We start from the raw sequence: 72,089 nt of genomic DNA, 5'->3' as shown, positions 1-72,089 counted from the left end.
TAGCAAAGGAGGGGCTGTGTCAGCACTCTTGAATCTAAGATTGAATTTACAGGCAAACCAGGAAGCTCTGGCATCGTCACAAGATGGCAGAGCACGAGTTATTACTTTCTCTAGCATTTTCACAAAGAGGGCATTGATTAATGTCACTACCTCACTTAAAATAGTTCAAACTTGACTGGTTGCTGAAGGCAACACTTCCAGATGAAGTGCCTTATTTTTGTTGGGACTTATAGAAATCAAATCTTCTTCCCCTGTTGTTTAGAATATGAAGTTACATTACTTTCCTTGATCTGTGGGTAGGTTTTAAGCCACTTGATAAGCTGATTACATTGAAAATTTTCCTCTAGAACCCGGTGGCTAAATCAATTTGTCATGACCATCCAATCTAGGGATTTCTAATTCACAAATGATTTCAGCTGTAGGAGCATCAAACAACTTAAAATTTCAGCTGTAGGATCCACATGGGTTTCAAGTGAGAGAGCCCAGCCAGCCATGGGTATCATCCCTGTATATCAATATTTCTGTCCCTTGCAATACTCCAACAAGCCCCTTCTTTCGGAATATCCTTACTAGCTAGTAATCTCTTAGAACCCCAAGAACATCTAGTAGGAGCTTTAACCTTCCAAAAATTCTTTCCTTTCATGTACATACCTTCAATTATTTTAGCCCAAAGATAGTCCCTAGAAGTAGCATCACTTACTTACATCCACCATATGGCTCACTACTTGCAGAGTTGCTCTTTGATGTGGCAAAAGAAATTAGTTTATACTTTTATAGTATGTTTTGTTCTTTTCGGGAAAAGAAAAATATTTCTCAAAATTTGATGATAGACACCAAAGTTACGGAGTAGGGAAAAATAGTTTATACTTTTATAGTATGTTTTGTTCTTTTTGGGAAAAGAAAAATATTTCTCAAAATTTGATGATAGACATCAAATTTACGGAGTAGGGATGATCATTTTGGTCCTACTCAAAAACACTCCAGGCTCAAGCCTAGGTTTTGTGTTCAAGCCTTATCTGCATATATTTAAATACTAGTAAATGTTCATGTCCGTTGCACGTGGCAATTTCAAAAAGCATTAATAATTTCATTATTCTCATTAGAACCATTTAAAAAGGATAAATAATCAAAGCATTGTGTGTTAGTGGATTTAGATGTTATATTTTATTTTCATTATTAATTAAACTACTTATTTATCATATTTATTATTGTGTAATATGATAAATATATAATACTAGAGATGTGCACAAATTATATATATATATATATATATATATATATATATATATATATATATATATATTATTTTCTATTTTTTTTTGAATTTTTATTCTATAATTATGACATCATGTTCTGGCCTATTTGACTTGAAAAAAGCAATCTCATTTTTTAGCAACTTTAATTTTTTTTATTCCATTTACTTAATTCATTCTAAAAATAATTCTTGTTTATCACACTCATTTTTGTTTGATATGGTAATATCTAAGATGTGCCAAAATTTTTTATAAACTTTATATTTTTTCTATTTTTTGTGTTTCTATCTATTTTTAAAATTTTTATTATTTAAATATGACAACATTGGTTAACCAATTTACTCGAACGACTAAACCATTATGGTGCAAGTCAAGTAGGTTGGGTTGAATTTAATCTTGACCCAAACCCAACCTTATGCATTAGGCCTAAGGCTTTGGACAAAAGCCAAGCCTAACTTGTCCAACTTGTGCCCAACTTGCATTGAAATTTGATGCATTTGAGTTATTCTTGGTTTTGTAAATTATCCCCATGACAAAATTTGACATAAAATATGTGTATAATTGCATATACATGCATGTATGCAAATATGCACTATATATGTATTTATGATTGTATGTATATAATCAAGCCTGACTTTAGCTACCTAAGGAATAAGCTTGGGCCCAACCTAAAAAATAAAAAATAAAATACCTAAACTTTTGAGCCTAGGCCCAAGTTGAGGACCAAAAATAAAAGTTAACTTGTCTAAAATTATGAGCTGGGTCAATTCGAGCTCAAGCTAAGCCACCTAATTTGCCTTCCTATGGACCATTGACCATCAATTAGATGCAACAATAGTTTTCTATTCATGTTAGTTTACTTTTTAATTATATTTCTACTATAAGTAGGAGGTGACCAGGCTAGGTGGGGATGGTCTCCTTGAAAGACAAAGGAAGACCGGGGCTGAAGAATCAACCGGGAGGCTAAGGTAAGAGGAGGGAGTGATAAGACAGTTGAGCAAGAAATCCAATGATTAGGTTAATCAATGGTTGAATGAATGGTCTTCGTTATGAAGAGGGCCTTTATTTATAGGGAGGGATCCCGAGGTCCTGAAAGGAAGTTGCCAAAAGCGTGTTTTCCTATTAGGAAAGAGATTATTAGATTTGATGTCGGTCATTAAGGAACATTGCTAGTGTTTATCACAAATGTGTGATACACTACAAGTCCATCATATATGGCCGGTAAGCTAAAGACTGTCCGTGGGCATCAATATGGTATCGATTCAGTGTCATCTAGACTCAGAAGGACTGAGCGAGCACTATGTATCTACATCTACTATTAATAAAAATAACTCTTATCTATCATACTTATTGTTTAATATGATTAATACATAATACTAGAGATGCGCCCAAGTGTTTTTTTTACAACATTGCTATGTTTTTAATAATTATTGTGTTTCTATCTTTTTTAGATTATTTATTATTTATTATTATATCATAGGTTGATCCATTTGGCCTAAAAGTTTGAATCATTGGCCCACCACTTGAATAGGAAAATGGTTTCATTTTTGGGTCAATTTTAAATCTTGTATTTCATTTACATCGAATAAAAATACTTTTATTTAGCATGCTTATTGTTGTTTGATATGATAAATAGATAATATTATAGATTTGCCTAATTTTTTCATATTTTTAATTTTTGTAATATTTATATTTATTTTTAATTTTTTTATTACATAACTATGAAAACATTGGTTAACTCATTTATTGTGGATGGTTGAACTATTTACTTCCCACTCAAGGGTCGTGTTGTCGGTCAAAATGGGTTGAGGGCAACATTGCCAATTCGCTCCTAAGACGAGATATGGTTGAGTAGTTCGAGCTAAAGTGGCTAAGGACTGGTAGGCCCGTCATGCAAGGAGCAAAGAAGAGAGTCATCAGAGGCCCTGGGTTGGTATATGAGGCGGAGATGTGAACACTCAAACGAGGCCACAAAGGAGACTAAAAGCTCTCAAGTTCTTGTTCTTGACTCTAAGATCTAGTCCTTTACCTTGAGAGGGTTGCCTCTTATTTATACTTGAGGCTGCCTAGAGGTAGGTGGGCCCGGACGGTCTGAATGTGGTCCATATGCAGGGGGCATGCATCATCCGAGGTCGCCATGTGTGGCCACACCATTGGTTCCAGAATGCCTGCCGAGCTCTTTTCTGTGCGTGCCCTGATTGAGGCTACCCTGAGCGCTACCATCTAACACACGCGGGCCCGCTATTGGGCAAGGCCATGTGCGCCTACATCATTTTCCCCTCATTCTCGAGGCCTTGGTGGAGGTCTGAGTTGAGGACCTCGGCTTCGGCCGAAGAGAGTGTCAGTTGTACTAGGAGGTGTTGTTGGGCCTTCTAGATAAGGGTCTCGACCTCGGTTTGCTGGGGACAAGCGTGATGTGGCCTGTGGTGGCATCAACTTGACCTTTGTTCCTTCCTCTGAGGGGTACCGTGGAGGCTCCTATTGTTAGGAGGCCTTGGCCTTAGTTTGGAATCCGATGGACGAAAGGGAGCCTTGCCCCCCTGCCCTGTTTTCTTGCTAGTGCAGAGACAAGTCTGTAGAGGCCTTGGCCTCGGTTGAGGATGCCAAGGGCTTAACACTTAGAGGAGTGAGGTGGTGACTTAGCTGTGTGTAGGATGGATCTCATCATTGTCAGTCCGTGAACTATGAAGGAGATAGGTCTTGATGACGGGTGCAGACCTTGTGCGACACAAGTTTTCAAACTGGTGGATTAGAGCCATGTCTGCGACGGGTCATGGTGTCACACCCGTAGGAGAGGCGAGAGTCTGACAAGCCAAGTTGTGCATTTTCCAGTTCACCATCGCTGATCGAACCGGTAAACATGACAAGGAAACCGGTTGGCTCGCCTGGCATCGCTTCATCTTCCCAAGGCGAGCAACGCATGCCAGTCGCTGGATAGGACAATAACGGTTGTCGCTATGCAATCGTTGGATTAGAGGCGATTTGGACCGTCCATTTTCCCTTAAATTGGGGCCTTAGTCGTGTTTTCTCCCACCATTTGCTTCCAAGTGTCCTTTCCTTCGAGTGACCTTTGCTTCCCAGAGCCCTTGGCTTATCCGCCTTCCTTAGAATTTCCAGCCTTTGTCTTCTCTAGGTAAATACTCCTTCATCATCATTTCTTATTCTGACTCTGGCCTAGAATGCTATGAGCTCCCAGACCCCTTGGGGGCGAGCTCCTACTGAATCCCATCACCAGCCAGCCCTAGTTGAGACTCTTTGGTGGTCGAGATCCCAGCTCTGAGGCTTGAGGTCGAGGTGCTGAGGGAGAAGACTCGTCGGTCTTCCACTTGTTCTTGAAGATACTGACTCTCATTTTGCCTTCTTGCAGAGATGTCGGTTGACACGAAGAGGTTGCTACTGGAGAGGGCCCAGACCAAGAAGAATGCCCCAAGCAAGGGCACGTCGGGGGGACAGACGCTGAGGAGGTTTGCTCCTACACTTGTCGAGAGGTTGCCTTGGCCCCAAGTTGCAGCTGGCGGAGGGGATGACTGAGGTAAGAACCCTGAAGTGGCCGAGGGCTGGTAGGCCCATCCTACAAGGAGCAAACAAGAGAGTCGTTAGAGGCCTCGAGTTGGTACTCAAGGCAAAGACTCTAACGATCAAGTTAGTATAAGAGCGATGCAAGGTGGATGAGGCCTAAGGTATGAACACTCAGACAAGGCCACAAAGGAGGCTAAGAGTTCTCAAGTTCTTGTTCTTGATTCTAAGTTCAAGTCCTTTACCTTGAGAGGGTTGCCTCCTATTTATACTTGAGGCTACTTGGAGGTAGGTGGGCTCAAACGGTCTGGATGTGGTTTGTAAGTGAGGGGCGTGGTCATTCGAGGTCGCCAAGTGTGGCCATGCCATTGGTTCCGGAATGCCCACCAAGATTTGTTTCGCATGCGACTTGATTGGGCCTGCCCTGAGCACTGCCGTCTAACACGCGCAAGCCCACTATTGCCTATTGGGCAAGGCATTGTGCACCTACATCAGGTAGTTTGTTTAATTATTTTCCATGTTGGTTTTGAACATAGGTTTTACATTATTAAAAATATTGGATATAAATTTAATTTGTAGAACTTGTTGGTGAGAAACAAAATACTTCAAATAAAGTATATAAGGAGAGAGAATGAGAGTTAATTACTTAATAAGAGGAAATTTAATGAAGTAAAAATTAATAGTACTTTAAATTACATTTTTTCACACATGAATTAAAAAGGGACTAAATTCATCTCTCTCTCTCTCTCTCTCTCTTATGAACCCCAAGACATTCTTTTAGGTACTCATATTCTAGAATTTCACCATTCTAAGAAGAGTCTCTCGTTGCATGGAGATGGTTGTTTGCTATTTTCTTCTCTAATATGTTTTTAAGTTTTGGGCTTTTCTTCTTATTCATTTTCCCCCTTCTCTTCCAACTAATACATTGGGGGTTGAGGGTCTAATCAATCTGGCTTGACAAATGACTAAGCTTTTATATTATTTTTGGTCTTTTTGATATCAAGGTTATAGAATGTGACACTAGTCAGCTACACATAACTGCGTGTACCCAGAAAGGAGAAACTAGCGGGGACCCATGCGATGCACGGGAAAACCATATGCAATTTTTGACAAATTATTGTAATTTATTTAGGTTCATATTATTTGATAATTTGAAGTAATTATCATACTAAGTTCAACTAATTTTTTGAATTTAATGGTTATTTTTACAAAGTTATACTAATTTCATCTATTTTATCATATTTTATGGAAATTAGTGGTTATTTTTCCCTAAGTTCTACTAATTTCTATTATATAATAATTTATGATAATTCTTGGTAAATATAATATTTTATGGAAATTAGTTGTTATTTTTGGGTAAGTTCTACTAATTTCTGGTAATTTCTATTATACTAATTTATGAGAATTCTTGGTCAATATATACTTATTTTTTTATATAATAAAAAAGTTTATTGGTCAATTAGTGGAAATTAGTTCTATTATATAATTTCTACTATTTTTTGGGTAATTTCTATTATATACTAATTTCTTGGTTATACTAATGTTTTATATTTATTATATGATAGTTTATTGGTAAATTATAATAATTTATCGATTTTATGTAATTTAGTGGCTATTTTTGGACATTTCTACTAATTTATGATAATTTTTGGTGAATTATTTTAATGTATTTAGGATTATATTATTTGATAATTTCAAGTAATTATCATCTTAAAGTCTACTAATTTGTGATAATTTCTTTTTATTTATTTTTAGTATTTTTTTTATAAATATTGGTAATTTATGTCTAATAGTGGTAATTTCGTTTGATTTATATTTGATAACTTTTATAATTATTTTAAAATTGCTATTGTTACATTATTTGACAATTTTAGGTATAACAGTTATCAAATTTAAAAAAAAAATTCAAATATCAATAATTTTAACTTACAATATATAACAATCTTCAAAGCAAAAAATCTATAATTGTAAACCAAAACAATTCAAGGTTCAAAGTATCGACACATAACGGCCCGTATTGGTCGATACGTATCATGTCGATGACTTCTCAATATGTCCGTACAAGGGTTGTATCGGGTCAACCACTGATTCAGAGGGTAGCCAAGCCTTAAATTGGCCCCTTTGAACTGATTTCAAAAAAAGTTAAGTAAAACATAAAAAAATGCACCGACACAGGGCATATCAGTTTGTGTCGATATTTAGAACCATGAAGCAATTCATTAACTTTATCAAAATAATCAATAAAAATACTTTTAATAACATTTTAATTATTTTTAATATTAACAATATTTACTAAGTTTATTAACAATATTTTATTATTTTAATTTAAAGTGAAATTAAAGTAAATATCTATTTATTAACAATATTTTTTATAACGGTAATTATTAATTATAATCACTAATTATATATTTATTAAATTATTATAATAATTAGTAATTATTAAAACAGGGTTACTAAATTTATTATCTGTATTTATAACTTTAATTTAAAGTAAAATTAAAGTAAATATCTATTTATTAACAATATTTATAATAACAATAATTATTAATTATAACCACTAATTATATATTTATTAAAGTACTATAATAATCAGTAATTATTAAAATTGGGTTACTAAATTTATTATCAGTATTTATAACTTTAATTTAAAGTAAACATCTATTTATTAAATTACTATAATAATTAATAATTATTAAAATCGAGTTAAAATGAGTAGATAATAGTATTATAATCGGTAATGGCATTGTATATAGGAGAAGTCTTGAAGCCTGTGATTTATGGGAAGTGAATATATGACTTGGAGATCAAATTTGCTTATCTAAGTTATGGTTGTATGAACAACCTTTTGATCAACTACTTTTCTTAATTCACATGGGAATGGAGAAAAAGAACTACCTTTTAGAATTGTACGCAACAGAAAGACAAGAGATAGAGCATTAATGCAATGTCTTCTCGTAGGTAGAGTGTGGGTAGAGACTAGAGAGTAGTGGGCAGGGATAATGGTCACACAAGCTGTTTTTAATGCAAAGATTACGCTTGGAAGAAAATACCCAATTTCTGACCCTTGAAACCATGATTACGCTTTAGAATTGGTTTAAAAGGGCACAATTGCTCAAATATCTCAGTTGTGGCTGCGGAAAAAGGATTTAATTTTAGAGGGAAAAATTAAAAGGGACAAAAAAATTTGGAAATTGGTTATGACTTGAGTGGATGGTTGATAAAGAAAATTAGATGATACTCAAACGACATTTGTGTCTTTTCACATTAATGGTTGGATTGATACGTTTTGAAATTTTGGGTATTAAACTGTTGCGTTTTAAAGTTTAGCGACCAAAATGGCACTGGTCCCAAAGTACATGGTATTAATCGGGATTTTTTCCTTTTAAATTAGGCTTACATAAAAATCTGTGTAATAATGCTGACATGCCATTCAAGGGCAATTTGATCATAAAAAATGCATTTATGGTAATGTATACAACTACTGTCAATAAACACTAACATGCTCTAATGAATGGTGAGTTTTGGAAAACAAAAAGGGGGAAATTCCACTTTAGTACCCTGAACTTTGGGGGTAGCGTCAAGTTAGCACCCAAACTTTCAAACATGTCACTATAGTACCCAAACTTTCAAAAAGTGTCAAGTTGGACCCTACACATAAACGAATGTTAACAAACATGTGTAATGACACAAATACCCCTTGTAGTGTGAAGGAAAGGGATTTTTTTTTGAAAATGATGAAATTGCTCATGCGTAAACTTGTATTCGCTCAGACCAAACACAATTCATTGAAATAATTCACCATTCGATTGTTCGAAGTTGCAACGTTTGCCACCGCTTGTTCTTTTGTGAAATCGTTGTCGTAAAGGACTTAGTTGGTGTTTCTAGTCACCATCGACGATCAAGATAGAACAAGACCCTTGTAGACAAGTGTTTTCAGCTCATCACACCATTTAGTAGAGGAGACAAGTTTTCATACTGCCACCATCACCAGAGAAGAAAAGTAACCTTGAAGACAACATTTTCCTTTTTTTTGTCATTTTCTTATTCACAATATGAGATTGAATGTGATGAGAATAAAATTTATCATATTTTTATCTCTTAATATTTAGTCTTTTATACTTATTTAGTGCCTAATTGGACTCGCTATTCTTGTATTTCGATTTAGGGCACGAAAAAAGGCGTTAGGTGAAAAACAAGGCTAATCGGGGTAATTTTGCATAGTTTCGGCGCCACGTGGTAATTTGGGCATAACTCTTCCATCTAAAATCTGATTGAGATGATTCAAGATTTATTCAAAAGATAAGGAAAATCTCTACAACTTTCATGTTTTGTGTTTTGATAGATTCGAACTGCATCAAGGACAAAATCGAGCCCGAGTTCTAAGCAAATTTGTAGAGAAGCCTTGCAGTAGCCCAATTCGTTGAGAAAGCTCAACACAAATTTAGCATGCAAGAATAAGAATCATCAAAAATTCCTATCAGATTCAATTTTCTGTTGTATTTCTAGAAAGATAAAAGAGATTAAGAATTCCAATTAAGAGATAGGAGTAGGTTAGATCTAATCTCGACAATTGAACTCCCAATTGAGAAAAACTCCTTAGAGGAGCAGGAGACAACTCCCTCCTAAGTCTATATAAAGGGGGGCGGACTAGCACCCAAGGGGATCATCAAATCCTCCAAGAAAGCTTCAGCCTTCAAAGAGAGCAATCAGCAACCAAGGAGGAAGAAGTAGAGTTCGCCCTCTCTCATCTGGAAGCTGCGATTTCATTATGAAGTGTCTATAAGGTTTTTATTTCTAGTTGAAGGGTTATGGAAGCTTTGATTCTATAACATTGTGAGATCTAATTGATTTTTATTTTAGTTCATTGTTTATGGGTATTCATATGTTTTCTGCGATTTCCTGTTAAGATTATTTTTATTGATTAAGCAAGAAGGGCCCTTGCTCATTCAACGAGAATAATCTATGGCTGATTGAACCTCCAATTTCGTATATGATTGATAGGTTTAATCAAGGTGGCAACCAATATAAATTGATTGTAAAAAAATTTTTATCTATGTTAGGGAAATATATGATCTGGTTTAAACGGTCCGAGCTTGTCAGATTGCTGACCAGAATTGGGTCTCTCCCCTCTTAATGCTATTAATACATTAAACCTTAAGAGCTTGTTTAAGACTATCTATTAATAAGAGAAGCAATCAAAGAGCTTGTTTTGATTGTCGAATAATACGAGTAGAGGCTAGCTGTTAAAGCTTGTTAATAGCTATAGCCAATTTATTCATAAACATATGAATTTATCCTTGCATCGAGGATCAATGATAAGAATCAAAGTTGAACTTGTCCCTTCAACTATAAGCTATCGTCCATCGATTTGATCTTTACTTTATGTTATTTTTTTTATTTAATATTATTTTCCTTATCTTCACAACCCCCTACTTCGTTACTTGGAAATAAATCCACCCAATCCCTATGGAGATGACCTTGCTCATCACTATATGCAAATTATTCACTTCAAGCATGACTTTTTATCTTTGGTTGGACTCGACACCCACCAGAATCTTTTGTTTATACAAATAAAAAATCCATTATGTTTTTGCCTTTTTCTTCAGAAAAAACCTACTTTTCCTAATCTACAACGAATTCATGCAAATGTATGAGTTCTCCATGTTGATAACTCAACTTATTATTGTTAATATTTTTTTGATTAGGGAAAGTGTTTTAGCTTTGTTGTGTGTTAGATGGTGTATGCCCTTAGATCCAATTAGAATGATGTACATAAACATTTATTGGTAAATGAATAATGTACATTGTTGTTTCATGTTAATATTGGTATGTTTCTGTGTATTCCCCCATAAATTGGACACTTATGAGATTCGTGTTAGTTTAGAATATTCTCAACCATTGGATAGATTTGAGGAGTTTATCCTGCCAAGGCTGACATTGATGTGCTGTCAAAGAAGTTAGGGCAATTTCTCTCAGGTACTAGGGTTAGACCCGAAATACATGCAATGTGTATTTGGAGGAAACATTGAACCCAGACCATTTCCAGTTATGCCTTGGACCTTGGAGATTGATAGGCATAATTATAAAGTTACACATAACCATGGACTTGATTATGATACTACACATGGTGTTAGATCAGACATTCTTTGATATGCCAATTAGTGAGATCCATCAAGGGTCAAAACCTGGGTATATTGGGACAGTCTAAGAATTCAACTAAGTGGGTAATCATAGTGATAGGATTGGCCCCTTTGTCGGACAAAGTTAATGATAGGGTTTACACTCTCTTTGATGGATACTTAAATTGTCGGCAATGAATTTGAACTATGTTTGAAATATGATTTTGCAAAATATATTTATGATATATACAAGGATTAAAATATCGATACGATATGTCCGATACGGGGCATATCATATCGGTATCGTTAGTGAACGATACTAGATACACTATGCCAGTCGTGCGTATCAACATAATATAGCACTATATCATTGTGTATCTCATTATATCAATCGAACATGTCGATACGCATCGATACAAACGAATACACGCACAACTCCAATATTAAATATGCAACTAACATGATTCAAACCCAAGTTTAAACACCAAGCGTTGAGCATCTTAAGCTGTTAAGCCATTAAGCCACCCTTTAATTTGCGATTATAAGTAAAATATTATTAATTTTATTATCTTAATTGTAAACATGTAGTCTAAATAAATGTCATATTAAATATTAATATGTTCAACAATTTTAACTTAAAATTAAATAGAATAATATTAAAATTAATGTTTATTATTATAAATGAAATAAAAATTCTACCAATTTTATATTTATATCAAAAATTGATTTTACATTCTCAATAAATTTATATAAATAAAAATATTAATAATAGAATAATTATTTTAATTCTTAAAATCCACATATTTATTATTTATAAAAATTAAAAATTTTGTTTACAAAATATTCAAGCATAGAATATTATATTGAATCTATCAAATACATTAATTTAAATTTATATAAAAATGATTTCTTATTTCAGAAAATTTATTGAAATAAAAACGTTAATAATAGAATACTTATTTTAGTAATTAAAAATTATGAATTTGTGCATGATATGTATTTTAAAAATTTTAACATATAGATATGAAATATTTTAAGTTAAGATTATATATTTTATAAATTATCAATTGATATTTTAATTTACATTTTATAGTAAAATTTATTATTTACAAAAAGAAATATGTTATTTATCAAAAAGTTTCAAAATTTAATAATTAGTTGAATTTTTTCATTAGTGTTGAAAAGTAAAACATAGTAAAATAAAATATAATTGATATAGTAATTAAAATATATTAGTTGTATATTTTTGTTTCTTGGACTTAAATAGAATATAACATAATGATGGTTTTATACATATGTTAATTTGTAAAGATCCATATAGTATGAGTCTTGGACTCTTGATTTATAGGTTATCAACAAAATTTTATGATATTTATACATTCCATTATACTTATTGTAACATATTTTTTTATATATACCATTTAAAATATACATTTCTTATGTATTTATACCTTATTTGTGGTTATTTTGACCTTAAAGTTAGTGTAATTGATGTATTTATGAAATCCGTATGTATTTTTCTAGCGTATCCATGTATTTTCATATCTTTCATCTATATCCATGCATTTTCAAAGTGTATCCATATTTATATCTATATCCAATTGTCCAATATGATACCCGATACCGATACTTTAATTCTTTGATATATATACATATATATTATATATATATATATATATATATATATATATATATATATATAATATGTATATATATATTAATGTTTTATGAAAAATGTTTGCAAAAGATTTTAATTCCCAAGATCTATCTGAGTAGAAAGTGTGACACTGCACTTTGCAGCCAAATGAGAGGTCTTTTCTTGTCGGGCTGTGTTTGATCATTATAGGCCGAGAGGTTAAGTGTAAGAGACCACCATAGGGCTGATTACTTGATGGGATTTATCTTACTTAAGTCCATTATCCTTAGATCTTAATGGGATGGCTGAATTCAAGAATCATTTAGGTGTAAATGTTGGGCCCATATTGAACCCATAGTGATGTGCTTAGGGTTTACTATGTTTAGCAATGAATTCAACCAAGCCTTTTCGTAGAGGCTGGGCCGAGCCCATGTGGACTTATGTAAGGTTATTATGGGGTCCCACGCCATACAAACCAGGCCTAAGTTGGTCATGCAACACCTTGGGTCGTGAGCCTTATAGTTGATGGGCTTAAGGCCCATAACTAATATGATTAATTAGGCTGGCACATGACCCATGGGGTGAATCTAAGTATGGAGCACTTATTCTTGTAAGAAGATAAGGTTTATCTTTAATTAGAGTCTATATCTGATTTAGACCTGGATTATCTCCTAATTAAATTAGGAGATAGCTCCATAAGAGATTATAAAAGATGAGGGGGCAAACTAGCTAGATACAACTTCATACTTTTGCAGTTTCTGGTTCTCTCTACTCCTCTTTGTCTCCTAGATTTATCCAATTCGACATCAGCTATCTGGAACTGATATATATATAAGTTTTTCCTTTGATTTTCCTATAAAAATCAAAGGTATATCAGGCTCATCTTCCTTAGTTAGATCTAAGCGATTGGATCTCAGTTTTGCAGAAAACTAAAACTATGTTGCTGAATCGGCTTCAGATATACACTGTGCCATCTTCAGTAGAGGCTGGTTTTAGGACTAATTTGGGCATGAATTTTCACCTTGGTATCTACATATGTGGGATCTATATGAGGTATACATCTCCCTCTTTGTTTGGTTTCAAATTTGGTCCAATTTAGTGTAAGATCGATCTAGAAAAAAACAGTTTTTCAAAACATAGGGAATTCAGTTCACAAAAGGATTAGGAAATTTTTAAAATTTCACCCATCCATCCAACATGGTTTGGCCATCCATAAGATGGATCCTAACTCTTCCAACATTGTGTACTTTCATTTGATGTGTATATGTGAAATACTCTTAGGTGTACATGTGAAACATGTGACTACTTTTCAAACTTTCTAGGTTTTAGAATGTTTAAATTCTTATTGACTTTGTTGTTAGTGCTTTAGATAACTAAGATTGTCTGTGATAGTCCCTTATCTTGTCCCCCACATGAGAATTGATTTGGGTATTTATTAACCTACCATTGATACTGTTAGGGGTAGGAGAGGGGACCATTTACCCTTTTATGTTACTCTAGTGGGGTATAGAAGGGGGACATATCATTATTTTTTGTTTTTCATATTGCACTTGGTTAATGAATTGATTATACTACTGGTAACTATATATTTTCCAAACTTATTGGATTTCCTTGCAAATGTTTACCATTTTCATCCACTACGGGTAGGGGTGTAAACAGAACAAATTCGAATTGGATTAGGCAATATCTGCATTCGAATTCGATTAAAAAAATATGATATCCAAATTCAATTCGATATCCGATAGATATTGAAAATTAATATTCAAATTTGAATCCAATTAAATATTTGAATATTCGATTCAATTCGAATTTGACTAATTAATTATTTTTGGTAATTAGTGAATATATAAAATAAATATTATTTATATAAAGTATATAAATATATAAATTATTTATATAATTTAATTATTATATATAAATTATATAAAATATTTAAAAATTATATACATATATATAAGAATTAAATAATCAATCAAATTTAGATGTTTATTGAATCGAATGAGGTCATATCCAAATTTGAATCCGATTAGCTATTCAGTATGAATAGGATATCTTAATTCGATCAATTAGATATTTGAATTATCCAAATTTGATTTAATTACATTGAATATCGAATTCGAAATTAGATTTTTGAATACCATTGACATCCCTAACCATGAGGTGGCAGTTAGCAATTACATGGATGGTGATTTGTTATCATTTATTGAGATAAATACAATGTTGAGGGAGCTAGGGTATGCTGACAAATGGAAGGATGGGTTGGTACCTTTGGAATATGATAGGGATGTTTTGAGTATGTGTGCACTACATGAGGGAAAGTCTCACATAGACTTGTATGTGGTTCATGATGTTAACAATGCTGCCCCTGTCCCACATGGGGTGGATGGTGAGGATGAGCACCATGAGGGTCAACATTATGAGGGATTTTCTGATGCTAATTGGTTTAATTATGATCTATGGGAGTTTCGATGATGACAGTGCTGATGTTGATTATGAAATGAATGATGATGATCTTGAAGAAGACCAGTGTGCATCATTAGATGAGGAAACAAGTGCAGCACATGATTGTTGTAATGAGCAAACCTCAAACCTTGTCCCTCCTAATTATGCACAACAAGCTAACTATGAACCTCATAATGGAGCTAGTTGTACACCAGTTGAAGCAAATGTAATTGGACTAGAGAAGTTAGATGATTATGAGCAACCTTTTGAGTTTCATGGTACACATGGTTTGTGTAATGAACAGACCTCACATTTTGAGTCATTTGTACCTGAGAGGTAGATGAATGCACCAAAGTTATCAATGGGGCTAACATTCCCAAATCCATCAACATTGAAGGAGGCTCTCTAGTCACATTTGCGATTGTCAATGGCATCCAATTTGATTATGTAAAGAACAACAAGGAGAAGGTTACCACTATCTACAAGCAAAGGTGTGGTTGGCGTATATATTCCTCTTGGATGAAGGATAGGGAGGCATTCCGGATCAAATCATTTATAGATAGGTGTGAATGTGCAAGGGCTTTGAAGATTGGCAAGCTAAGTAGTGCATGGCTTGCAAAAAGGTACAAAAACAAGTTCATAGATGACCCAAGTCTGAGGCACTTACAATATGTATTAAGATCCTCAAAGAGTATAGGGTTGACATTAGTAAGTCAACTGCATACAGAGCAAAGAAAAAGGCAATCAATGGTGTTCATGGGATCCATAGTGAGCAGTACAAGAAGTTTCCTAATTACTATCATGTATAATTGAATTCAAATCCAAGGAGTGTGGTGAAAATAAGTTAAGGAAGATTCTCCGAGACAGCTTCAAAGACTCTTTACATGTTTCAATGCCATGAGGGTTGGTTCCATGGAGGGTTGTTGCCCATTTACTGGGCTAGATGGCTGCCATTTGAAGCAATTGAACTATGGTCACATATTATCTGCAATTGCATTAGATGGGAATAACCGTATATTCCCGATTGCTTTTGCTATTGTTGAGTCAGAAGCCAGAAATTCTTGGACATGGTTCTTGTCATTTCTATTTGAAGCAATTGGGGTCCTAGAGGAGCATGGTTAGTCTTTCATTTTAGATAGACAAAAGGTTCTTGAAATTGTGCTTTAGGGCTTTTTGGAAACATTTGAGAGAATGATTCTAGGGGCTGAACACTGATTCTGTGTGAGGAACATGTACACGAACTTCAAAGGAATCTTCAAAGGCAGGGACTTGCGAGATTGTTTATGGGGGCAAATACTGCATACACAACATCTGAATTTGATTGGCATATGGAGTGTCTAAAGGCTCTGAACAAGGATGCATTTGACTTGTTGAAGAGAATACCCCAAGCCTTATGGTCCAAGTCACCATTTGGGCCAAGATCACGAAGCAAGGTTCAAAGTATCGATATGATACACATTTCGGTCGTATCGTATCGGTACATAGAAATAGCTGATACACATTTTTTTTTAAATTTTTTTTTGAAGTTTGGTTTTTTGGGAAGCTTATAAGATGTTTTTTATTATTAAAAAAAGTTGGGTCTGAAACACCTGGAAACAGGCGTTTCAGACCATATCATTTTCAAAAGATACAATACTGTACACCTGATACAAGGCATATCGTATCGATACTTTGAACCTTGTCATGAAGTGATGATATATGCAACAACTTCTCAAAGGCATTTAACAAGTGGATTGTGGATGCAAGAGATAAACCCATCATTATAATGGTGGAAACCATCAAGAAACAGTTAATGAAGTTGTTGCAAAAGAGACAACAGTTGCTTGCTAATGACAGAAATCTTGTTTTCCCAAATGTAAAGAAGAGGATAGAGTATCTACAAAATCGTGCTTGTGATTGTTTCCTTGTGTTTGTCAGGATGTCCACATTCGATGAGACTTACTTTAACAAGAGGGCATTTGTTAATTTGGAAAGGAGGACATGTACATGTAGATAGTAGACATTGACTGGGATTCATTGCTGCTACGCTATTTCATGTATACAAATGCAAAAGAGTTCAGTGTACGATTATGTGGATCCCATCTACATAGTTGCAAGGTAAATTTGAGCATACAAGAACATCATTATGACCATTCCTGATGAGACTCAATGACCTCAAGATGAGTAAGTGATCCCCATTGTTCCACTTGACATAAGACCACAATTGGGGAGACCAAAGAAGTTACGATTGAAGGGCCCGAATGAAATGGTTTCTAGACATCGGGTGTCCATAATGGGCAGAGTCATGAGATATACTTGGTGTGGGCAAACGGGCCACAACAAGAGGGGATGAAAGGGTAGGCAAGTAGGAGAAACATCAAGAGGTAATGGGAGTGGGGGTAGTGGAAGTGGTGCTTAGACTGCACATGTGTCAGACACCATGAGCATAACACAAGCTTCGGAGGTCAGGGCACATAGAGGGAGGTCATTAGCACATAGGGGTGGAGCTAGAGTTGTGCCTCTGAGGTATAGAGCACCAATTCGTAGGGGTGGAGCTCCACATCATACAGCCAGTGGTAGGATAGTGTTGCAGCTGCCACTGCCCCCAGTGAGAAACAATACAATTGTTCAATCTCAGGTACATTACTCATTTAAATGATTAGCTGATTAACTATAGGTACTGATCCAACAATTATTGACTTATAATTTGAGCCCTTATTGACTTGTGCAGGAAAGCTTTAATTTTGAAGGAGGACCTTCAAGACAATAACTCATATCAAGAAAGGTCTTCTAGTTTTTGGTAAATTTATAATCCTTAGTTCAATGCATGTTAAAGTTCTTAAGTGAGATACTTCTAGTTGTTTGGTAAACTATGTCTTTATTGGTAAACTAAGGCCCTATTTAGCGCATCTTTCTATGTGGTTTATCAGTTATTTACAAACTCGAAGACTGCGATTTGGTCTATTCTCGTTTGGTTCATGGTAAATCTAGCTGCAAAAAGCCAACACGTTGAAAAGATGCGAGAAGTCCAAAACAGGCAATTTTCAGGAAGCTTCAAATGGAGCTTTTGCACTTTTTTCTATTCGTCTTCATGTGGAAAGACATGCTTTAACCAACGGGCTTCAGGTTGCTCAGAATTTTAATGAAAAAGCTCAATTTGGCTTTTGACTGTCAAAGCTACCAAAAGATCTTCCTAAAAAGACTTTCTAAGTGGGTCGTAAGTCTTTATTCAAGGATCTTGGCACTAATTTTATATTTTCTGAGATTTAAATACTTTAAATGCTGATAGAGTGGACAACTTTACTCAAATTGGGTCACTCAAAAATTAAGAAAATATATAATTAATTAACCCACCACTTTTCTTTTTCTTATTGTAGGAAGTAAAAGAAAATATCCTATTTTTTTTTTATTTAGGAGATTCCTAGTGGGTGAGCATTCTTAAGTATGACAAATCCAAAACAACTCCTAATTGTTTTAAATGACAAACCCACAAGTAACCTAAACGACTCATAATACTTTCCCAATCCTGCTTAGACTAATGATGTGGTAGACTTGCTTCTGCCTCTGCATCACATTGTAGTGGAAGGCCAATGTTCATTTAGATTGATGTGGTAGATTACTTCTGCCTTGCCACCATTGGTGCCTTTGAGATTAGAAAGTAGACATTCACATGGGCCTTATTACATGTTTATATCCAAATATGACCAAATTCGTACACATCTTTATATATATGAAAAAGGCAATAATGGGTGCAACCTACGAAATCTAGGCTTGCCAGGTGTTGGATGACTCCAAAGTGATTACAGGGTGATTGGAGAATAATCAAGTGGGTTTGTGGATCTATAGGTATAAACCCAAAAATCAGTTGGATTCCTCAGTTGGCTAACAGTATAGCAGATAGATTGGCAAAAAGGGAGACTACTAGGGACTGGTAATTTAAAGGGGGCTTTTCTGTTATGTAATTTTTGATGTGGCTAGGGTGAGGGTATCCACTTTTGAACTTGATATAACCCTTTGTTTCACATCAACAAGAATTTTCTGTTTATTGCTAATAAAAAAAGGCAGTAGTAACGAGTGTAGACATCTTATTGACTCAGATTTGAAGCAGTAAATGTATGATAGAAAGGATTAAACAAGTGTGACTAACACAAAATAATAGTAAAGATCTAACAGTTTAGGTCGATGTCTTCTCTTCTTGGGATATATTTGCTTCATTGCGAGTGTGAATTTTTAGTCTGGCTTTTGTTCATGTGTAGCATTGTATGGTTTTCATGGTAACAAGCAAAGTTGGCAAGATGGCTATAATGTCATGCACTGTTTTAGCATTGATGTTGTTCATTTGAATCAATATTATTGTTTTGTAAATAGATAGGTTATAATGTTGAGGTTACAGATTTAGGCATATTCACAGGGTAATTATTCTGACTGATTTTTTAATGTGGTTTTGCATTAAAAAAAAAAAAACTTCATTCTGCGTCCATGTTTTGTAATTTTCTTTTTATCTACTTGTTCAAGATTATTTCTTGTCGAATAAAAGAAATGGTTTTATTTTAGTGAATACATGAAAGCCAGTTCTAGCTAACAAAGCATGAATTTTGAAGCCCTGGACATTGAAAATATAGTGGCATTTGTTAATCTCTTCATGTTCTTTCTGTGTTTTCATTTACTATAGTGAAAAAAGGGAAAACAATTGAAGTTTCTGGAGTGTTGTTTAATTTACCTAATTTTCCCTTTTTTGTTTTTCGTTATGATAATTATTCTTGTATTATACTAACCTAGGCTTTGTCCTGGGTTATGTGAAAAGAGTTCCCCTTATTGCAAAAACATGTGGGATTGAAACTGTTAATATCCTAATACCCTTATTATTCTGAATTGGCTGGACCATCTGCTATAGTATTAAAGTCCATAGAAATCCATCTCATTTAGGCATCTATACTCGCTAGATTCTCGTAAATCACAATAAGACGTATAAAAGACACCAAGGTCCCTGTAGAGGTGGCAGGATTGCTTAGTTGTTTGAGCACCCAAACTGCAGAGGTGGCAGGATTTTCTCTTATGTCATATACTATCGCCTTTTCTTTTGTCCAAATTGCTTTGAGCTTTTCTTGTACCAGTTGCTGCAACTATTTCATTAAGATTAATAGTATTTCTAACTTTAAATCACATTAATATTATGAAATCATGCCTCCTACATACTTAAAGCTTTGGACAGATTATTCTGATAAATCTCATTGCCTGTGGGCAGAATAATGAGATTTATCATGCAGTATAAAAAGCTAAAAGAATGGAAAATCTAAACAGGCCTTGGCTATCAGATTTACAGCTTGTCACTCACAAAAGTGGGGCTCTTGGCTGGCCTGTACTCATGCAATAACCTCCCTGACTTGAATCTTACACCACCTGCATTGTGTAGCTCTTCAGATTTTTTCTATTTATCACTTTGAGCTTTAAACATACTACAGTCAATTTTACGGTCGACTTGGGGGTATTTTTAAAATTTTACAAAAGTTGGGGTCTTGAAGATCCAAGACCATAGGTACGTAAAACCTAGAAACCCAAACCCAATGAAACCAAGATCATTCAATTCCAACATCATTTATCCCTTCATCCTAATACCCAAAGCTGAAACTGATTCCGATCGTCTGATCGGAGTCATTTTAATCCTAATCCTCATTTCACATCAAATCCAAAATCCGAGACCATAGGTATGTAGAGCCCAAAAATCTGAATCCAACAACACCAAGATCACCCATGTCTGACACCGTTTACCCCATCATCCTAAGACCTGAAGCCGGAACCGATTCCGATCGTTTGATCAGAGTGATTTTGATCATAATCTTCATTTCAAATCAAATCCAAAATCTGAGACCATAGGTACGTAGATTCCAAAAATCCAAATCCAACGACACCAAGATCGCCTGAGTCTGACACCGTTTACTCCTAAAAGAATGGTAGGATCCATCTGATGGATGCCATGAAGGGTGCATAATGGGTGGACGAATTTCAAAAATTTTCCTACCCTCTCCCAACTGGGAATCATATTCCCTAAATTTAGAATACAATATTCAAGGACTCTATTTAAACCATAAATGAACCAGATCTGAACCAAAAGAAATAGGGAGGATTATACCTGATCCGGAGAAATAGTATCTCCCGTGTTCACGCCCAAAGAAGACACCAAGATCCGCTCTTGCTGAAGATGACACAGCTGTGGATGGAACAGAACCAGCAGAATGCGTCATACACATTGGATCCTTCGCAAGAACCCACTGAAAACTCTGAACACCGAATCCTTTTCAGTCTTTTTTGTAAGACTGATGTCAAGAACTAATTTCTTGACTGCTTTCTTCTGCAAAGATCGAATCTTGCAAGAGGGGTAGGCGGCGACTGGAGGAGAACTCTTGGGACGAAGATGGATGAACAACTTTTCTTCTCTCTGGAGTTTTGTGAGATCTAATCTCTGTTCGTAGAAGGCTTTCTTCCCTATTGTAAAACCCTTTTTCGAAATCTGATATTTTTTAATTAGTTTTCTCCTCCTTTCTTCTTGATTAAGAAAACCTCCTCATTAGGAGTTATCCCAATCCAAATCAATATTTGGATGGGGGATTATCTTAATCCTATCTGCAGATTAAGTTAGTTTGCTCCTGATCTTATCAGGAGGTTACCAGATTCAAATTTGATTTGAGTTTGGTCTCCCAGAGTGGATAAGGTCAAAAACCCAATCCTTTTATTAACATTAATCTCGGATTCACCCCATAGATGGGTGATCATATTAGCCCAGCTCGTAATGGGCTTTTGGCCCATTGAGTATTCAGTGTTTAACTAGTTTCCAATCTGCCGCCCAATTGGGCTTCTTTGTATGGCGTGGGACCCAAGCATTGATCTATACACCAACCACATGGGTTCAGCCCAACCTTTATTACAAGGCCCAGCCGAATTCACTGAAAAAGCTCAGTGACCCCTTGAGCCCATCACATGAACCCTATGGGCCCAACACTTACATTAAGTGGTCCATGGGCCAAGCCATCTTATAAAAACCCAGGGACTGTGGGTAGGTGCAAGATTAGCGCATCAGGTATTATCCTAAATGGTCTTATACTTAACCTCTCAGCCCTTAATGATCAAGCATTGCCCGACAAGAGAAGACCTCTCCCTCGACTGCAAGGAATAGTGCCGCACTCTCTACTCACATGGATCCCGGGAATTAAAACCTTTTGCAAATCTTTTGAAACCATACATATACATTTATACATATTAATTTTGCAAAACAAAATTCCAACGATTGAAATCAACTACTGGCAGTTTGGTTTCCATCAGAGAGAGTGCATTTCCGATCATTACCATTGTCCGACAAAGGGGCTGATCCTATCACTATGATCACTCACTCAGACGAATTCTCAGACTGCCCCAACATGTCCAGGTTTTGACCCCCGCTAAGGATCTCACTGAATGACATATCAAAAATAGCCCGATCCGACACCTAGTGAAGTGTCATAATCGAGCCCAGGGGTCAGTGTAACATTCCAGTTTTGCCCATTTGTCTCCAAGGTCCAGGACAATACTGGAAATCTGGTCCAGTTCAAGGATTCAAGCAATTCCATACTGCATGTGCCTTGGGTCTTACCCTGGTGGCCGAGACAATCCATCCCAACACTTGGTGGCACATCAGTATCATCCTTGGCAGGATAAATCTCCACAGACTTATCCAATGGCTGTGAACATTTAAAACTAACACGAGTCTCTATAAATGTCCAGTTTTAGAGTCTTACACAAAGATATACCAAACAACATGAATCACATATGCACTTTATTTATTTACACTAAATGTCAAAAATACATCAAATTGGATTGAAGCTAAGGGCATACAAAACTGTCTAACAACTCCATCATCCTAAGACCCGAAACCGGAAACGATCCCGATTGTCCAATCGGAGTCGTTTTAATCCTAATTCTCATTTAACATCAAATCCAAAATCTGAGTCTATAGGTATGTAGAACCCAAAAATCCAAATCCAATGACACCAAGATCACCCAAATCCGACACCGCTTACCCCTTCATCTCAAGACCTGAAGCCAAAACCGATTTCAATCATCTGATCGGGATTATCTGATCCTAAAGTCTAACCCATAGAAAATCTGAAATCCAATCCTGTAGATGGATAGGGCTCGAAATTCTAAGTCCAACGGTACCAAGATCATCCAATTCCGACACTATTAGCCCCTCCATTTTGAGACATGAAGCTAGACTCGATCCGGGCCCTCCGTTTAGAATCTTCTTCACAATAACTTTGAACCTAGGGCATTCCATGACCAAAACCTCCCTCAGCCTCTAGAACATCTTAAAAATCTAAGATTTGACCAACTATAACTTTCAATCAATAAAGTCAATCACCTAAACTTGGAATGTCCAGTTTAGGTAAATTAGTGAAATCTTTCACTCTTTGTCTTAATTGATTGAGAGAATCTCTCACAAATCTGTTTTGACAATACATTCTCTCAATTAATCTCCCTCAAAAAATAATTCAAATATCAACTATTGATCTCCCTTATCTTCCATCTCAGCCCTCCATTCCCCTATCAAAATATTTATAAATACCACCCCTTTCTCACATCCAAAACACACAAGAAAGCCTAGAGAGATGATCCTACACTCACTAGCCTAAAGAAATCCCCCCTTCACATCCTACGCAAGCCCCAGGCTTCCCTAACCCATGTCATAGTCTCTCTTCCCATCATCTCTCATGTCCCAAGAATCCCCCATAACAGTAATACAGTCCACGAAACCCTTAGGTTATGTTGTACTTACATCAATGGTGTGAACTTTGAAGCATTCTTAAGTCCAAACAACATTGCAGAAAATTACAATCACCCAACATGTTTCCCAATGCCTGGGCTACATTAAACCCAAAATCAGCCAATGAACGATCAAGAGCACATACTACAAAAATCTCGAAGTAGAAATCATTGAAAATGTCTAAACTATCTTAGAGAATGCAACGATGAAGAGAAAGGCAAGTTCAGCTGGTTAAGTTCTTAGAAAAATGTACGCATGTTAGCACCCCAGCAGCATAATTTCTATTCAACCCCCTTTTTTATTTCTCTTTGAAAGTAATTGAATAGGATTAGTCAGCAATCTATCTAAAGATGAACTTTGTTGTTAAGGTTTCAAGTTTCCTTTTTCCGTTAGTTTATTAGTTCAATCATCATTTATCTTAAGATTGGCCAGCTTGTGTTAGATTTCATGATTAGCATATATTTTCTTCATTCATTTAGTTTTCTTTTCTTTGTTTTGTATTTCATTGGTATGTTTATTTATTTGTTTACTTTTTTTTTACACTTAAGTGGCACTGTATCTAGCTAGATCATCTGCATGCATCATGTTTAAACTTATTTAGCTCCATTGCTCTCCCTCTCCATCATATTTTTCTAGTAGTATTTGGACAATTCTCTCATATAGTGTAGTGGCTGCTTGTTTTGTTCTCTTATTTTATTTAGTCTCGTTAAATTACATGATCGTAGGTATTGGCAAGTTTGTTAAACATATTAGGTAAGTAATTTTGTTGAGTAGAATTCTCGTTAAACACACTCTATGCCATTATTGGTATCACACACATTTTTCTTTACTTTTGGATGGCTTGTTCCCTGCTCCCAATTCATGTATATCCTTGTTCATGACTTCTTTTTATTAGTTATTATAGTCTTTGTGTCCACACATTGCACAGGCTTGGGTGCTGGCCTGTACTCATGCTCTTGCCATCCACTATGGTGTCTTCTGTGATAGACAATGGGTGCACCTCCTAGGCTGTTGCCCCACACCAATAAGATTGATGGAGTTGTAGTATACACTTAGTGCTAGAAAATATAATTTATATTCCCTTCCTTTCCCTACCTTTTCCTTCAAACCAAACATAGCCTCAGTAAATGCAGTTCTAATTTTCTACGTTTAATTGCATGATGCAGGGGCAGGGGTCTAATGGCTGGAATTCAACATGTAGCTCTTTTGGAATTCAAGATTGGTGATTGGGGGGTATTTGTTTCATTTTGGCAGTATGATTGATGGAATTTGGACAGTGATGATGTTTTTTGTGGATAAGTTAAACCAACAAATGTTACAGATATATTCAAAAGATATGAGAGCTTAAACAAAGTATTTTTTTTTGAAGATGGCTTAAATAGAGTTTTTTCCTTTTCAAGAACGCTTAAACAAAGGAGTTTACTCATTTGCATTAAGACATATGTGCTAGTAACACATTTACATGCATCAAATAGAGGATCAAGATTTGCCATCAAACCTCTTCATGAGTAAACATGACCATGAATTCTAAAGAAATTCATTCATATAGTCATGGAATGAAACTGCGGGTGGGAAGAAAAAAGACTATTGATTTCCAATATTTGAAAGGGAAGATGCAAACTAACCTCTTGGAAATCTAAATTACTGTCATAAGCAGGAAGGAAGAATAACTTGAAGGGATAGGATATCCATCACATAGACGCCCAAATCTTGCGGCATGGACTAGGCAAATTTCAAAAATTTCTTCCATCTTTGCAGGGAATCGAATTCCATATTTTAGAACATATTTTTCAATGATCAATCTTGAACCATTAACCAAACCAGATCTGAACCAAAAGGAGTAGGAGGGATGATGTACTTGAGATCAGATCTTAATTTCTCCCAAGAACTGGTGATTGAACTGGAGATAATGGCGACAACAGGAAGGAGGCGGCAAGAGAGATTTCGCAGGGTGCAGAATTCTCTCTTCTTATGATTTCAGCTCTAAAGACAAGAGTTTTTTTGGGTTGCATATCTAAAGGCTGCCACCCCCTCATCCTTTTATAGATTTAAAGTGATCAGCTTCTAATCCTATTAGGAGCTGCTGATCCAAATTATATTTGGATTAGAAGTCCCTTTAAGTGATAAGGAAGAACCATTATCTTATCTGTAGATCAGATCAGTCATCTCCTAATCTAATTAGGAGGCTTCAAGATATAAATCTTGGACTCTCTAAGTGGATAGGGTCTAGGCCCAATCCTATGAGCTGATCCACCTCAGAATTCGCCCCTTTTAACTGATTGATCAAATCAACCCAATTCAAAGTGAGCTTAAGGCCCAATTAAGGTTATGTACACTTAGTCTTCCAAACTGCTGCCCAGTTGGGCTTACTTGTATGGCGTGGGACCCAAACATTGATCTATACATCAGCCACATGGGTTCAACCCAACATTTGTTACAAGGCCTGGCCGAATACACTGTTATGTCAGTGCACCCCCTGAAACCCATCTTATGGGATCTATGGGCTCAACACTTACCCTAAGTGGTCACTGGGCCAAGCCACCTTGTAACACCCAGGGACTGTGGGCAGATGCAAGATTAGCCCATCAGGTATTATCCTCAATGGTCATACACTTAACCTCTCAGCCCATAATGATCATACACTGCCCGACAAGAGAGGACCTCTCCCTTGGCTGCAAGGAACAATGTTGCACTCTCTGCTTACTTGGATCCTGGGAATTAAAACCTTTTGCAAATCATTTCGAAACCATAGCATATATATATATAAATATATTTTGCAAAACAAAATCTCAACAATTGAATCGACTATCGGCAGTCTTGGTTTCCATCAGAGAGAGTGCATCCTTGATCATTACCTTTGTCCGACAAAGGGGCTGATTCTGTCACTATGATCACCTACTCAGATGAATTCTCAAATTGTCCCAATATACGCAGGTTTTGACCCCCGCTAAGGATCTCACTGATTGGTATATTAAAGACAATCCAATCTGACACCTAGTGTAGTATCATAATCGAGTCTAGGGTCGGGTGTAACTTTCTAGTTTTGCCCATCAATCTCCAAGGTCCAGGACAATACTGGAAATCTGGTCCAGTTCAAAGATTCAATTAATCCTACACTGTATGTGCCTAGGGTCTCACCCTGGCAGCTGAGACAAGCCACCCCAACCGACTTGGTGGCACCACAGTGTCAGCCTTGTCAGGATAGGTCTCCCCAGACCGACCCACTGGCTATGAACATTCTAAACTAACACGAGTCTCATTAAATATTCAGTTTAAGGGTATTACACAAAAACATACTAAGGGAAAATGAATCAAATATGCACTTTTATTCATTTACAATAAACTAATAAAGTACATCATTCTGATTGAAGCTAAGGGCATACAAAACTGTCTAACATAACTTTGGTTACAATAATCATGCAAGCGGTTCCAATTAAAACTATGGGTGCCATAATATTACCTCAAAATTCACAAATGAATTGAAGTTTGAAAATAATCCGAATGGACTTTTAGTGGTATGGCGGTTTGGCGACTGCTGACTGAACTAGTTTGATTAATCTTTGACAGATATTTAAAGGAGTATATTTTCTCTACAAAAGCCAAAACTGCCTCCTCACCTTGTGGAAACAAATGATGGAACTAAAACACAATTTCATTTGGCAAATTAAGGATGGGTAAAAAATATCAATATATAATCCCCAGATACTAAATTCACATCAAATGTTTACAACCCAGGGGTTCAAAACCTAAATAGACCCCTAGTAAGGTAATGGAAATAAGTTCAACATCTGTTAAATGATAATGGTAATTGGATAAAGGACTTGATTCAATTACTATTTATTTCACAAGTAGAAACCCAAAGTATACTTAAGATTTCCAGTCCACAAGTAGTTACCCAAGACTCTAACTTCCACTAGTTAATGAGCTCACCAATAGAATTAGGAGGAGCTCCCATTGTCCCACCCTGACATAAGGCCTTCCACTGGTTAATGACTTTCACTCGGATGGAAGTCATATCCTTCCCATGTTTGAAATTATAAAATAACCTATTTTAGGAATTTCCATAAGCCTTTAGCCACATGGCAATTGAAGAACATATGGGCAATGGAGATAAAAATCCATATGTTCTCCCTATCCTTTTACGCTAGAGGATGTCGAACATGAGGAAAGGAAAAAGTAGACTTTGTCCTCTATGTCTATAGTCAAAAGAAACCATTCAATTCATAAATAAATGCAGGGGAAACCATTCACTTGATAAATAAGTCAACAAATACTTCCTTTAGAATAGTTAGACCCCATTGGGGTTGGACAATAGTTAGACCCATTGGGGTTATGCAAAACTACATCAGCCATGATATGTTCACTAAAACCCTATCTTATACAAACATTTAAATAAAGTAAAATCTATCTTCAATAACACACGATTCATTAACAGCTTGACATGATCAAAAACCTAGCTAATACAACAACCTACACTCTACTTCTTGTAAATGTATATGCCAAATAACACAACAATGAACACAATGATTAAGGCCCTCATTGTCTTCAAGCCTTCAATAACGACTTGTTTGGAGGAAGTCATATCCTTCCCATGTCAGAACTTCTAAAATAACCTACTCGGATGGAAGTCATATCTTTCCCATGTCTGAAATTCTAAAATAACCCATGGCAATTGATGATGAGATAAAAAGCTTCTAGCCATTTCCTTCCCATGTCTGAAATTCTAAAATAACCTATTTTACCTTGTCGGTTGGTCAGAGAACCCTAACCTTTAACGTTTGAATAACAAGGGCAAAATGGTCTAAAAAACTTGAAAGCGACAGTTTTACCATTTTGTAAACTTTTAACTTCTACAAGGCATTAGGTGATTAGATAACTGACGGTCGGTTAACGATAGGGACCAATTCGATACTTTTTTGAAAGTTTGGATACTACATCGATATATTTGAAAGTTCGGGTACTAACTTGATACTACCCCCAAAGTTTAGGGTACTAAAGTGAAAATTTTCCAACAAAAAAAGGGAATCACACATGGATTTTGAAAAGTTATGGTAAGTTTTAAGATAAATGCTAAAATATATGGTGAGCTTCAGACAATTTCCCTAGCTATAAAATTTGATGAGTGATATGGTTGTAACTTGTAATATACTAATAATCCACTTCCCTCCTTTACTGAATTGAGGGTCCATTTGGTTCATAGACGGAATTGGAAACGGACCCTCTAATGGAAGAATGTGAATTTTAATAACAGGAATGAGATTTCATTCCCAAGAGGAGCAGAAAATAGCCATTCTCTCGAATGGGAGAATGCAATTTCAATAGGAATGAGAATGAGATTCTAATTCTGCCCAATCAAACAGTTAGAATCGGAATAGCCCATTCCGATTCCAAACCCTTATTACTCCTATAAACCAAACGGACCCTCTAAGTTGCAAGTAACAGTGTATGAAATCGTAGCCTTACATCGTTCTCACAGCATATCCTGGCTGCACATCGGGAAGATACACGGATCCCAATTCTCGCGAATGTCTCGTGTTCCCGCCGTGCTTCCTTGAGCAGGCCAGCCGATTGAGAGTTTTTGCTACTTCAATATTAGCTAATAACTTCCTTTCGACTGCGCATCTCCTGCACAGACAAACTCTGCCCACGTCTCCTTTCGGGAAGCCTGGAAACAGTGGAACTGAAAATAGATAAAGAAGAGGGATGAGAGTAGCGTAGAGTAGAGCAGAGATGGCTGTCCTCCCAACATTTCGTCATCTCCTCAACCACCTCCTTCGCTCCGCTTCAATAACAACGACAACAAAAGTAGCAGCGAAGAACTCCCACCTTCCCCACATTTCAAATCGAACTGCGAGAATCTCCCTATGCTGCTCTCCCTCTCAAATTCCCCAACCTCAACTTACACCTAAGTTGAACTCCCATGAAACCCTAAGACCTTCTCTCGCCGCAAAAGGTTTCCTTTCTCTGCAAACCCTAAAATGCTCGTTCAGGCACTACTTTTCAATCTCATTCACTATCTTCTTACCTCTTTGTGTTCTTATTGCAGAGAAAGCCTTTGTTCTAACAAAAGATGAAAGGTTGGGTTCGTCTCCTATTAGCGCTGAGCATGTCGAGAGTTCGAGCACGATTGCTGCCATCGTCACTCCCTTGGGTGGTCGGCCGGGTGCGGTCGGGATTGTTCGGTTATCAGGCCCTATGGCTGTGACAATAGCTGCTCGTGTCTTTCGGCCCGCGAGGAATAGGAAGAAGAAAAACTCCAATTCTGAGTGGAAGCCCACAAGCCACTTTGTGGAGTATGGTGTGGTTTCCGACCTCCACGGAAATGTCGTTGACGAGGTAATTCTCACCTCTATTTTCCTTTACCATCACTTGTCGAAAAGGATCACTTTTTAGCTCTTCGTTATCGAAAAAAATGAAAAACGAATATATTTCCAAGAGAATTATGTCTCAGTCTCACTTAGCTCTTTTAAATGCTCTGTTGCTAACATTGCTTCCAATTCTATACGAATTAAAGTTTTAATGTTCATGTTGCTTGGTTTGTGATTCTATCATAAAAACCCCTCCGTAATTTCTGTTATAGTGTTGAAACAATTGGCCTAAATACTGAGCTTAGCTTTTCTTTTATTTGCGTCTGTACTTGGATCTTCGAGGATGGATTTTCATGTTAAGTGTGTCCCGCTCCCGAACCAGGTTTTAGCAGTACCGATGTTGGCACCTAGATCCTATACTCGGGAGGATGTGGTGGAACTCCAGTGCCATGGAAGTGATGTATGCCTGCAGCGCGTTTTGAGAGCAAGTTTAGAGGCAGGAGCAAGACTTGCAGAGCCAGGTAGGTTTTTGGTTTAACTTTGAGTTGGTTCTTTTTGCAGGTTTGTTAGAAAGGATCAATTACATTGTTTAACTTAGACGATAATACCTGAAAGAAGGTTAGAAATAATAAAATTATTAGAAAAGATATTTCATATATATATATCTCGCAAATAGGGTAATGGGTTCAAGGAACCCAGCTTGTCAAGCTCTATATATACTTCTTGCTGTGATCGCTATGTTTTTTTTCTTTTAAACATCTAACATGTTAAAAAAATTGGCCAACAAACATTTATGAAATATATACAGTAAGGGAGTAATGAAGTGCTCTCACTTGTATTGCCTTGTGATCTCAATTCTTAACCATGCTATTCAATATAATTAGCTGGAGTAAGCAATATAGCTTATTTCCAATGCTTAGCACCTTGATCAGATCGAGCTTCCTTAATTTCAGAATCTCTATGTTTTTTCTAGTTTTGCGAATGCCAATTTTTTTCTTTATTTAGATGTATTTCAATGCAATTCTTTATGCGTCCAATTTTAGACTTTAGTTCCTTGCCAACACTTGATAAGGTTGAAGGAAGACTGTCTTACATAAAATCTGAAGATAGTAGGATAACTCTCCAGTCATAGTTGTCAAGGCGATGCCTAGACGATAATGTGGTCTTTAATGGTCGCCTTGCTCAAATGCTTACATATTTATATGCAAGGCACCGCATAATATTTTTATATTTTTATTGTATGTTATAAAATAGTAATACAATAGATATTATTAGACTAAATTGTTCATATTTTGGGTTGAACCAACACACAAGTCAGTTACATAGTTCTGAACCCTTCAACACTGTATAGCGGTATAGCCTAAATTCACAAGTAAGAAATAACTTGGAGATTTTATCCTATTGGCACACAAGACAATCAATAGGACCTTTTCTTCTTCTTCTTCTTCTTCCTAGGACCAAAACAAGGGCTCAGCCCTTATGTTTTGTACACTTTCTTTCCTTTTTTATTTTTCTTCTCATAAATATGTTGATTTTCTATCTTTTGATATGGGGTTTATTCTTATTTCATGAGGACTGTGGTAATTATTAGTTAAAGATTACTGCTAATTGCTATGAAATCTAAGGAACTACTCTAGGATCTATGTTTTTTATTCTAAAAAATTCATCGCCTAGGCGATGAGGCACTCCCCTGTTGCCTAGGTTCACCTTGGCACCTTGAAAACTATGTCTCCAGTCCTCATCCTCCAAAACTGGTTGTACGCTGTGTATGTTTAACCCTACATCCAAATGTTCTTTCTGTTTTGCATGGGGTTCCACCCTTGGCCCTGCAAACATGGAAGGTTATTTCCATTAAGATACTTGGACCAGGAACCATGTATCATTAACTTGTTCTCATGAGTTGCAAAGAGTGAAGTTTTAGTTTCTATTATCAAGATCACTTGGCTGAACAGTTTCTTTACTTTTATTTTGTATATTTATAGATATGCATATGCTTCTCTGCCTGCATATGCACACAAGCAAGGTTTAAAATATCGATACAGGGTGGTACGCTGGTAGGGCGTATTGGCCTGTATCGGTACTGTTTTTTTTTGTTTTTATTTTTTTTTGAATCTGGTTCAAAGAGGCCAGTTTAAGGCTGGTCTAGCCCCCTGAACCACTCGCTGACCCGAAACACCCCATGTAGGGGCGTATCAGGAAGGCCCCGATACGATACGTATTGGGCCGATATGTATTGAAATTTTGAACCTTGCACACAAGTATATTTGGCATATGAACTGAATAGGAAACATCCAAGAGGAAATGGATTCCTTCTGGGAAATTAGAAATATGTCTTGCAATTTTCAGAGGCCTCCAAGGGTTTAATGTATTTCAGGGTAAATATCTCATAGTTGGGGAGGGTTGATAGCTTTCTTTTGTCATATTATTTATCTCTGCACTTTATTTTTATTTTTCTGTCTTAATAAATTTTTAATCACTTAAAGATAAGAAGAGTATTTCAGGAAGACAATTTTTCCAAAAGACAGTTATTTTTCTAATGGGTGTTTATGTGCTTGTGCACTGTGTAGCAGTTCAAGCAAGCCACTGTGCATGTGCAGTCTCTTTCATGGTCATTTCCTTTGGAAGTGTCATACTATCAATGTGATAATGAAGAAATAAAAAAAATAATATGGAGGTCTTAATGCTACTTGTTCTTCACTTTTATCAGGGGAGTTCACTCTCCGTGCCTTTCTCAATGGACGTTTAGATCTCTCCCAAGCTGAAAATGTTGGAAAGCTAATTTCAGCCAGGTCTGTGGCATCCGCAGATGCAGCATTGGAAGGAATTCAGGCATGTTTTGTATATAGGACTATAAATACTTGATTCAATCAGACTTTATCAGTTCTTCTATCTGCTTGTTTCTTATTGGAATATGCTTTTGTTTATTTTATGACTTTAAATGTCTGAATCTTGAATGTGTGTGTTTGGTAGGGAGGTTTCTCTTCTTTAGTCAAATCACTAAGAGCCCAGTGTATTGAGTTGCTTACTGAGATTGAAGCTCGCTTGGATTTTGATGATGAAATGCCGCCTCTGGACTCCGACATGTTAATAAATAAGATTCATGCCATACAGAAAGTGGTAGAGCAGGCATTAGAGACTGCCAATTATGACAAGTTGTTGCAATCTGGATTGCAGGTATAACTGCAATGGAGATATCTATGACTCCTTCCACCTCCACCCCCACCCCAATTGCTCGTGTAAGAATCAAGTGAATTGTTGCTTTAGAGCAAAATGCCAAGAATCCACCTTTTTTGCCTTGCCTCAGACATGATAGGTAGCAGCCAGCAAGTAGAATCACACCATTTTGTGGGTCTAGCATAGGAGGCCTCTTGGAAAAGAAGTGCCTGATGAGATAAGCCTTACGTGCTAAAGTGGCTGACAAAATTTCTACCATCAATACACAAACATCTCATTTGTTTAAGCACTATCTTGCTTGCTGTGTATAAAGATGTATGCTCTACTTTCTTTCTAGTCATTGAGCTCCTAAGTCATTCTACCATTGTCTGAAGCTGTAATGTTCCCTTGACATGTAAGCATGATGTGGCTAATCCAAGCCATCCACCAATTGGGGAACCTCTGGATTGGCTACTACTTTTTTCAAGCCTCCATTCCACATCAGTCCCATATCCAATCTTTTATTAGTGCTTTTCACAAATAATATTAGGCATCTAAAGTTTCAATATTTTAATACTATACTTGCCAAAAAGAATGGTTTATTTTGACCACATACCGAGGGTTTTTGGTCTGAAATTGGCCCATCAATAGAGGATAGTGAGAGAAATATGCATGCCACTTTGATTCCCAAACCAATTTTCTATGGAAAGATAAACATAGGTAGACATGCACACACACACACACATTTTTTTTCTTATATGCTGATCTGAACTTTTTAGATTTTTTTTTATTTTATTTATCTTGCAGATAGCAATTGTTGGTCGGCCAAATGTTGGGAAGTCAAGCCTCCTTAATGCTTGGAGCAAAGTAAGTTGCACAACTTATTTTTGGAAACTGAGATGAAATATTACTCACTTGTTCATTTTGATCAATTCATGAGAAATAATGGAATGACCTAAAGATACTGCCTTCCCATGAACTACTGTTGTTAGGATTAGGGAAACCTGTGAGGATTTAAGCTTTCCTTGATGAAGACAGGGTGGTATGGGGATGGTAAAATTTTTCCAACTGTTACATAAATAATGTATCTCTATATTGGAAAAGGAAAACCACATAAGTTGACATTTATTTCATTATTAATTATTTTTTATCCAATGCTTATCGTTAATATTCACAACCGATGCTTCCACAGCCGGCCATTGACACAAATATGAAATTTCACATATACTCTAATAGCATAATGCTTCTACTGTTAGCACTTTTCTGAGAACAGCAGATATGTGCAAATTTCATGAAATGTATATTATCATCTTTTACACCATCATCTATGATCCTACTTAAGTGGAGTCAGTATATGAATATCACATATCCCTTTCCCCATTATGGTCTTCAGTATTTTATCATCTTTCTGTTCTACCTGAACCCAATTTCTTTTTAGTCTTATTTTTGCCCTAAAACCTCAACTTGCATCACATTTCTCATTTTCACTATCATGATCTTTTGTTTTCATTCAATATGGGCAAGCAATTGACATGGTTAACAGAATGGAATGCTGAAACAGGATTCATGTAGTAACCCCATATAGTTGGGACAGGGCTCTCAAAAAATAGGGAAACAATCAGATTTCTTTGATCGAGAATTGCTGCTATACCTGACTTCTCTCTAAATAATCATTTTTATACTTATCCTCCTAGTTTTGTTACTCATCCATCTCCCTATCCTCATAAGTTTTTTTTTTTTGGTTCTTTCTATTGGCATCCTTGTTAATCCCTCCCTTCTTATGAGTAACCAAGCCAAGACAGTCAACCCAACCCAACTTTGACTTTTTCTTACATAAGGTGGCTACTCTCAAACTTGAGCCTGCATTCTTACACTTGCCAGCTTGAAAATTTACCATCGCACCAAGTTATTGTCTTTAAATCTCTCAGTTATTTGATGGGTTTTAGATGCACCATGAAATGTAGCATTTCAATGCCAAGACATGGCAAACCCAGAAAAGAAGAAAACTCATCGTGTTGTGATGGCTGACACGGTATGAGTATGTCATGTTATTGGGCCTGGGAAGTATACATTATTAAAAGATTTATCTCATATGCTACAACAGGATTAATTTGAAATAAAGAGTATATCCATATAAATATGTTAAGTAAAAACCTAATATCTGAGTCTTATAAACCTTGGTAGCAATGTTGATAAACATCAAAACCATATATAGCTACTAGAGATGCTTGTTATTACCATTTGAAGAGCTCACCTAGGAGCTCCTCTTTGTTCATGATTTTGATGATTGCTGATGCATCCAGATGTTCTTTAGCCTAGAACACATGCTACAAGTGTCAGCATATGATATGGGAATGCCTGAAAATGCAATGCTTAAAAGCGGCAGTACACTTGGCAAATAAATCATAGTGTCATGAAACATACTAGTTTTTCATGTGGTATTTATATAGATATGCTGGGATAAATATATCAAGTAAAAAGAAAAGTCGGAATTGGTAGTTTTATATGCATATCTTATGCACCTTGGAAATGTTCCATAAATATCACAACTCTATGATTTCTTGGGTAGGACTATCATTGAAAAATGACAACCACTTGATCTTTTGCATCTTTTTAAGATTTGCTATAAATGTGGTGGACAACTAAGGAAAGCTCATTGTTGGATTAGTTTTGAACTTTTGGGCCTGGGATATATATTCTTTTCTTTCATTTATCACCTAATAAAATTAACTTCTGATTCTGCTGGCATCCTTGATATGCAAATCAAATGTATCATGACTCTTATGAGTGCTATCATTTCCTTTTAGCATGCAGAGTGAGAGAGCAATAGTTACTGCAATTGCTGGAACCACGAGGGATGTGGTTGAAGCCAGTGTTACTGTTCAAGGTATCCCTGTCACTCTTCTTGATACAGCAGGGATCAGGGAAACTAATGATATTGTGGAGAGGATTGGTAAGTATGTTTTTCCCCCTGTTCAAAGTTGATGAACAAAGCCTCTTAATGTCAATTTAGGAAAAGTATGGAAGTGCATTGCTTAACCTAAATGACCTGCTAAAAAGCTCAATTGATTCAACTTAGCTACTGATTTGTGGTGTTAATCTCGTTTTAGATCAAAAGAACAAAAAAGTAACGACTCATATTAGAAAATTAGATGGATAACTTTTATAAATGTGTTTCCTTTAAGTTTGGTGCCATGACTCAAGTGAGATAATTAGTCATCTATGGTTATGCAAACTTGGCTAATTTTCCATGCCAAGTTAGCTAACCATTTGGTTTGGTTAGGGTTTGAATGTCTTGACTTTGCCATGTGCCAATCTGAGCCACTGAATGAATACATGAGTAATGCATCTTTCTGGATGTATTGAAGTAGTTATAGAAGGGTCTTCCTGCTTTTGGGCATTTCTTATTCATGGTTTTCTGCAATCCCCAGTGGTTACATGTTACAAGTGGCTAAGATAAACTTCACAAGTGTCATCTCTTCCTTAGTACTATTACCCATCTTATTTGCAGGTGTGGAGAGATCTGAAGCTGTTGCCATGGGTGCTGATGTGATTATCATGACTATTAGTGCCCTTGATGGGTGGACTTCTGATGATACCAAACTTCTCAATAGAATTCAAATTAATAAGGTACAATTACCCCTCTTTTTTTAGCAAGTTACTTTACATCAGAAAGGCCTCCTTCACTAGGGGGTGCAACTTGGGCATGTCGCACTCATAGTTTTCAAGGCGCCAAGGCGAACCTAAGCGACAGAGGAGCATTTAGCTGCCTATTCGCCTAGGCGGGTGCCTAGGCATCACTTAATGTCTTAAAAGAAATAAAATAAAAAGGGGATGAACCCCTATTTTTGCCGTTGAATTCCAGAAAAAGAAATGGAGCTGTGTTTTTTGTTCCAAAAAAAAGAAAAAGGAGGGGTGGAGCCACTGTTTTTGCTCCACAAAAAAGAAAAAAGGAGGGGCGGAGCCCCTGTTTTTGCTCAAAAGAAAGAAAAAGAAGGGGCAGAGCCCCTGTTTTTTGTTCCACAAGAAGAAGAAGAAGAAGAAGAAGAAGAAGAACCATACCTTGAATGTGATTGATTTCCCTTTCTGAGACATACAACTTGGAACGAGGATCTCTTGAACTCTCTTCGAATATCATCTCTCAATTAAGAAGATTAGAAATTAATAAAAGTTTTATTATAATATGAAAAAATAAAAATAATGATTCGGTGCATCAGGTCTATGCTTATATTATAAATTTTTATTATAAAAAGAATATTAAAACAGGTAACAGGTAACTGGTAACAGGTAACAGGTTATATATAATTGCTTGAGACAATATGGCATTTGGGCTAGGCGAGCCCCAAAAGCGCCTAAACACGGACACACCGTGTTGCCTTGACAACTATGGTTGCACTAATACAATACAGTTACTTCAGATCTGAATTGTCCAATATAAACCTTAATTTGATTTTCTCTATCTGAATCCAGTCTAAATCCAGTTAGGTTTGGTATAAGTTGAGTTGATTTGAATGCCATAGCATGCTAAATAGAGAATTTTCAGTGGGACTTAAACTTGGTACATCCTTCTCTCAATGCAAGGTTCCAAATGCTAGTCATCCAACCTCTATTCACATTGCAATTTTATGTTTCACACACAAAGTTGTGTTTCACGCACTAAATACAATAAAATTACTTCAAATCTGAATTGTCCAATTTAAACTTTAATTTGAGTTTCTCTATCTGAATCCAGTCCGAATCCAGTTAGGTTTGGTATAGGTTGAGTTGATTTGAATGCTATAGCATGCTAAATAGAGAATTTTTAGCGAGACTTAAACATTGAACATCCTTCACTCAATGCAAGTTTCCAAATGCTAGGCATCCAACCTCTATTGACATTGCAATTTTATGTCAAACACACAAAGTTGTGTTCAGTTTGAGCAGGTTGTTCAATCTCTCAATCTTGGCCCAACCAGTTTTATTGGTTCTGTATTTTTCAACCCTAATCGAACCTGATGCAATACAAAGTCTGATCTAACTGGTCTAACTCAGGTTAGGTTAACAGGGTTATGCAAGAAGGTTATTAAGTGATTTTCTGAAGTGATAATTTGGCCTGGCGGTTCTGCTATTGTTGCAAGGGAATAAGGAATAAGTGACCAGGACTTAAAATTGGGTTGGGTTACAAAGGTTCCAGAATGGTAATTTTCCTAAACAGGTAACTTGCTGTTTTGTCATCCCTGATCCTTGCAAGTAATTATTAAATGTCAGGGCCCAGAATCCTTTTGTTAGTGGAGTTCTGATTGGAAAATCATTTGAGTAATTGTCTGCATTAGTGACTTGTCTTTTTGTTAATTTAGCCATTATTGGAAGGGGAGAGTCCACCAAGGGTTTGAACCATGGAATATGCTTAATATATCCCACTCATATTTGTGATTTTTCCTGTTTCCAAATGTTGAGATAACTGGTGGAAAACATCAATTTTACCTCATTTTGTCAGTGCACTAAGGGTGTGACCACTGTATTGACATGTTTGTCACTCTATTCACATTTTTTTTTCTTTTTTCTTTTTTTAGTCTTAGGTGCTGATGTAACTATTTTTTTATGTATGGTGCTGATGTAACTATTACAGTATCAAAATTCCCTCTATTAACTTTGTAGAACATAAATAAAACAAATTTACATATCTGTTGAGCATGATATACTAATCAAGTTAGTTTTCATCAATTATCTGTTGTCTTACATGTTTCTTTTTTCTTTTTTTCTTTTGGTAAATGCAGGAGGCAAAAGGTTCTTATGCACCAATGGTTCTTGTAATCAACAAGATAGATTGTGCTTCATCGTTTTCCATTGAAGTGCCGAAGGCAGGTGGAAATCCTTTCAACAAGCATATTTTTACATGTGCAGTCACCGGCCAAGGAATATTGGATCTCGAATCTGCGATACTGGAGATTGCAGGCCTTGACCAGATCTCAGAGGGTGGACGTCGATGGACTGTAAACCAGGTTAGCTATACTTTTCCATTTAAATCGTTGTCTTGAAGTTAGTGACTGTTCCATAGTTATAATTTGGACTGAATTGGGAATTAAATGACTTGGCAACTAGGGTAATGGGTACTCAATAATAAATTTAATGGGTTGGTATATTTGCTTCAACTATGATAATGATTGAACCATATACCAGTGATGCCAGTTACCTTGTTCCTACGGGCTCAATGAGAAATGAAGCACCAATCTTTAAATTCTATCCGCATAATTGCCTTTTTGTATGTAAAGGGGTAAGGTTGCACCGCTGCATACATCTTTAAATTCTGTCTGCATCTGTCCCTCCCCAGGCCCCGCATTGGTGGGAGCCTTGTGCACTGGGCTGCCTTTTTATACTGTATTTCTCTTGGATGAGTGCTGATCTAATGATTCTAACAATCTGATATGGAGTTTTACTCTTTTCACATTATTTTTCAGCCACCAAACATCTAACATGATATATGTCTGTGGCCCATCCAAGAGCTTTGCTACCAAGTGAACTTGTTAGATTGATGGGACTACAATTAATTGTTAAATCAAATTTATTTGTTACCATAACAAGCAAAAATGGAAGGTAAATAGGTTTCCTCTTCTGGTGAACAAGTGCGCTGGTAGATGGTGAGATCTTTCTTTTGATCATTGAGTGTCCATGCTGTTGTTAATGGCCACACAGCAGTCGGTAATTCAAAATTTCAAATTATTGAAGAAGCTCATTACCGAAAATAAAAAAACCCGTTTAAAGTATTGTTAAAAGCTAATTACTTATTATTGATCTGCTTGATGTTTTAATTTATCAGAGACAATGTGAGCAGCTCGTCAGGACCAAGGAAGCACTGCTGAGGCTGAGGTCATCCATAGAAGAGAAGTTGCCTTTGGACTTTTGGACAATTGACTTGAGAGAAGCTGTATTGGCCCTTGGACAGATTAGTGGTGAAGATATATCCGAAGAAGTCTTGTCCAACATATTTAGCAAGTTTTGTATAGGTAAATAAATCACGGATGGCTCAGATATCACATTTGTATATTCAACTCAACTGAACACAGCCTTGTTCTGCTATTTATTTATTTACTTATTGGCTACTTGGACGCTGGTTATTCTTCGCCCATGTTGTCATCTTTGCTGTATATTAAGAAATTTTGTTTTCCTTGTGAAATATCATCTCCCGTAATATGATCCGATATGATTAAGCAAGATAGGATGTTAAATGGGTTGACCTGATTGCAAGGTTCAAAATATCAATATCGGGAGCTTCCCGATATGCCCCTACAGAGGGTGATCAGGGTTTTGACCGGTTCAGGGGGTGGATGGACCTTAAACCGGCCCTTGAACTGGGTTTGAAAAAAGAAAAAAAAAAAAACTAAAAAAAGCTACCGATAACCTTGCCTATACACATTTAAGCTTTACAAAATTCGGACATTTTTTTAGTAGTTCGAAAAAATTTATTTTTGACTGCGTAGGTTAACAATCCACCGTCCACCAAAGCTCTATTCATAAAAGGGGCCATTGCTTAAATCTTGGTCGATCAGGTAAAATCTCATGATAGCCGCCACTCCGTGCCCAAAAATTAAAAGAAAGAAGAATAAAAAGGCCAAAAGAATGGCCTTTAGCTCGAGTCATATTCTAGATCAAGATTTAAGCTTATATTCAACTTTGTTAGAACCATAATTCATATAAATGAGTTAAATTACAGAATAGACCTCCGACGTCCATCCTGGTCATGGATGGGCAGCACAGCATACCTAATATTTTTCAATAAAACATGGAACCAAGACAAGGGCTTAATAGGGGTACCATCAGTTTTAAAGTAGAATAAAATCTGACCAAATCATAAATGAATGTTAAAATTTGGCCTAGAGGGTAGGGCTGGAGGAAGATGAACATCATGAGCTGACAGTTACAGCTCAAGTTATGCCAAACTCTACTTGATTCTTGCACATGCCGTGTGCATGACATAGACATGGAAGGGCGTGCAAGGAATGAACAATTAACTATCCCATTGGAAGTTAAAAATTAAAATTCACTAAACCAAATCACATGCGAGTCCTATAAAGACCAAAGTCATCACATGACATAACACTCCCTCTAGGATTGATCAGATTTGAAAGTTGAAAAATCCAACCAACTGGAAGTCTGGATTCGGGAACCCACTTGCGCATTATACAAACAGTTCGGATGATTTACATCAACTCATTATTGTGCGAGTCCCTGTCTGGAAGCAGCAGCAGAACAATTGTCTTTAAGGCAATAATGAATAAACCATTAAGAAACCTTATTACCTTGTTCATAAATAGAATTAGCCAATGCTTACAGCTAATAATTTCTAAAACTACAGGGACTGAACAACCAATCTAGAAGGTTGCCAAATAGAACCTGCCAATGCTAGCGGCTACCTTCTAAACATCACAAAATTCCCTACACTGACTAGTCTCTTGACAAAATTTACAATTCAGAATGGAACAAATAAAACCCACCAACTCACCAAGCACATCCTATTCCTACCCTTCATGCCAGCATAATTCTATTTTGCTGTTAAGGACAATATTGGATCAGTTGTGGGCCATAGAAATTGGATTCAATTTTAGAGATAAGCAATATTGTACAGATGATATAATCCTCAAGATGGAGCCTGAATTTTGTGCTATAAACCTGTAGCATCTGATTAGCCAATCACCTTTCGAAGCTCAGCAATCAACTGTTTCCGGGTTGAGGGTTCCACCTGCATTGGGTTTTAAAAATGGGTGTCAGGGTTCTTTGAGATAGACAAATTTCACCCCTACGACAAGCAAAATAAATAGATAGTTTACCTTGTCTAGGAGAACAGAAAGTCCTTGAGGAAGGGCTTGTAAATCTGATGTTGATTCACCAAGATTTGACAGTTGATGCAATACTTTCTGCACCCGCAACTCCTGCAAGTGGTCCTCATAATTATTTGGATCATTCTTCCATGTGAAGAAAGTATTGTCATCCACCCAGGCATCTTCTCCAACTCCAGAGGAACTAGAAGCCAAGAACCACTTCTTGATCAAATCCATAGCTGATTTATGAGACAGCAGATCACCTGCAGCATCCTTTACCATCCCAATAAGTGATCCCTCAGCAACTCTGCGGTGTAGCCTCTTGTAGAAAAATGACCTGGAGTTAGCCCAGTCCACAACTTGTCTAACTACTCCTTTGGAAGCCATTCTGAGGGAAGTATCATGTAATTCAGCAAATCGGGTGGCAATCTGAGTGTAAACTGGTAATAGTTGCTTCTCACGGGATCTTATCTGTTTTTGTAGAGTTTCAACAGCTCCAGGAGCTCCACTGTTTCTGGCTTCCTGAAGTTTTGCCTTCAGATTGATCAACTGTTGATCAAGTCTACCCATGCAATCAAGCAGTTCTTTTGTTCTGAATTTGATTTCAATCATCCCTTCTGGTTCAAGAACATTTCCCTTGGCTGTTCTCTCAGCATACATCTCAATGTGGTCTGGGTTGATCCTGCTGTCAACAACAACCCATGCTCCACCACGAAGCTCACCCATCATGGGAATATAAACAAAGACAGGTTGCTTGTATGTTCGGAGGTTCTCCACAATAGTTGATCCTGCCTGAAGGATCCCTTCAAAGAGATCCCTCTGCCCACCAGAAAAGCCTCTCCAGTTTGCAAGAATAAAAAGTGGGAGTTCTTCCCTGTTAAAATCCAACAATGCTTGAGCTGTCTTTGTTGCAGAGTCCGGAAACCATACTTGCCCTGCTTGAGCGACAACCCTCTCATGGGAATCAAGCTGACCAGGGTCTGCAGGGATAACTTGCATCATGGTCTGTGTTTCAACAGCAACAATTCCTACAGGGATCCCCCCGAGCTTTGCCCTTCCTGTTACCACAGTCTTTGCCCAACCTTCCAGAGTCTCCACAAAGCTATCCTTGTCAAAAATCCCCCCAGACCACTTCCCTTTTCCATCCTGAACACCACAAATAGCTGCACGAGGATCACACGAGTTCTCAGGGAAATACTCAACAAGCCTCTCAGGAGGATCTGAAGGACTCAAAATAGGAAGGGGCCCACCTACATGGGGAGGGACATAACTGAGCCACTTCAGTATGGATGAAACACCTTCAAGATCATCTGAGACTGTAAGATGAACAACCCCATTTGTTGCCATGATTTTAGGTCCACCAAGTTGCATGTGGGAGCTGTATACTTCCCGCCCAAGAAGCTTGTTCAGTGCAGAGAATCCAGTCAGAATAATGGGCTGATCAAGCCTCTGGATGCACCGCATGCCAAGCCGAGCAAGATATGCACCTATCCCTACAGTTCGACTAGTCACATATGTTAATGTGAAGGTTTCTTTGTATGCCCTTGAATATGCACCAGCAATGGCTCCACTGCCCGTCAAGTTCTCAACCCCCAATCCATCTTCCTTCCCAACAATGGTGTCTATGACCCATCTGGTTTCTCCAGTTTCCATCTGCAACTCATGTGCGATCACAGATGATCCAATACGTGCATGGTCTTCAGGGGTTAAATATACATACTGAAATCCACGCTCAGGACTTGATTCATCAGACCACCCAACTCTAAAGCATGCTTTTACTTCTTCAGCTACTCCAATTCGGGCCCCAGAGTTTGCTGCCAAATAAATCAAAGGTACTTTCTTATCACAAGCTAGATTGGTTACGGCAAGGAAGAATGCATCCTCTCTTGGGCCAAAAGATCCAGCTTTGAAAGTCACATCATTTGCTACTATCATAATTGTCCTTCCTTTTGGAAACTCTGGTGTAGACATCTGCATACACCATGCTACCATGCCCACATCATTGAGTGCAGGAGGACGTTCTACAGAAACAAGAGGTGTACCCCAGGCACCTTGTTTATCAGCAAACACAAGCTCTGTAACTTTAACAAGATCCTTATCCATGGGTCTGTTAACACCCAGGAACTGGGAAGACCATGACCGTTTCAAGGCCGTCTCAAATGCCTGCAAACAAAATATTTCTTTAGGAAAACATTTCTGGCATTAAATTTATTAATGTATCAAAACCTAGATAGAAGTAAAGAATAGATGAATTAAAAATTTCACCAATGGAAAATCGTAGCAGTAAGTGGTGTTGTTTTTCCTCGCCAAAAGACGTCTGCGGTCAAGAAGGCCAAGAGGTTGATAACGTGCATTCACAGGCAGACCATGCAAAGGACCTGAAACTTTGTAAACTGAATGATAGACCACTTCATGCTTGCTGGTAAGCTCCACTTCTCGGTATATCTGCAGAGTGAATTTGAGTAAGCATTTGAGAAAAGGAAATATGTATCAACGAAAAAAAACAAAAAACTCAATAGGAGATTTTTATGCTTTGCACTATAGCTACTACATGAACCAAAAAGTCGGTTTGCATATAGAGAACTTGGTATGTTTGTTTGTTTTCCCCCTTTTGTGGTACTCTAACACCATATGCCACACTAAACTAGGTATCGACTGGTCTGGACTGTTTACTTTGTGAACCACATATTTGGGAGCCATAAAAGATCACATTAACAAACAATATAGACCAAAAAAGAATGAATAGAATTATTCTGTAACTCTAAATCATATTTGTTTGTGCATCTAAATTCTGGTTCTTGATTGGATGGTTAAGTATCTCCCTGTCACTAATGAGCAGTTGTCCATTTAGATGCCTACCTAATAACTAGACAATAATCTGAAATTTGTCTATGATGGTAGTAACATCCACAAGGGTAATTAGCATTTTGGTGAAATCATAAACCAAATACAAACTCACATGCACAGTACAAGTGTGGCCAGTCACATTTGTAACTACAACCCTCCAAGCACCACTAGCAACTCCAGCAGATGCCATCCAAAGTTTCACCTCCCACTCACAAACACCTAGCCGATGCATTCTTACACCAGCAGATTGATGGATCTCATGTGCCAGCTCTTCCAAGACCATCCCAACCCTAGCTTCTTCTTGCCCACCATTCATGTCCACTCTCCTGGCAATGACTTGATGGTGAGAAAAGTAGAAGATATCTTCTTGTGTACAATAAGTAGTAGATAAATGCAGAACAAGTATACAAAAATGATTACCTGGGGTAAGGCACAAGATCATCTACTTGTTGCTCTCTTAATATGCAAAGGTACATATGGGCGTGTTCAGATTTGACAGTATCATTGTGAACAAGTAGTTCCAATTCTTCAAGTGCAGCCATTAAAGACCTTAGGACACTCGTTGCAGTGTAAGACATGGATTTTTGGGGTTGGCCCATTCCAACATCCAACCCTTGATAAACTGAGAACCCTTCATTCATGTTAGGTTGTCTGACAAGGGTTCGAAGAAACATCCTGTGAATGGGTTGTGGCTTGTCCATAACAGTGTACAGGTGCCACTGGCGATCCCTGGATGGGGTATACTGTATATTCTCATAGCCTTTGAGTTTATCCTGTAGTGAAAGATGTTGACAAATAAATAAAGATTAGCTAACAACACCAAACAGTAAACAAATTTGGTCAAGGCCAGTAAAACTACAAACCAGTTCAAGGAAAATTGACAGAGGAGGTTCCAAGTGCCGCAGTAGAGGCTCTTCTTCATAGTAACACTTCTCAGGAGACCAATGAAAGGAATGCCTCATGGGGGCTCTCCCTTCATCCCTCTGTATGATACAGCTAATAACCCCAACACCTGCAGCACGTAGACCAGAGCCTACATCTTTCTCTTTTAATATCTTGGCTAATTTATTAATTCTTTCTTGAGCCTGGTCCTCATCGCCACTGCAAAGAAATATAGGAGAATGCACATGAAGGCGAGAATGATGTGTACTGAAGGTTCCATGAGTCATATTGATAATTAGAAATTTAAAGGCTCAGAGCCTTTTTTTTGGGGGGGGGGGGGAGGTCAAGTGAGGGATTGGTTCATTTAGTATGAATTATACATTATCGTCTTTTCTGCAAGTCTTGTTATGTCTTCAAAATTCTGAAATTTTAACCATATGTCCTATTTAAAATACCAGTAACATGTTAGTCTGTGATTCTTGGTCTTAACAGTGCAAACCATCAGTTTTGGGATTTTTAATTACTTGTATGATAATTTTAGATTGTAATTAAGTTCAGTGCCAACAAACTCCAAAGGGCCCTTTGATAATGGCTGAAGTAGCTGAACTCGATGACATTGTTTTATCTTTTAGTAATAAAATATTCAAGGATTTAGTAATCAACCCAAGTTCAGCTTCAGGCAATGAGCCAACAACCTCCTTAACAACTGATTCACTAAAAGATAAAGCAATAAGTTCTAGTTCTTTCCCAGTGTTGATGTTAGATCATTTCGAACGTAAGGAGGTAGAACCATACATACCTATCCTGAAGCAAACTCATCTGATTGTTTATGCCCGCCAAGGCAACATGCAACATATTACCATGGCTAGCTGGTTCTAGGTGTCCATTAGTCATTACTCCATGAGAGCTATGAGTAGTTTCCTTCAAAGCAGCACCAATAGCAATTGGTAAAAACTGAAGAGATTTGATGATAACCATTGCTCCCCACTTCCTCTCACTATGTTTTTCAACCACTGGTTTATCAGAAATGTGATCCTCAGATCCATTCCTTCTCTCAATATGTTCTTCAGAGAATTCCCATGAAGCAATAAGACCAGATCTGTGCCACTGCATCCGGACACTCCCCTTTACAAGATATGGCTGGCAATGGATAAAAAGTTACATGGGGGATCACAATTCAATTTGTAAAACAGTTAAAGAAACATAAGATTTGAAATGTTAATGGTTAGTACCTGATACAGCCTGCGAACATAGGTCTCCACCACCCGCCTTTGAAGAGTGTGGTCACTATGGTCAAACAGACCAACAAGTGCATCTTCAACAGCCAAAGGAGCACTGACAAGATCCTCCATCCTTTCATTTATGGCACTTTTCCTCCTAGGAGTATCTATACTTTCACCTTCCTCTGTGAACATTTCAAGCTCTGAGAGGCTTCTAGCAATACTTGAACGTAGTTCACTCAATTTGGTTTGTTCAAGCAGTTGGCTTGCCTTCAATGCTAGCTACAAAATCCGATTAACATTACAATGGGGTTTTAGAACCTTTTCTTTTGGTTACATGGGTAAAATTATTTTATAAAAACAAGAAAAAAAAAAACAAAAATATTTAAGCCAAATGTGATAACAAAAAACCAACTATCAACTAAGAAACCACAGCCCCTGCCTCACTGAAGAACTATCAGTATTACTGATTGTTACTAAATATGAATGAAGCAAGCAACCTATTGAATCACATAAACACGCAAAATGAGGGCTATTCAATCACACAAACCTCAGAATAAATTGTATGGTTAAGAGCAGAGAACCGTATCAGTTGGTCTCTATAAGCAGCAGGGTTGGGATAAACCAACGCTTCAATAAGTCTTAGTATCAATTTATTTTTACTCCGAACACCCTGCAAAATAATGAGCATTTGTGGGACTGTCAAAAATGGTATCTATTGAACACCAGTAACAAATTAAAGCAGAACATGCAAGCCAGGCTAGAATGAATCAATAGAAATCTTCTTCAGGTACTTATAAAAGGACTAATAACTGCAAGTTTTCTGAAAGTACCTGATGAGAAAGAACTATGTCAACAACCTTTAGAAGATCTTTCTTATATTGAAGACGAAGACGTTCAATTACATCAGCCTGAAGGAGACAAAAAAGCCGTAAGAACCTTGCAATCAGGGAAAAGAGAAAAGACTGATGTTTCCAAGTTCCCCAATTAAGTCCTTCATTTGGTCTGAAGTTTTGAACCTTTTGTTATTTGCGAGTGTAGGCACAGAGTGCATCACAAAACAAACATAAAAAAGATAAAGCTAGTAATGGAAATATAACAATTTGTGCAGCCTGGGCAAATTTAGCAAATCTTTAAGATGAAAGAATGGATCAATTTTACTCTGAAACTGGAATAACTACCTACCTGATAGCAAGCAAACTGCATACTTCAAATACTACAGTATGAATGTTTGTTTTTCCTTTTTTAATCCAAGGGTGAGGGCAGAAGCTATGACAAAATTTTGTCAACTATACAAAGTAAAAATCCAAATGCAAAAACACCAAAAGGATTATCACATTCTTATTTCTTTATATCTAATGGTAACTCAGTAACAAAGGAGGGGTGAACAAAGTATTTTACCTAGTCATCAAAATATGATCATTCTGTCTGGCTTTCCTTGGTTTTAACCTTTTCCTAACTACAGTCAAGATTTATAACATTTTAGATTGAGGTGAAACCTGGTGAGAGCTCTACCAAAAAAAAGCATAATCCTATAGTTTCATTCTCATTGGGTGATACATAACCAAAATTACCTATATCAACAGATCATTTTATTGTCAGTATTTTAGTGACATACAAGTACCTTCTGCTAACCAGTAAATCTGAATCAAGTATAAAAGGATATTTTTCCTTATAAATTTCACATGGAACTCTATGACTTCTTATTTGTGTATATTTTTTATCAGATCTTATTTGTGTATATTTTCAATTGAAGTCCTTTTTTTGCTTGGCACTTGGAACTAATTCAGCTTTCATACAGTCATAGCCAAGGAAATAACAACCGCAGAATGAGATAGTACTCGCTGGAGCAATCTACCTGAATATTGTCACTAAATAATTCCTCAATAGATAAATATTCTTCAAAAAGGGATTGAACAATAACACGTGCATGACTCTCTCTTCCACCCTCGTAAGACTTCACAAGACTCATAAGAGGCTCTACAAGTCGTTCCTGTGTTGCTTTTTCTTTAACAGGGCAGGATAAGAGATGTGACTGTAGAAGCAAAAAAGGTTTGCTTTAAAAATTGACATCTGCAAAACGAAATAAAATTGGAAGAATACAAAACAAGAACTAACCTCAAGTATGCTCCGTAATAGTTTTGCTGGGAAATCAACATTTTTCTGGGAGTCAGAAAACCCTTCGTACTCCTTATATTTAGCATCCAACTAGATTCAGAAAAAAGAAATGTAACTTAGTAAAAATTCAAGTTGAAAGCAACAATCCAAAATCTTAAATCCATAGGGGAAAGTCATAAGAGAGATATGAACCTCATTTTTGAGATCTTTTGGTAGACGAGTTGCCAGAACAGCCATGCACTCTTGCCACTGAAGGAAAGGGAGCTCTGGGCTATCTAGACAGTTGAGCAAATCTTGCACAACCTGAAACAGATATGGACTATGTGATGATAAAGTAAAATCAATGTTTCAGAAAGAAGAAAAGGATGTATGAATTTCACAACATGTGCTCATAACTAGTTTCCCAATCATTATTTGGTTGAAGAGAGCATTGTTCAAAACTCTTCTATCTGGAATGGATAGTGTGCAAGAATATCCATATCCTTACTTCATCAATGTTATGTTCATAGCCCGCAAGAATCATCCGTGCAGCATTTAGACTCGCAGCACATCTCTGGTGTACTTTTCCAGAAACCGCAGTTGGAGGCCCCAAGACTGGAAAGCTCCCATGGAATGGTTCTGCTTTCCTTACAGCCGATGGGTCATCAAGATCAAGTCTTGCTATAAGGTCACCAGCCTGCACCAAAAGCAACTTGTAAATGACACACACACACATGTGAGAGAGAGAGAGAGAGAGAGAGAGAGAGTTACCTGCATTGCCTGACCTTCAGACATCTTAAAATGGATAGCCCCAGAAGCGGGTAGCAAAAGTGGCATACACATCTTCATAACCTCAACTTCAGCATATGGTGTGTCAGCTTCCAAATGACCACCATCTGGGACTAGGAAACGAAGCAGCTTGCATGGTGTCTCTGCAACTAACTTGGATGGATCGTGATCATTCTGGAAAGAACAAAGATTTTAATCTCATTCCTAAACTTTATCCAGCTTAAAAATAGAAAGCAATTATATATTCAGGAAACCTGTAACAAACAGGTCCTTCCATCAATTAGAAGTCGAGTGCCAGCTGCCTCTTCCTCAGCATAGATTACATGACTGTTTCCATCCAACTGTGCAAGATACAGAATTTGTTAATGCTTAATAACAAAAATAAATGAAATATCAATTTAAATAGAAATTTCCACCATAATTTCTTTGTCAATGCTATAAACTCAAATTTTAAAAGAAAGAACAAGATGCTATTTTCCATTTCATAAACAGATCCAACATCTAGGAAATTGCATCAACTCCTTTTCTTTGATCCGCAATAAAAGCATGTCATCTATAAAAAATAAACTGAATTATGAACTTAGAAAGTTTTTTATCATAAATTAATAAAATATAAAATCCAACTATTAACAAAGAAGCCCACTTCTTTATGGTTTGAAATCTTGAATTTCTAGGAGAAAAAATATGTCAGACATGTATAAATATATGGGAATATCTACTTTGCTTAAAAGCCTCTCCCAGCTGTTACCTGACCATTGTTTATATAATTTAATACCGATAAAAGTATACAAGTTATTAATACAAATAAAGGAATTTGCTATAAGTTAATTTAATAATGTCATTACCAAACAACTATGTGGTCATGTTGTGCCAACATGTCGGTTCCATTAGTGTAATTGTGTCTAAAACCAGCAAGTATGCCTATGTCCAAGTAAATTGTGAAAGAATAGAGGTTATGGAAGATACAGTGACAAACATAAGCTTAAGCTAAGAGATGGAAATTGAATATTACTGATACTAAGTTTATTAAATATTAAAACCAGAACGGCCAAAATAAACAACAAAACTTATTTATGAAGTGCCTAACATTTATGCCAAAAGATGATATGTGTGAATTGGAAAAGGGAATCAAATGCTTGCCTGCATCAATAGCCCCCCATCACGCAAAGTATGTATTTCAGCTTCTATTTCTGATTGATTCATTTTCAATCTATAGCTTCCAGGTCCTCCCCTCACCATTTCAATCTAGAGTTTAGTATCAAATAATCTGATTAGGTCACTAGAATTTATCATTCTCAGAGAATGACAAGAGATCATTGCAATCAAAGTTATTATTTGCATGCTTACTGTATATTTGCTTCCTTCAATGTTGAGAGAAACTTGAGAATTGACAAGTGATATATGCTGCAATTAAGGAGGCATTATTAACCACGTTAGTAAGTACAACAAAAAGGAAGTGCCTAAACTGAATATCTCAGGTAGCTTATGTATGGTATGCATTACCTTGGGTGGTATTTGTCCCTTTTCAAGATAGCCAATATAATCAGAAACAATGGATGCACTGCTAGTTGATGCTTTCTACAGAATAGAAAATTGGAGGCAAACGAGCTGTGTTAATAGTTTAAACCCTTTGAAACAAAAAGAAAAAAAAAGAAAAGAAAAGCATGTTGCAATAAACTCTAATAATATAAATAAAAAAAATCAAAATTACGTAAATTTGATTAATTGATTTACTTACAAATAGTGCCCCTCCAACAACTGAGATGTACCAAGGGGGCCTCTCAGCTCTAACCCGCATGGCAATTCTGCTGTCCAGCCAACCTGTGTGGATTTTGTTGTCTCTGTACTCTGAGGCCTACAAGAGAATACATCTTACTTTTCACCACCTGATTTCCTAGGGATATAACTTCCAATAATGATGGCAAAAGAAAAATAGTATCATTGCTGTACCAGATTCTTACATGTAAAAGATCAATTGTGTAATCAACATTTGTACGTATTTCTCCCCGGATTTGGATTTCCTTCAGCCCAAGAACCATATTTGCAATAGCCAAGGCTCTTGACTCTCCAAAAGCAAAGACATGTCCTGAGACATGAATTGATGGTTCATCAGAGGATATTGATATGTGTTACCAATATATTCATGTAGTATATCTAAAAACTAGTGGATAGTGTTAAAGATGCAAGCAAATCAACTTAATACAAACGTGGTACCTCTGGTGTCAACTTGATAGTTCCAATGAGTAAATTTAAGTAATAGGGCAAAACATAAATTAGAAGATAAAAGAAAAGATTTTCAGAAATTAGTATAGAGGAAAAACACAATCCGAAGTCTTTGAATAGGCATAAAAGAGTTCCTAAAGAATTTCTATTAAAACTAGAGTAAAAGATAATGAGCTTACAATGTGCTTTTTCAGGTTAAAGTCTTACAAAGACCCAATGAAATCTTAGTATCTAAGTTAAACTGATCAAATTTCTTGCTTAAAAATCATGTCTCAGTTTCTCAGATAGTCAGCTCACGAACGTAGAGAGTACTTACCAAATTGAGAATCTGAAAACTCATGAATACCTCCTCCAGACTGCAAATTGTAATTGCAATTAAGCAACCACTATTAGCTTTGAGCTTTTAAGTATGAATTTGAACTCATCTTCATACAGTTCCACAAAATTTATACCTTAACAGAGAAGTATGCCCACACATTTGGTTTGCTTTTAAAGTTCAGCTCCTGAAAAACAAGAACAGCTCTGGTCATAACAAAGGTGGAATGGAGGATAGTACAATTAACTACTCAGGAAACCCAACAAATCTAACCTGTACTTTTCCGCTGGTAGGTTTAAAACCATCATCTGGGTCCTCACTTGTTACACGGACAGCTACACAATGACCTTTTGGCCTCACTGACTCAGCTTTGTCAAAATCAAATGGAGTGGCAGCAATTGATGTTCTCTTCCAAGCATCATATCCCCCACCATGTTCCATTCCATAAAATCGCCTTATTTCTAGTTATAAGATGTATAGAATACCAATATATAGTCAATAAAGGATTTGACCAAGAAAAATACAGAAATAAGTAAATTGTAGATATATGTGATCATACCAGGAATTTGCCAGAGAGGAACACCCATGCCAACTGTAACTTGTGCGGCAGGCAGATTTATTTCAGCTATCCACTCTGTAACAGGATGCTCCACCTAAAATAAAATAATGGATAATAAATTCAGAAAATTGAATAAATCCCAGAAAGACTTGTATACCATTCAAGCAAATCTGGTGACTGTACAAGACAAAATTATTTGCCCAAAGTAGCGTGTGAATAGATGCGTGTTTGTTTACATATCACTCTCACTTACTGACCAATTGATCAAAATTGGGAAATAAATAAAACTCATCTAAAATAATGGACTCATAGTTGAGGCCAGGACCATTTGTTTTTCTCATACTACCTAGAATGAGATCAAGTAAATAGTCTGGATCATCCAACTGCTTTGTTTTTTATTGGTGACAGTTAAAACGTTAGTCAAGTATAATAAGAAAGTGTACAGTAGCATGATAGGCCCCTTTAACATAGCTAGCCTTGGCTAGTCTCCCAATTCATTACATTTTATTGTCTTGCATTTGCACCCAATGATACAAGCCACCATTAGATTTGATCTAACTCGGTTGATTTTGATGGGGAATTTTCTAGGTAAATATGCACATGTCATATGCAACAGCATAGGACAGCATCCATATTCATACAAGCATATAATGATGCACCGGAAAATAGAATAACAGAATTTACTTTCACTGAGATCTAATGTACATGTAGTGCTGCTACAAACCTGTAACCGAGGGTTGAGTTCTAAGAAATAGTATTCGCCAGTGTCCATACTGTATAGATACTCAACAGTAGCAGCACCAACATAATTTACACACTTAGCTAGCCTCCTTGCTGCCTGCTCCAGCTCTTTCACAGTCTCCCATGGTGCCACAGTAATTGGGCCTTCTTCAATAATCTTTTTGACATAAATGATCATGTTAATACCTTTATGGTTAGAATAAATGCTAGTGGAATATTCTGAAAAGGTAGAAAAGAAAAGGAAAAAAAGGAACACATTCCAGGAAGCCTTGGCAAGTGAAATAAGAAGAGAACTTGTTAAAAAGAATCATCCAAATAGAAACAGAAGCATCTAAGAAAGATTTACCTTTTGATGCCTTCTTTGAATACTGCAATCACGGCTATGCAACGCTGCAACGTTGCCATACTGATCACAAAGTAATTGGACTTCTAAATGACGACTCTAAATGAAGAAATCAAGTTATAGTCAGAACAAGATTAACTTGTGGAAACTCGAGTTGGTTTTGGTGGTGGTGGTGGTTGGGGGGGGGTAGAATGAAATTAACAGATGGATGTTGGTCTTACCTGGGAAGCGACCTTCATTATAAATATTGGAGATCCAGGAACTTCACCCTGGACTTGCTTAAACAATGCTCTCACTTCATCGTCATTATGAACCTGAGAATTTTGAAAGAGGATACACTATGTTCAATTCAAAGTTGAAAAATGAGGCTTAATTAACTTCAAACCAAATCACTCAACATATGACCATGAAAATACTTAAAAAATTGTCCAAGTGTGCATTTATAATATAATTTGAATTCATTTAAAACTTGCTATTTAAGAAAAGGTGGTGGTATATCCTGCATCAGAAATCCATTTCTTGTTTGAATGAAGCTGACCTTTCTAATGCCTTTACCACCGCCACCCCAAGATGCTTTGATCATTGCAGGGTAACCCACCACCTGACAGCTTGCCAGTGCCTCCTCTGCTGTATAAACACAAGCATCTCGATAGATGTCATCTGGTATAGAATCCAAGCAGCTTTCTTGAGAAATTTTTACCTGGAAGAGAAAAGTTGTAATGTTGGAAACTGGATTAACCCCAGAAAATGAAGAATCAAACAAAACACATAATGTCAATTACATGTGAGCCACTCCATGGAAGGGTTGGTACTCCTGCTGCTTGGGCAATTAGTGATGAACCAATCTTATCTCCCAATGCTGCCATAGATGTAGCAGGGGGGCCAAGAAATATGATTCCCTTTGCATTTAGTGCATCTGGAAGTTCAGGGTTCTCTGATGCATGGCCCCAACCAGGCCAAACTGCATTGACCCGTGTTATCTCTGCTATCTGTTAGTGACCAAAAAGTTAGAATAAAATATCCAATACTTTTCCATGTTTTTGAATAGAGAAGTTTAATTCTCAACAACTGAACCGTTGAAAGCCAATAATCATAGTTAATAGAAATCAAACATAGATAGGACATTAATAATCAGTAACTCATTTTGCAAATCTAGGTAATAAACTCTTCCAAATTCTGAGATCAGCTAGAAATGGATTTCATGTTTCCCCTCATCGGGGATTCAATACTTCTTTTACTAATTTTACACTAGTTGTTCTCTTTTAGTTAACTTTCAATTAGAACATATTATCTATTCAAAGTGATAGGAAAATGTTGCAATGTAATCAACATTATTTGACATGTAGATCATTAATTACACATTTTTTTTTCTTTCTATCAACCTAACTCAATATTTCCCAAGAAAAAGAAAAAAAATATAATACAAATGTAAAACGAATGAGCTGCATACCTCTACAATGAGCTGCACATTAGCATAGTTGTTATTGTTGGTCCCACCTGGAACTTCTACAAATTGATCAGCAATTCTAATGTGTTCGGCATTGATTCTCATGTCTTCTGGAGTTGCCATGGCCACTAACAGGATTGCCTTCTCTGTTCCAAAGGTTTGTAGTGCCCATGTCCTGACACTACGCATGAACTTTACAGCTGCCATTCCATTGTTTGCAATCAAGATGCTGTGTATTGGGGTTTTCCCGCCAAGGGCATAGCAGAAATTATCCACTTCAGAAATTGTAGCTTGTTGCCTGATTGGGATTGTTCCATTTATGACCTCATTCCCACGCCAAACTCCAGCCATTTGCTGACCCTTTTGGGTGTACATGCTGCATTTTCATATTAGTAAGCAATCAACAAGCCCATTGAAACTAAATACTAAATTGAATTCATTTTTCAAAGTTTCTTTTTTTTTTCCCTGTTTCCTGAACACCTTGATCATCATTTTTTTTTTTGTTGAAGATTTGATTTTAATTAGTAAATTGGATTCCTTAGCCATGATCTTATCACCCCGAAGTTAAAACTCTGGCCACAGCTTTGTAAATAAACCCGGTGAATTTGACAAAAGAAAGCCGAAAAGAGCTTCAACAGTAGAGCTCTGTTCAGACCATACATAAAAAACCCACAAAGGAAGTTCTCGGATGCAGAACAGGTAAAACAAGTTCATAAAAAGAAACCCATATTAAAACTAATAAAAGAAGAAAAAAAGGGAGACTAAAACGACGAACATTCGAGACAAGAGAGAGCTAGAAGAGACTTCGGAACTTCATACTAAGAAAAAAACAGAGCAATTCAACAGAAAATACTCTAACAGAGTAAGTCAGATCCCCAAATCTATGCACTACTAAGACCTATTTTAGAGCAAAAAAAAAAAAAAAAAAATCCACAGTAAGCACCATCTCGTAGGATAAAGCAAATCCGATACTACTCACGCTGAACTTAACAACTCCCATCTCCAAGAAGCGGAAGAGAAGAAATGATGAGACACCCAAATCAAGATAAAGAAAAAAATTATAACAAAAACTACTAAAACGAACACAAAAACGAAACAAAGACAAAGAATTGAGACAACTGACCTTAATGAACAACAAGTGAAGCACAGAACTCAAAATCCCAAACAAGATTTCTTTATGTTGTCTTGGATCAGAGGAAGCATTATGGGTCAGGAAGGCAGGCAAGAACTATACCAGCTCATGGTGCCAGCGTTATGTTCGTGTGAAATAATAGCTTCTCAAGTTAGGAAATGAAGAAGAGAGGGAAGGGGGTATTAACGGCTTTAATTGGTGATGCACGTGGCACCAGCCCACCTGTATTCTTTGTAGTAGTTCCCAACTACTCCCATCTCACTCTCTCTCTCTCCCTCTGTCTCTCAAGAAATTCCAAATCAGAGTTCTACCCTTTTTCCTCCCTCTCCTCTCTCTCTAAATCTCAAATTGAACGACAAACAAGAGAACTACTAATCCCATGGTCCATAAAACTCCACATTTTTGTCGGGAATAGAACCCATCTTGTAAATAATTGGTATGATGGGGTGGTTTGACTGTGAGTTGGGTAATGTGGTCGACCAACCCTTCCCTCCTTGAACAACATGGGAAGGGAAGAGAACAAGAACAGAGAAATAGATTACAGGGTTAATTGCCAAAACTCTTAACCTTACTACTGATACCTTGGTAACTCGCCTCTTCATCTTCTCTCTTACGAGATCACAGTAACAGGAAGAAAGATGGAGGAGGTGTTTTTTATATAAAAATTTACCATTTACATTTTACACATACATAAATAATAAATTTGGGTAAAGAGAAGGAGATGGAACACATGGTCAATAAATTAGTAGGGTCCAACAGTTTTCATTGAGATGCGTGTTTTGGGTTTTTTTATTATCTGCTGTGGGTGGTGGATAGTTTATTATTTAAAGGGGAGTAGTGTAATACGGTTGGGAGTTAGATGCAACCATGCCTTCAGCCTTCAGCCTTCCTCACCTCTCTCTCTCTCTCTCTCTCTCTCTCTCTCTCTCCTGATTGTGGCTCAAATAGGTTGATGAAAATAAGGCGTTGAGAGTTATGGGATTGGGTTAGGTTGGATGCATGGTCCTTTCTTGCTTATCTTTCGTTCTCTATGCAGCGTAATGAAAACAAAGACTTTGACCTCAGTTGCTGACTTCTAACTCACATTCCCACACACCGATCACTCCTTTGCATCCTTATCTAATACTTTGAAATGGAATATGTTAGCAACAAAATACATTTCCCAACAAATTCCAACATGATATATGTCTACGCTTTTTACCATGGTGGGTTGGGTTCCTTTGGTAAGATGTGTGGACATCATGTAGGTATTAATTGGAAAATATTGTGTTGTTACCACAAGCTGCAAATGGATCCAAATTTGATTCGTTTATATTCAAATTCAAATCGAACTTCATCATTGTATGCAGAGTTATCTCTCCCCTAAAAAATAAAAGCTGCTAACAGTTTTTTCGAATTACACAGAGTGGCACTTTGGAGGTGCTTCAACTCCACAGAAGTTTTTGGGAGCTGCCCAGGTCTTCATCGCAGGGGTTTAACGTACGGGTGCAAGATCTATCCGACATCTAATCTTATTTGGTTGAATTTGGATCATTCCTGTTAGAATTTTAGTATTGGACCGGATTTGGATAACCTCCTATGATCCAATCTAATATATGTTATATTTTTATTTATATAAATATACATAATTATTTATTTATGGAAAAATCCTTGATCATTATACTGTACTTTGGCTAAAGTGATAATTTGGTCCCCGAACTTTAAAATACAACAATTCATTATCCAAACTTTCAAAATGTGATAATGCAGTACCTTTTATTAATCAGACCGTTAATTAGCCGTTAAGTGACATTTGAAAAGTAAAAAAATGCCCTAAGAATGCCATCTAATTCTCTTTATCAACCATCCAAACATTGACAATAAAAAGAATGGTCCAAAACTCTAAATTCTTCTAAACAGTCACCAACTTTTTTGAATAGAAGAGGCTAGGATTTGGACTGTTCAATTTTTTGTCAACGATTGGATGATTGATAAAGAGAATTAGATGGCATTCAAAGGGCATTTTTGACTTTTCAAATGTCACTTAACAGCTAATTAACGGATTGGTTAATGGCAGGTACTGGATTGTCATATTTTGAAAGTTCGAGTACTGAATTATTGCATTTTAAAGTTGGGGGACCAATTTGTCACTCGAGCCAAAGTATATGTACTAATAAGAAAATTTCCCTTTATTTATTTATAATACATTATTTATATTGTATTTCTGTAAAATTGTTATATTATTTATTTTTTTATAAAAAACATGTATATATATGATGAAAATAATTAAAAAATACTTATTTTTTTGTTTTTCTTTATTTAAATTGACATATTTTAATTTTCTTTTAATAATTTATTAATTTTTAAGGAAAACAATTCGGGTCTAATCAGACTCGAAGATCCAACTTCCCAATTGGATTCGAATTCAGATCCTATCGAATATTCAAATCAGATCAGATCCGCCATGAACAGTATCAGATCGAATTCGGACTTAACTTGATTCGAATATGATCCGATCTGTTTGCATCCTTGGTTTAACCGGCATTGCCGCTTGGCAGTTGGCACGGAGCGACGAAGGAGATGAGAAGTAAGAGAGAGAGAGAGAGAGAGAGAGAGAGTTCTCAATTCTGGGCCTTTTGGCGTGGCCATAACAAAGAAGGGAGGGGGAGAGGCCATCAAAGGACGACCGTCGACTGACACCAGAGGAAAGCAAGGGGAACTAGGGAGGAAGATGAACAAGAGGAAAGCAAGGGTTTTCAGTTTTGGTATTAGCTTTTAGGTATCCAAGAAGGGGAAAGGGGGAAGTCAAAAAGTCAAATGATAGTAGGTTTATTTCAATTTAAAAAAATAAAAATAAAATATTATATATATATATATACCATTCGTTTGGTTAACCGCCAATTTTTTTAAAAGGTTAACCGAAAATAGGGAAAGAGGGGTTGACCGGTTCTAGAACCAGGTTAAACCTTGAATTGGGGTAATAGCCAAGTGTTTTTGAAGTAATCTAGGTTCAAATCAGTGTTTTAACACCAGGCTGGAGTAGCAAATTGTTGGACCAATTAATTATTGTCTTCAAAAACAAATTAAAACCATCTCGTTTGAAAAATATATTGTTCCTTAAAAACAAAAACATGGAAAACACATTTTTGGTTGTAAATGACTAAGGTGGTGTCCCGTAGCACTGGAATCAACCTTTTTGCTTTTTGGTGTTTCGGGGTCCTTCTGTGGCACCTCCGAACTCACCCTCCAAACTATGAAAATCCCTCAAACTTGCTACTTCCGAGCACGCTCAGAGGTAGCCGACGATACTTTATTCCTCAAAATGCCCGTTTATAATTTTTGAAAATATCCATTTTAACCTTATTAATCTTTTTCTATGGTTTTTAAAACCGACCTCGAGGTTGAACCAGTCAAAGGTTCGGTTACTGGGTCGAATGGTTGGTCCATTCTGACAAAAAAATAAAAAAAGTAAAAAATAGTCAAAACCATTCAAACGATTAACCGCTCGAGTCAGCGATTTACCTATCAAAATCAATGATTTTTAGAGAAAATCCAATTTTGAGGAAAAACGGAACCAATCAGCAATCCAACTGTCTGGTCCGGTCCGGTTTTGAAATCTATGTCTTCTTCTTCTTCCTCTCTCTCTCTATCTGTTTCTCCCTCCACTGTTTTCACTGAATCAACAAATTAGAATCATTGCCACCACCAGTTCACAGTTTTCATCTCTCTCTCTCTAATGTCTATATTTCTTCCTCTTCTTCTTTCCCCATACTGTTTCCTCATCACTCTACCGCTGCAACGAACATTGGACAAACAGTCACTGCAACTCAAGGGAAGATCTTCTATCACAGCGATGAACATCTAACCAAAAAAACAGAACCACGTGAACTGTGTTGCAGAGGAACTCTGAACTTTGAACCGAACCAAGAATCCGTCACCCTTTGTAACTTGTGTTGCAGAGGAAGAAATCCCAACTCACACTGCTTGTTTCGGTTGTGATTATCATATCAACTGATTTGGCTTCATCACCGTTTTGGAACCTTTGCTCCTTTCCATATTGGTCTGACACCAAACCCATTACAATCTTTCACCCCTATTTTTGTACATTTCCGTTTTGTGTTCACAGTAGTTAATCCCTTCCCATTGCAACGCCCACAACCCCGTAGTAATTGTTAAGACCATCTAATTTTAGTCACTTTTAATTATCTTATAACCTTTTAGTTATTTATTACAATGATTCTAACATTCTAATCATATTAGTTTAATAATATAAACTTTGATCGTTTTTTAGTATTTTATGCGTGAGTAGCTGGTTGCTATTTGTTTTACATTAAACTATTGTTTAATTTTCATTGATGCTGTTATTGTTTTTACAATTTTCTATTATTTTTAATCTTTTTTTCTTATTTTTATCATATTATTCTTATAATAGTATTTATTTTATTAATTTTAATTTTTTAATATTTTATAGGATAAATTTCTTAAACTACCCTTATGGTTTAGCTAATTGACTAACTCTACCCTTACTGTTTGAAAATTGACTAAGTATACCCTTACTATTTCTAACAATGACTAAGTATACCCCTAACAGTTAACCATGGATGGAAAAGCTAAAAATGCCCATTATACCCCTGTACAAAATTACATTTTTATCCTTGATTTTAAATTAACTGAATCCCTCTCACACACTCGCCCTATCTATCGAAGGGAAGAGAAGACAGGAGCGTCATCCCGATGGCTCGCCATCGCCATCTCCACCAACGGCGATCGCTGCAACTAACGAATGGCAAAGGTCCGATGGAAATCCAACAGAGGTCGGCGGTGGGTTTTCTATCCCTGTTAACACCCCTTTTTTTTAAACCCTAAACAAAACAGAGATGAGATTTTTTTTTTTTGTTTTTTACTGAAGTTTTTTTTCACTAAAGGAATCTTTAGTGTCTAATTAGAATAGTGTTATTTTTTCGCTTTTGCAGGGTTTTTTTTTCACTTTTGCAGGGTTTTTTTTCACTTTTGCAATGAGTTCTACAAACGAATATTGAAACCTGTAGTTTCTGAGGTATGTACACATGCCTTGTCTGTGGTAGAGGACCATCTCTTTGTGATTTATGTGTGTACAACCATACTTTGAGATTCGTGGCCTATGTCCGCGTTCATGTCGGTTCTTAGTCCGAGTCAAATGGCGGTTTTGGGACCCATGTGTTTACTACAGTGCAAACATTGGATCCACACATGTCTACTTCAGAAAGAAAGGGTTGTGTTGCCAATACAACCCCATGTGTTTGACTAAATGCCTGAACCACCAAGAAAGGGTTGTGTTGCCAATACAACCCCATGTGTTCGACAAAATGCCTGAACCGCCAAGAAAGGATTGTGTTGCCAATACAACCCCATGTTTTCGACTAAATGCCTAAACAGCCTAGAAAGGGTTGTGTTGCCAATACAACCCCATGCTTTCAACTAAATGCTCGAATCGCCAAGAAAGGGTTGTGTTGCCAATACAACCCCATGTGTTCGACTAAACGCCTAAACAACCTAGAAAGGGTTGTGTTGCCAATGAAATGAGGTCAATAATACTATCATCTTCCTGGAAGCACCAAAGGGGAAACAAAATAATCATGGATGCATAATATATACACATAGAGTTAATAATAAACAAATAAAAAGAATGTGAACATATCCAGACCTCCTTTGTCCATGGTCTTTTAATGAGTTCAGGATTGAGAATCTTCTGCCATCGATGCAGACATTGCACATCTGATCGACCAGGCAACCATTTAGCTGCAAGAGATCAAAAAGTTCATAAAATCACAAAAATAGTAGTAACTTATGTACTGCAAACATGGAACAAATTAAGAAAAAGCAAAGAACATAAAAAATAAGAAAGAAATCAGAAGTAAGAAACTCCATAAGTGCTTATTTCTTTTGGATCTAGCTTCCTCATATAGCATGCATTTAACTATGAAACAGGACTACCAAAAACATAATTCATGAATTCCCATTAATATAGCTTGCATCTAACTGCTCACATTAATATCCAATAGGAAATCAAGAAGCTGTTGAATTCCCATTAAAAAGGTCCTAGAGTAAATGTAGAAGATTAATAAATATGACTGGGTATTTTGGGCCTTCAGATGCTAAAGGCAAAAGAGTAAGGTAAGATAAGAAAACAAGCCAAATTGCAGTCCAACTAATAGGTACTTGGAAGGCTAAATAAATCCAACTTTAACTTTTAAATATTAGCAGTACTATATATAAAACAATTAAACAAATCAATCTTTAGAGTCAAGTGTTATGAAACTCTTTGCAAATTAGTGAATAATTGACAAACCAGTTAATACATAGAAGCACACTCACCTGTTTTCTTCCAAATTTTCCCATTGAATTTTTTGACTGCTTTTGCTAACAGGTCATCCTCTTTCATATTAACAGGTAAGAGACAAAATGAGGTAATAGATGGTTAAAAATATTAGATTCATCCACTCACAAAATGGCTTCGAGTTGAGTGGTGTTCTAAATGGCTTATTTCATTCACTTTTTTAATGATTCTATTGTGTAGAATTAGCATTAGGTTAACCAACTTTAGTTAAAGCTTGTTTCATTGGCTAAAATCTTGTTTCTATCATGTTTAGGAATGGAGGAAGGGAGATATATGTTCGTGTTGTCAACCATGGTGGCCAATGGAAGACAATTAATGGGAAGCTGTCATATGTCAGTGGTAACGTGAGATATGTGGATAACATTGACAGTGACAGGATTTGTTACCTAGACATCATGGAGGACTTTTGCAGTTTGTGTTAGATACCTCCTGGCAATACGGTAACCATTAACTACAAGGTACCTAATCATGAACCAGAGGAGCAGTTGGGCAGTGAGAGTGACATGTTGTAGATGTTTGCCGTGCATAGTTATATGCATGAGATTATCTTATATGTCACTACTATAGATGCTAAATGTGTATCGGTTGATGACATGTGTATTGAAAGAAGTGGACGGAGTAGTGCCCATGGAAAAGGAAAGTATACAGTTGAAAGTGAGGGTGATTGTTGCATTATTGAATCTATTTCAGATGATGATGCATTTGAGCATGAGTGTGGCCATGGAATGGAGGGTGCTAATGGTGAATTTGATGAAGATTAGAATTGTGGAGATGGGCTGGGTGGTGAGGATGATTGGTTGGAAGGTGGTATTAGTGACTCTGATTCAGAACAAATGGGTGGTTTTGGTGTACCATCAACCGGGCATGATGGTGTTGGTGTATCATCAGCTAGGGAAGCAATTGATTTGTTGGATTGTGAGCCATTGAGTGACAATGACAATCTGGAGAGAGGAGAAGTTGGTCCACCTGATTTTGATTTTTCTAATCCAAGATTTCTTGTTGGAATGGAATTTGCAACTATAAAAGAGTTCAAAGAAGCCTTAAGGCATTATTATGTGGTAGATGGTGTGAAGATCAAGAGAAAAAAGAATGAGAAATCCATATTCATTGGAGTTTGTGTTGATAATGAATGTATGTGGAGGATACATGCATCCCTCAGCCATGTTAGGGGTAGTTTTATTGTCAAGACACTCTGTGACAGACATACTTTTCTGAGGGTGACAACAAACAAGGAAGCTTCCAATACATGGCTATCCACAAAGATTGAGGAGCTATTAAGGGTTGACCCTACCTAGCATGTCAATACATGTACTCATTACTAAAATTAGGTGGTTGTATAGAATAGAAGTTTCGTAGAGGAAGACACATAGAGCCCGCCTAAAGGCCATTGATAGGATTAGAGGGTCTCTAGCCGAATCATACTCTTTGTTACCTAAGTACTGCACAACTTTATTGGCAAGTAACCCTGGGTCTATTGTCAAACTGCATGCTTCGCTAGCCACAGTAGATGATACATATGGCACATTCAAGAGAGTGTTCATTTGCCTTGCAGCTTGCAAGAATGACTTCTTGGAGGGATGTAGAAAAAGTTGTTGGGTTGGATGGTTTGTCACACTAAGACTGGTGCAATTGGAGGGGTAGTTTTATCAGCTGTAGGCCTAGATGGGAAAAATGGCATATACCCCATTGCATATTCTGTTGTGGAAGCCGAGAACAAAAAAAGTTGATTGTGGTTCTTGACTGAGCTTCGGGAAGCATTATGTATTGATGACCCACACAGGTGGACTTTGTGTATACAGCTATTATCTTTGAATTCATCTTTCCTTTATGTTTTTCTATGACTAACAATCCTACTAATTGGTGATGCAGGGTATAGTTGATGGGGTTGTGCTTTGCATGCCCAGTGCAAATCATCATTTTTGCATGCGGCATCTGTATAGCAATTTCAAGAAATTATTCAAGGGAAAAGCATTAAAGGATGCTCTGTGGGCTGCCGGAAAGTGATACACTCAAACTGACTTTGCTCACTGTAAGGAAATTGTGAAAAGTTGTTATAAAGAAGCATATGATTGGCTATGTAAGATTCCCCCTACAACATGGTCCAGGCATGGGTTTGACCTAATTGTTAAATCGGATGACATCACAAACAAATGGACTAAGTCATTCAATTCTTGGATTGGGGAGTCCAGGTCTTTGCTAATCGTAGAAATGCTAGGAGATGTAAGAAAGAGGCTGATGCCAAAACTATTTGAGAGACATGAGGTTGTCAATGCACAAGCATCTGTGTTAATGCCAAGAATGGAACCGATTATCAACAGAAGGAGGAGAGAGGTCAGGTGATTATTGGTTAAAAAGCATACTCATTTATATAGATTTTATCTTTTTCACTACTTGAGTCATTTGTACATTACTCACTCATGTTAACTGCACTTGCAGGTTAGTTAGGGTTTTTAGGTCTGGACATTATGAGTACCAAACAAGAGGGAATGATTTGGTAGATAATGTGACTAAGATGGATGCTAATACCTGCACCTGTAGAGTATGGCACATCAGTGGCATCCCGTGTTGTCATGCACTTGCAGTTTTAGAATACACCCGGGGTATAGTGGAGGAGTTGTGTGATGTGGCCTTTCACAAGTCCACATATTCAAGAGTGTATAGCCACCTTATACATGCACTACCTGGGCAGAAGTATTGGGCACCAGTTGACCACCATCTAGTCAGACCTATAACAGTGAGGAGAAGGCCAAGTCGACCTCCAGTTAGTAGAAGGGAAGAAGATGAGGCAAGCCCATCTCACCATGGGCCATTGGAACGTAAGACAATAAGATGCACTATTTGTGGTGGAACTAGGCACAATAGAAGGAATTGTCATGCTCCTCCTCTCAGTGGCAACAATACCAATGTACAAGTATCATTGTTTAAAAATTTAAACACACTAATAGTTAGAATTTTCACTTTAATAATATTATTTAACTATTCCTTATAGGTCGATGTGCCTACTCCAGAACAAGCTCAAACAGGCCGGATGGTTAGAAGGAAACTCCCGTATATCATGAGGGGGGAGGTTTAAGTACCCACTAGTGCATGACACCATGGGGATGGCTTCTTCATCTATGGCAACACCTATTTCACTAACATCTGAGGTTGGATCCTCGGTAGAAAGAGCATCTAGTGTTACAAGAGGGAGATCATCTGGTGTTCCGAGGAGGGGTGGCAGTGGAGTGTTTCAACATTCACATATTGGCCAATCAAGCAGTTAAGTAGCACTGCTAATGTTGTAGATTGTTATAGTATCTTCTAGCTATATTTAATTTCATTTCGATGCTATAACATATGGACTTAGCAATATCACTTGAATTTTTATAGGTTGAAGGTCAAAGCAGCCAAGAATTGAGATACTCATAGCCATATTGAGTGACATTCAATATCATTGATTTTTTTGTATAAACCAACTAAATTTGATGGAATTGATATATATGATGGAACTGACTTCCAGAAAGGTTTCTAGACAGTGATATATATGATGGAAATATGTACAAATTCACAAGAACATCACACCTCTTGGTTTTTGCCCTCACTAGAACTCATTTGTTTTCAGTAGCAAAGGGCATCAATTCTATGCCAATTCTACTTTTCATTTTGAAAATACAAGCTCACCCCTATGTTGTCTTTTAATTTCTCTTCAAATGCAGCATTTGATGTATTATAGTTGAAAACTTAAGGTTAGATTTCATCAATTTACCCCATTTTTCCTGGATGTTGACTAATAGATGCTTTACTGGTTATCATCTTTGGTGATATTGAGAGAAAGTTATCTGGTATTTTGGTATTTTGAAATCTTGTTTGTTGGCCCCTCAGATCTGTTAAAGGTATACAAGTTGGTCCCTTGCTAGTTGAGGGTGACTCAAAGAATGTGATCGGTTGGGAAGAAAACCTAGGATTGGGCCATGGGGAGGCGTAAACTACAACCTCTCCCAAACAAATTACAAAAGAGGTAAATATCAAATTACAACTAAGCCCAAAACAAATGTTCCCTACTTACCCCTTGCTTGGCTATCCCTTCAGCCAACGCCTTTACTAATATTTTGGCAGATAGTTTAGCTAAACCTGGATTGGTTTGGATTGGAATCTTTTTTTAATAGTGCAAATGAACATTATATCTTTAATGTTCCAAGTGAGTGAGATAATGAACATTATATCTTTAAAACTGAGAAGGAAATTGCTTTTGGAGTTCGAGAAATGGTTGAATCTTTTTGAATGGTGGCAATTGATGAATCATTCTACTTTTATGTTATTCTAAATTAATTTAATTATTTATTCGGCGACTCATTGAGTCAACTAAACTAGTAGGTGTTGGATAGTTTTGTATGCCCTTAGCTTCAATCAGAATGATGCACTTTATGAGTTTATTGTAAAAGAATAAAAGTGCATATTTGATTCATGTTCCCTTGGTATGTTTCTGTGTCATACCCTTAAACTGAACACTTAATGAGACTCGTGTTAGTTTAGAATGTTCACAGTCAGTGGGTCAGTCTGAGGAGACTTATCCTGATAAGGCTAACACTGTTGTGCCACCAAGTCGGTTGGGGGTGGCCTGTCTCAGCTGCTAGGGTAAGACCCTAGGCACATACAGTGTAGGATTAATTGAATCTTTGAACTGGACTAGATTTCCAGTATTGCCCTGGACCTTGGAGATTGATGGGCAAAACTGAAAAGTTACACCCGACCCCTAGACTCGATTATGATACTGCACTAGGTGTTAGATTGTATTGTCTTTGATGTACCAATCAGTGAGATCCTTAGCGGGGGTCAAAACCTGGGTATGTTGGGACAGTTTGAGAATTCATCTAAGTGGGTGATCATAGTGACATGATTAGCCCCTTTGTCGGACAAAGGTAATGGTCGATGATGCACTCTCATTGATGGAAACCAAGACTGTCGGCAACCGATTTCAACCATTAAGATTTGTTTTGCAAAGTATATTTTATATGAGATATAAAAGTATATATATTATGGTTTCTAAAATGTTTGCTAAAGGTTTTAATTCCCGGGATCCATATAAGTAAAGAGTGCAACACTGTTCCTAGCAGCCAAGGGAGAGGTCCTCTCTTGTCGGACAGTGTATGATCATTATGGGCTAAGATGTTAAGTGTAAGACCATTGGGGATAATACCTGATGGGCTAATCTTGCATCTGCCCACAGTCCCTGGGTGTTACAAGGTGGCTTGGCCCAATGACCACTTAGGATAAGTGTTGGACCCAATAGAGCCCATTTGATGGGTTTCAGGGGGTGCACTGTCCATTACAGTGTATTCGGCCAGGCCTTGTAACAAAGGCTGGGCCGAACCCATGTGGCTGATGTGTAGATCAATACTTGGGTCCCATGCCATACAAGGAAGCCCAATTGGGCAGTAGTTAGGAAGGTTAAGTGAACATATAAGCTTAATGAGCCTAAAGCCCATTTCGAGCTAGACTTATTTAATAAGTTAAATATGGGCGAATTCTGAGATGGATCAGCAGATAGAGTCTTAACCCTATCCACTCAGAGAGTCCAGATCTGAATATGATTTAGATCTAGAAACCTCCTAATGAGATTATGAGAAGGCTGATCTAATCTACAAATAAGATAAGGGTTTATCCTTATCACCTAAAGAGAGGTCTGATCCAAATATGATTTAGATAATCAGCTCCTAATTGGATTATGAGTTGATCCTTTGGGTTTACAAAAGAAGGAGGGGGCAGCAGCCTTTAGAAGAATCAGATAATCAGATCCTCTTCAGAGCTGAAATTACAGAAGAAAGATTTCTGCAATCCCTGCAGAGATCTTTCTTGTCGCCTCCTTCCTATAGCCGCCAGGCATCCAGTTCGTTCTCCAGTTGTGGGAGAAGTCAAGATTTGATCTTGACATCAGTTCTTTGAGAAAGAATTGATTGGAAGTTGTGCTCACATGCCATTCTGTTGTTTCTTTTGAAGGACAGAGTTAGTGGAGAAGAACACTGTTGATTCTGCTACATCCTGCACTGCGCCATCTTCAGTGGGAGCAGTCTTTGGATCCTTCCTTGGGCTTGAACACCTTCGTTGGGAGATATTATTTCTCCGTATCAAGTATAATCCTCTCATACTCCTTTTGGTTCAGATCTGGTTCAGTTTAGGTTCAAAATTGATCATTGAAAATATGATTTTCTAAATAGGGAATGTGATTCCCACTTGGAAGGGAGAGAATTTTTGAAATTCACCCCTTTATTCCGCGAGATTTTGGCGTCCATACGATGGATCTCTCATCCCTTCAGTAGGATGCATGTTTATCTACACAACCCCTCATATTCCGTGTTCAGTTCATTCCTGCAAGGTTCCTAGCTACTTGGATTCTCTCACTATCACCATCTAGTTAGGGGGACTAGTGGTTACGGAGGTGCACCCAAGAATTCAATTAATGCGATTCATTACTACCACACGGAGAGGAAAGGGAGGCTTCCCTTCATTCCACAGGTTCAAAGTTGAAAGTTGAAACCCTTGTTGCCTCCTCAAACACAGGGGTGATGGTGACTGAACTAATTGGGTCATCGCCATCCTTTGAACAAAGAGTGTAGAGGCATGCTTAATGCCGCTTCTGTAATTGGTTATATAGGATGAATTATAGCTAGATATTTTATTAAGAATATATGTGCTCTATCTATATAATTCTATTATCGGTTTTGAACATTGACTATTTCTTCCCCTTGATTTGAAAATCTTAAGATGAGAGGTATGCAAATTAAGTCATAACCAAGCCAAAATCAGATGAGAGGTATGCAAATTAATTTGTTTCCCTTGATTTGGAAATCTTGAGACGAGAGGTATGCAAATTAAGTCACAACTAAGAAAATCAGATTATACATCTTTGATTCTCAGATTTTTTATACGACCCAACAATTTATCACAAAATTTAGACATTCTATCGAATTTATCCTTCTCTAACCAGACAATTGCTTCAACCTCATCTAGTGGGTCTTTAGAAGGTCCTACCACATCTCCTTTGATGGTTACACTCTGTTGGACTTGTGGTCTCCTTGGTATCCATGCAAAAAACTTACACTCACCTGCATCCTACAAAAAATAGTGTGCTTTAAGCGATTGAATATTTAACAAACTTTGCACATACAAATAACTAAGATTAAATAATCTTACTTGGGGCTTTGCACAAACCCAAAATCATCTCCCTTGTGTATCGGGCTGTTTAGATGTGAAGACCCTGCAAAACCCATTTCCACATGGACAACACCTTATCTCATCCTTCCAACAAAAGAAATTACATCTTCTATTGCTATCAAACTACAACAATAACAAAAAAAAATTGTGTTATATGAAACATTAACAAACTACAACAATAACTAAGGATTTGTATAACCTACATAGTAGTGACAACCATAGAACTCCCACCCAACATTCTCAGCCTTTCCATTCCATGCCATGACAAGTAAACACTCCCCACCACCACATGGGCAAACAACCTTTGTGGTATTAGAAGGGTGCTCGGGTGAGCGGGGGTGTGCAGGCTGCATCAGGCTGGGCATGCGCGGGCGTGCGTTGGCGTGTGCTGGCGTACGCTGGTGTGTGTGGATTTGCGCTGGCGTAGCTACGCTAGGATCACTCTGGCATTTCGTCGAACATCTACAAGTCCACTTCTAGATTGCCCTCCTTCCTCCTATTCTTCCTTCTTCCCTCCCCCCTCAACCTTCCGCCTCCCTTTATTCACCTCTTTCCATAAGAGATGAGATGTGACCAAACGACTGCCTCTCTTGCAAAAGCAAAAAAATAACACTATTCTAATCAAACACTAAAGATTCCTTCACTGAAAAAAATATTTAGTAAAAAACAAAAAAAACTCATCTCCATTTTGTTTAGGGTTTAAACAAAAATGGGTGTTAATAGGGATAAAAAACTCACTGCCGACCTCCATCGGATTTCTGTTGGACCTTCACCGTTCATTAGTTGTAGTGGTCGCCGTCGGTGGAGATGGCGATGGCGAGCCGTTGGGATGATGCTCCTGTCTTCTCTTCCCTTCAACATATAGGGCGAGTGTGTGAGAGGGATTCCGTTAATTTAAAATCAAGGATAAAAATGTAATTTTGTATAGGGTATAACAGGCATTTTTAGCTTTTCTGTCCATATTTAATGGTTAGGGGTATACTTAGTCAATTGTCAGAAACAGTAAGGGTACACTTAGTCAATTTGTAAACAGTAAGGGTAGAGTTAGTCAATTAGCTAAACCATAAGGGTAGTTTAAGAAATTGACCCTATTTTATACTTTTTATTATTTTATAAATTTTCTACAATATTATAATATTTTTATTTATTATTATTTAAATGACAACTTGAGGGATAAATTTGTAAAATGCAAAATTTTCAGACCTCATAACATTTAGATTAGCGCACAACTCCATTACATTCAGATGTCTACAAAAGTAGAAAAACAAAACTTCCTCTGAATACTTTTAGATTTACCGAACACCACCTAAATGTGTTTTTTATTTCTAAAGCTGAAGAAAAAAGAAAAAAACAAAATGTATTATTGAATTTCTGGTTTTAAAAAAATATGTTTTTGTTTAAAATAATATAATATATAGTTCATCATCTTTCATAAATCATGCAATATCTATACTCTCCGACACTTATTGTTTTAAACATGAAAATTTTGATAGTCTCAAAAGCATGCATTTTTTTTTTAAACAAACCCAACCTTTTTTCGTTTCTCAATATTTGTCTTTGTTAATATGGAAATTTCAAAAACAAATGAAAGCAAAAATATATACCCCCATTAAGTTTTGATTCCTAAGTGGTTCTGTAGTCTTAATGCTTTCTCTCCTGTAATGTCATTACAGCTAGTACTTAATTTCAAAATTATGGTCTCCCATATTCAGGGGTAGAGCTAGAAAATTTTCATGAGGGGGACCAAAACCTAAGATGAATTGGGGGAGGGGGGAACAAATATGGATGGTCATAATGGAGGCCAACCCATTGGAGTGGGGTGTGGGAGAGGAGAAAATTTACATGAAATAATGAGGATTTTTGGGCCATAGGGGGGCCATGACTCCCCTGGGTCCCCCTGGCTCCGCCCCTGTCCATATTCGCATGATTTTGAAATATTGGTTCAGTTTGAA

The 72,089-nt window shown here is 36.9% G+C and overlaps 3 protein-coding genes across 3 annotated transcripts; 2 read left to right on the top strand and 1 right to left on the bottom strand.

Moving 5' to 3' along the window:
• Nucleotides 1-29,209: 29,209 nt before the first annotated feature.
• On the top strand, nt 29,210-40,294 carry LOC148876826 (tRNA modification GTPase). The gene is made up of 10 exons (XM_088972677.1): nt 29,210-29,692; nt 29,786-30,075; nt 30,430-30,568; nt 32,755-32,876; nt 33,018-33,221; nt 34,008-34,067; nt 36,015-36,153; nt 36,712-36,830; nt 38,957-39,181; nt 39,997-40,294. Exons 1-10 carry the CDS (start codon nt 29,470-29,472, stop codon nt 40,189-40,191), a joined length of 1,716 nt encoding a protein of 571 aa, XP_088828803.1. The 5' UTR covers nt 29,210-29,469; the 3' UTR covers nt 40,192-40,294.
• A 1,136-nt stretch (nt 40,295-41,430) lies between these two features.
• Nucleotides 41,431-57,161, bottom strand: LOC148876825 (acetyl-CoA carboxylase 1-like). Its single transcript, XM_088972667.1, has 32 exons — nt 56,583-57,161; nt 55,463-55,835; nt 54,795-55,001; nt 54,551-54,712; nt 54,234-54,326; nt 54,016-54,111; nt 53,653-53,826; nt 52,929-53,022; nt 52,643-52,830; nt 52,506-52,556; nt 52,370-52,409; nt 51,792-51,916; nt 51,569-51,685; nt 51,334-51,408; nt 51,178-51,234; nt 50,971-51,075; nt 50,085-50,171; nt 49,813-50,004; nt 49,550-49,738; nt 49,255-49,365; nt 49,063-49,152; nt 48,803-48,979; nt 47,778-47,855; nt 47,495-47,617; nt 46,957-47,226; nt 46,524-46,864; nt 45,706-45,943; nt 45,263-45,615; nt 44,955-45,168; nt 44,261-44,440; nt 42,005-44,158; nt 41,431-41,916 (listed from the first exon to the last, which is right to left on the bottom strand). Exons 2-32 carry the CDS (start codon nt 55,832-55,834, stop codon nt 41,860-41,862), a joined length of 6,810 nt encoding a protein of 2,269 aa, XP_088828793.1. The 5' UTR covers nt 55,835; nt 56,583-57,161; the 3' UTR covers nt 41,431-41,859.
• A 6,618-nt stretch (nt 57,162-63,779) lies between these two features.
• Nucleotides 63,780-66,019, top strand: LOC148876824 (uncharacterized). The gene is made up of 5 exons (XM_088968206.1): nt 63,780-64,226; nt 64,816-64,946; nt 65,052-65,282; nt 65,383-65,851; nt 65,936-66,019. The coding sequence occupies exons 1-5, from the start codon at nt 63,780-63,782 to the stop codon at nt 66,017-66,019; spliced, it is 1,362 nt and encodes a 453-aa protein (XP_088824332.1).
• Nucleotides 66,020-72,089: the final 6,070 nt, after the last annotated feature.

Source organism: Nelumbo lutea, chromosome 1 (genome assembly GCF_056320005.1).
Source record: "Nelumbo lutea isolate HS-2025 chromosome 1, American lotus-T2T, whole genome shotgun sequence".
Lineage (NCBI taxonomy): Eukaryota > Viridiplantae > Streptophyta > Magnoliopsida > Proteales > Nelumbonaceae > Nelumbo > Nelumbo lutea.
Note: the sequence above shows the minus strand (reverse complement) of the source record. Positions and strands in the feature narration are given on the sequence as shown.

What these genes read in the sequence shown, in the direction of transcription:
- LOC148876826 (XM_088972677.1), top strand. Translation starts at nt 29,470, where the DNA reads ATGGCTGTCCTCCCAACATTTCGTCATCTCCTCAACCACCTCCTTCGC. An exon ending in ACCTTCTCTCGCCGCAAAAG is followed by an intron (nt 29,693 to 29,785) that starts GTTTCCTTTCTC and finishes TTCTTATTGCAG; the next exon opens with AGAAAGCCTTTGTTCTAACA. An exon ending in TGATATTGTGGAGAGGATTG is followed by an intron (nt 36,154 to 36,711) that starts GTAAGTATGTTT and finishes TCTTATTTGCAG; the next exon opens with GTGTGGAGAGATCTGAAGCT.
- LOC148876825 (XM_088972667.1), bottom strand. Translation starts at nt 55,834, where the DNA reads ATGTACACCCAAAAGGGTCAGCAAATGGCTGGAGTTTGGCGTGGGAAT. An exon ending in GAAGGACCTGTTTGTTACAG is followed by an intron (nt 50,005 to 50,084) that starts GTTTCCTGAATA and finishes TGTTCTTTCCAG; the next exon opens with AATGATCACGATCCATCCAA. An exon ending in ACATAGTTCTTTCTCATCAG is followed by an intron (nt 47,618 to 47,777) that starts GTACTTTCAGAA and finishes ATTATTTTGCAG; the next exon opens with GGTGTTCGGAGTAAAAATAA.
- LOC148876824 (XM_088968206.1), top strand. Translation starts at nt 63,780, where the DNA reads ATGGGTGGTTTTGGTGTACCATCAACCGGGCATGATGGTGTTGGTGTA. An exon ending in GCTCTGTGGGCTGCCGGAAA is followed by an intron (nt 64,947 to 65,051) that starts GTGATACACTCA and finishes AACATGGTCCAG; the next exon opens with GCATGGGTTTGACCTAATTG. An exon ending in AGAAGGAGGAGAGAGGTCAG is followed by an intron (nt 65,283 to 65,382) that starts GTGATTATTGGT and finishes CTGCACTTGCAG; the next exon opens with GTTAGTTAGGGTTTTTAGGT.